The 64,619-nt window shown below is 40.0% G+C and overlaps 2 protein-coding genes across 2 annotated transcripts; one reads left to right on the top strand and one right to left on the bottom strand.

The window, feature by feature from the left end:
* The first annotated feature begins 6,448 nt into the window (after positions 1–6,448).
* GOLM1 (golgi membrane protein 1) lies at positions 6,449–35,484 on the top strand. Its single transcript, XM_009816887.2, has 9 exons — positions 6,449–6,585; positions 8,969–9,148; positions 18,522–18,576; positions 19,628–19,730; positions 25,936–26,074; positions 29,787–29,916; positions 31,152–31,439; positions 32,383–32,493; positions 32,836–35,484. The coding sequence occupies exons 1-9, from the start codon at positions 6,457–6,459 to the stop codon at positions 32,898–32,900; spliced, it is 1,200 nt and encodes a 399-aa protein (XP_009815189.2). The 5' UTR covers positions 6,449–6,456; the 3' UTR covers positions 32,901–35,484.
* A 1,529-nt stretch (positions 35,485–37,013) lies between these two features.
* On the bottom strand, positions 37,014–62,533 carry NAA35 (N-alpha-acetyltransferase 35, NatC auxiliary subunit). Its single transcript, XM_009816888.2, has 22 exons — positions 62,409–62,533; positions 61,291–61,324; positions 59,750–59,864; positions 58,593–58,667; positions 57,199–57,366; positions 56,316–56,382; positions 55,563–55,606; positions 54,916–54,966; positions 54,101–54,184; positions 52,052–52,166; positions 51,338–51,516; positions 50,168–50,227; positions 48,880–48,986; positions 48,583–48,649; positions 47,221–47,319; positions 45,709–45,887; positions 43,733–43,869; positions 41,322–41,389; positions 40,941–41,081; positions 39,083–39,205; positions 37,904–37,984; positions 37,014–37,287 (listed from the first exon to the last, which is right to left on the bottom strand). The coding sequence occupies exons 1-22, from the start codon at positions 62,530–62,532 to the stop codon at positions 37,228–37,230; spliced, it is 2,178 nt and encodes a 725-aa protein (XP_009815190.1). The 5' UTR covers position 62,533; the 3' UTR covers positions 37,014–37,227.
* Between the last annotated feature and the right edge of the window lie 2,086 nt (positions 62,534–64,619).

The raw sequence follows: 64,619 nt of genomic DNA, 5'->3' as shown, positions 1-64,619 counted from the left end.
GCTTGCTTGGTTAAGCGGCTATATTTTTATTCAGGCAGTCAGACATAGGAATTTCATAGCAATAGCTGAAAAAACAGGTTATTTCTTCCAGAATCTCACTGAGAAATTGGGGAGGAGTCTGCAAAAGGTGGGGATAGCACCATTGTCTGTCTGCAGGGGTCCCTTGATGGGAGGAGGTTTCCCCAGCCTGGGCAGAGTGGTCACCTGTTGGCTGGGATGGGGTTGTGTGCCCTCTCAGCGCTGTCCGGTAGCCCTCGGGTGCTTCTTGTTTTTTTTCCTCCTTTTTGTCTCTGGTTATGGCCCTCCCTTTCCAAAGGGGTTTTCCTAAGGTGCTGTCCTTACGTCGAGCTCTGCGCAAGATGTGTCTTCGCTTTTCGGTGGTTGCTCCAGCTGCACATGGTCTTCACACGCTGCTCTGGCTTAACACAGGCTTTATACCGTGCGGTGGCTGGGTGGGGGAGGAGGAGGCGATTGGTAGGCAGGCAGGTGGGAGGATAAAGGACCCCTTTTGCTTTCCCCCGGCCATGCACTGCTTTTACTGAATTCTTCATCTGTTCTGCTTGTTCCTGCTCAGCAGGTCTCATGCAGATACACAGAGCTGGACCTTGTGAGCAGAGAGACTTGGTGTTCCTTCTGGGAGTCTGAAATTCATGAATTGTTTTGCTCTGTCTTTGCCTCTAATGTCTTAGTCCTGAGACCTGGTCATTGAGGTTGTTAATTATCTGTAGTGGAAGATTGCTGGATACTAGCTATCCTACTTCGGCTGAGTACAGTAAAAGAAGGAATTGTTCACGCTGATAGTATATTAATAGGGGAAATAAAAGTGTGCTATATGTTAATTTGCTTGAATACCTCAGAGTCTAAAACATTTCCCTCTCAATGAAGCACTGCTAGGTTGGCAAAGCAGAAGGATGAAATCTGCTGTTCAGAAGTTAGGAGTTTTGTGCTGTCCCAAACATAGAGCATTATGCACGTGATACAGCATCTCATTTTTACATCTGTGGTAAACATTAATGAAAGATGGATTCCTTCATGTTCAGTAAAATAACTTTCTTACCCATAAAATCAGAAACGTATTTTATTTTCCACTCAAATAACTGTGCCAAACCAGGTGTTTCCTGGAAAACAGCATGTACAAATACATTTCCATGTAAATGTATTCACTGAGCTGATTTGCTTATCTCTCCTCCAAAATGCGTGTGCATGTGTGTATCCATGACAGAAAGTTAAACAGTTTTTATTTTTAAACTGATGAGAGAGGGAATATTCAATATTGCAACTGAGGTAATGTTTTGGGTCTGCACTATTCAGATGGAAGATCCTTCTGTGTGTTTCTTCTCTTTCCTCTTCCTTTTGCCTTTCCTTCTGTTGAGTGTAAAAATATATTAGCAATTAACATAAATTAATCAAGGGCAAACAACACTGGATTTTCTAGAGAGAATAATGTACTGAAGTCAAACATGCTTTAGTGAAATCCACGCTTTCTTGCCTGCTTGTTTTAAATAGCTAAAACCAGCAGAAGAGTCGCTGAGGCTGCTGGATTTGTGTACTCAGTAGGTGTATCGGCATTCCTTTAACGTGGTTTTGCACCTGTGCTTTAAGCTGCATGGTGAACTAATCATTCTTCCTTTGAACAATATAGTTGTTTTACCTCTGAAAATTTTTGAGCTAAACGGGTAGTCCCATATATTTATCCAGTAGTTAAATTCAATTGCAAGTTGTTACTGCTGAGAGCATGGACTACTTTCCCTGTTTCTGACTGCTAGGAGGAACAGTCACTCTCGAAGGCGATCAGCTCGAGTGCAGGTGCGTTCCGCAGCAGAGCGGAGGGTGGCAATGTACTGGGGGGTTTCCGGAGCCAGGGAACCCCCAGGGGAGCGCAGAGATCCCTCCAGGAGCCTGCAGCTCTCGCCAGAGCGGCTGACGAGGCATGGCAGGGCCAGGAGTAATGGCAGCCACCCCGACCCCACAAAAGGCAGCCCCAGGGCGCGCGGTGACCAGGGCGTGGTGTGTCAGCCAGGGTATGGCATGGCACTTCGCGTGGGAACGTACGCAGGGAGGGCGCCTCTTCAAAGGAGGAGCGTTCCACTGGTTGAGTGGGAGATTTGAAGTACACGTAATCCAGCAACCAGGCAGCGCTCTGTGACGATCTGCACAGGTCAAGGGCACTCATCGGACCTGACCCTCAAGGCAGAATGGTGGGCACTTGTCCGAGAGCAAAGGCTGCAGCTGTGGCTGGGGGGCCTGCATCATCTACCCCAGCGGTGGGCGATGCCTCCACCCAGACGGAGCTGCTGAAGGGAGAGGCGGCAGTGCAGACCTCAGACTGCAGGAAGTGCCTAGTCCTTTCTCCTGGGGTGGGGACAGGCAGCAGACATGCCTGCAAAAGGTGTGCTCAGGTGGAGGACCTCCTGCAGCACGTGGCTGAGCTCCAGGAGGTGGTGAAAAGACTGCATAACGTCAGGGAGGCTGAGAAGGGGTTAGATAGCTGGTTCCATGCACAATCTGCGGTGGGCCCACGGCCAAACAGCCAAAAACTCCCTCACCAGCACACACACTGGGAGAGATGCTGGAGCTGAGTAAGGCAGCCTGATCTGCTCTCCGTATAACAAACAGTGCAACTAAAAAAAGGCGACAGGTGATAGTAGTAGGTGACTCTCTTCTGAGGGGTACAGAGACACCCATTTACTGACCTGACGCACTCCCTGGAGAGGTGTGCTGCTTCCAGGGGGCTTGTATCAGGGATGTCACCGAGAGACTGCCAAGCCTCATCCAGTCCGCTGACTATTATCCGCAGCTGTTGTTTCATGTGGGCACCAGTGATACAGCCAAGAGCAGTCTGAGGAGTATCAAGAAGGATTACAGTGCCCTGGGAGTGGTGGTAAGGGACTCTGGAGCGCAGGTAGTTTTTTCATCAATCTTCATCAATCCTCCTGGTCAAAGGGGGGGGGTTTGAAAGAGCAAGTCAAATCTGGCGAATCAACAAATGGTTACAGGACTGGTGCACAGCCAGGGGTTCAACTACTTAGACCATGCGACTCACTTTGAGAAACCTAGTCTGCTGGGGTCCATCTGTCACAGAAGAGGAAGAGCATCTTCAGTCATAGGCTTGCCAAGCTGGTGAAGAAGGCTTAAACTAAAGCTACCGGTGGAGGGGAACATCAGTCCGTCCCACTGCTACCAGTTTGATGCCAGTGCCAGCAACAGATGCCTGGAGAAGGATCACAGGTCAGAAGGAGAGCACCTGAAGAGCAGTACAAAGGAATTCCAGCCACTCCAGCCAGTAAGTCAGCTTCATTGGGGGCCCAACTTAAACACCTATGTGCAAACGCACATAGCATGGGAAATAAATGAGGAGTTAGATTTGCACATGCCTGCAGGGCTGTGATTTTATTGGCATCATGGAGACGTGGTGGGCTGGCTCCTATGACTGGAGTGTTGGAATGGAAGGATGCAGGCTCTTTTGGAAGGACAGGCAGGGGAGATGAAGAGAGGGTGTCACCCTCTATGTCACTGACCAGCTGGAATGCGTGGAGCTTTGCCTGGGTTTGGACGAGGAGCCCACTGAGAGCTTATGGGTCAGGATTAAAGGGAGAGCAAGGACAGGTGACACTATAGTGGGGGTCTGCTACAGGGACTCGATCAGGAAGACCAAGCAGATGAGGTCTTCTGCAGACAGATAGGAGCAGCCTCACGTTCACAAGCCCTGATCCTCACGGGGGAGTTCAACCACCCCAATATCTGTTGGAGGGACAATACAGCAGGGCAAAAGCAATCCTGGAGGTTCCTGGAATGCGTTGATGATAACTTTGTTCTGCAAGTGATAGAGGAGCCAATGATGAGAGGTGCTATGCTGGACTTTGTTCTCACCAACAAGGAGGGGCTGGTGGAGAATGTGAAGTTCAAGGGCAGCCTAGGCTGCATTGATCATGAAATGGTGGAGCTCAAGATCCTTAGGACACCAAGGAGGGTGCACAGCAAGCTCACAACCCTGGACTTCAGGAGAGCAGACTTTGGCCTCTTCAGGGATCTACTTTAGGTAGAGTACCATGGGATAAAGCCCTGAAGAGAAGAGGGACCCAAGAAAGCTGGTTAATATTTGAGGATCACCTCCACCAAGCTCAGGAGCAATGCATCCCAACAATGAGGAAGTCAGGCAGAAACACCAGGAAACCTGTATGGAAGAACAAGGAGCTCCTGGACAAACTCAAACACAAGAAGGAGGCCTACAGAGGGTGGAAGTGAGGATTTGGTGAATGGACCACTCAGTGGATAAGGAATTGGCTGGATGGTAGCACTCAAAAAGTTGCAGTCGATGGCTTGATGTCCAAGTGGAGACCAGTGATGAGTGGCATTCCTCAGGGGTCAGTATCGGGACCAGCGCTGTTTAACATCTTTGTTGGGGACATGGACTGAAATTGAGTGCACCCTCAGCCAGTTTGCTGATGACAGCCAAGCTGTGTGGTGTGGTCAACATGCTGGAACAAAGGGACGCCATCCGGAGGGACCTTGACAGGCTTGAGAGGTGGGCCTGTGCGAACCTTACGAAGTTCAACAAGGCCAGGTGCAAGGTCCTGCACATGGGTCAGGCTAATCCCAAGTACAAAGATAGGCTGGGTGGAGAATGGATTGAGAGCAGTTCAGTGGAGAAGGACTTGGGGGTGTTGGTGGGTAAGAAGCTCAACATGACCTGGCAATGTGCGCACGCAGCCTAGAAAGCCAACTGTATCCTGGGCTGCATCAAACGAAGCATGGCCAGCAGGTCAAGGGAGGTAATTCTCCCTCTCTACTCCGCTCTTGTGAGACCCCGTCTGGAGTACTGTCTTCAGCTCTGGGGCCACCAACATAATAAGGACATGGGCCTATTGGAGTGAGTCCAGAGGAGGGCCACAAAGATGATTGGGGGCTGGAGCATCTCTCCTATGAGGACAGGCTGAGAGAGTTCGGGTGTTCAGCCTGGAGAAGAGAAGGGTCCGGGGAGACCTTATAGCAGCCTTCCAGTACCTGAAGGGGGCCTACAAAAGAAACCTGGAGAGGGACTTTTTACAAGGGCATGTAGTGATAGGACGAGGGGTAATGGCTTTAAACTGAAAGAGGGTAGATTTAGCTTAGACATAAGGAAGAAATTCTTCACTATGAGGGTGGTGAGGTACTGGAACAGGTTGCCCAGAGAAATTGTGGATGCTGCAACCCTGGAAGTGTTCAAGGTGAGGTTGGACGGGGCTTTGAGCAACCTCGTCTAGTGGAAGGTGTCCCTGCCCATGGCAGGGAGGTTGGAACTAATGGTCTTTAAGTTCCCTTCCAACCCAAACAATTCTATGATTCTATGAAAATACCAATTATTTTATTCAAGTAACACTTGGAATGATGCGCTGTGTCTTGCAGTGCTATGTTTAGTAATTTTTCCATGTTTTCAAGTGTACCAACTAATACTTAGAGTAAAGAATAGGATACGAATGACTTCATGACAGGTTCTGATACACATGTTTTGAAATGTAGTATTTCATTCCAGAAAGCAAAAATAAACAAATTATCTTGTTCTTAGCTGATGTGGTGGTGCTGATCATCCTCGTTTTCCATGTCTCATTTTTGCCACTCTGGAGACCTGTGGTTCTTGGTTTTCAGGGAATCTGTGTAAGGCGAGGTGGCTCTGTACTTATCAGACGCTCCTCCTAGGATGGCACAGCAGGAGAATAGACTGTGCAAGATGTATGTGTTTCTGCAATTCTTAGCTTTGTATTGGAAATTTCTGCATATCTCTATGTGTGTGTTTTAAGTCTATTGCATCTTGATTTTTTTGCTTTACAACAAAAATGCATGGTTCCTCCCCACAACTTTGCTTTTTCTGTTGACCTTACCTCAGCTGTACATGGCCTCATGGGTGTCCTTAAAGTAATTGGTTCAACCGGAATGATTTATTTATTTATTTACAAGCTTGGAACCAAAAAGTTAAAATAGTATTATCAGAGGAAATAAGTTGAAACTACCCAAGTTTGGGAAGCGAAGTGCAAATTACTCCTGAAACAGCAAGACTTCAGTTTATTTTCTGACTAAATGAGATAACAAGGAATCTATCTTCTATCTCTAGACCAGTGTTGTCAAATTAGCTTTTTGGGTGTAATACATGATAAAAGGACATCTGGTTTTTTCTGTTTATTGCAGATTTTCATTATATTGTTAGGCGTATTCAAGACTTCCCCCTCAAGTCCATGCGAAGCTTTATGTACAAGCTGATAGTACGAGATGGCCTTTCTTTGTCCTTCAGATGGAAATATCTAGACACTATGCCTTCCTTGAGGGTGTAGTCCCTTCAGCTGAGAGCTGTTGTGTTATTGCAGTAAAAGTTTCATTGTGTATGTAAAATAGCCATAGCGGAGGATGCAATATAACGTGTCTATTTTAATTTGCAGGTTTCCATGCTGTTGTGGTTCTTTGGGTTTGTAATTTTTTCTTGAAATGGTAGGGCTAGGAAACAGCTGCCGAGGGATGAAGTCTCCACCTCTTCTCGTGGCTGCGCTTGTGGCGTGCATCATTGTTTTGGGTTTCAATTACTGGATTGCAAGTTCTCGCAGCGTGGATCTGCAGGTAACTTTCCTGTGGCTTTGCATGTTGTCTTGCACTTCTGTGTTTAATAAACGTAGTCCACAATGAGAAGGATGCTTCCCCTGCCTGTGGTGGGTCAGGAGCTTCAGCTTGTTGTAGGAATTTTCACAATTATTACATTTGTTCTTTATCAGTAGTGGGAGATGGATAGAATGGGAGGAATGCCTGTTTGTAGGTGAGGGGGACCCAAAACTTGAAGACCTGCTTGTATGGTACTTGTTACTTCTGCCCACACAAAGCGTTCAGCTATCTTGTGCTGTTTCAGTTTGCAGGTGTGGCAAATGCCATCCTCTTATCTTTCTTCCTAAGTGTACATTGAGACTGGCACTCCATTTTTAATCTGAATGCGCATCTCCCTAGATTTTTTTTTTGTACATGACCCATAAGGATGTATGCATGCTTTCCCACCAAGTACAAGGAAATCCAGCTTCTTCAGAAGCAGTGTCTAAAAATCTGGATTTGTGTTTCTTAAAACCTTTCCTAAAGAGGGCATGGAACTCACATGGAATGATTATCTTGTCTGCTATTTTTCTAATGGTAACTGTATTTTCTGTGACTGTTGAGCTTGGGGTTTAATCCTTTCAGGAGCACGCGTTCTGAAGGTGAGGAGTGTGTGAATAAAGTTTCTGGTTTGTGACAATGTGTGCAGGATGGTTCTTTTTTTTCTTAACAAGCAAACCTAAAAACTAACAACCTGGTGATTAAACATGGCTGATGAGAGCTCATCCCAAGTTTTCCACTGAATTTGTATGCTCTTTGTAATTGAGCTGAATTTTAGTGCTGAATTGACAGCTGTAGGAATTGAACTCCTGTTTCACCTCAGAGTGTGCGCTATTCAAACAGGACATGAGTCTCTGGCCATGTGGTTAAGGGTAGACATACATGTTTGAATAGTGCCCACATCATACCCTTGGTGGAGGGTATGATGCCCTGTCTTCTGGGACAGTGGCCTCAGGATGGTGGCTACCAGCAGGTAGTAACTGTGTTAGTACTGCTGAAGCTTTGGTGCATGGCTGAGAGGCAGCTGATGGTGAGGAAAATGAGCTACCGTACTAGCTTATTCTTGATCTCAATAACCTAGAGATGTAAGGTCCTCTTTACTGTTTACCCCCTTCAGGTACTGTTGTATGTTTCTCCCAAAGTTAGCTTGAAAATCATTTTACTTCTGCATAGTCATGCAGTCTGAATGAACTAGAAGTATAGCCGAAGGTGCGGATGGAGCTTCTATAGCAGTCTGTCAGCCTGTTTGTTTGTTGGCAAGACTTTGCAGCTGTTGTGACTGAAATGGAGTAAGTGCTTTTCTTTGCCCTTCCAGCTAAATGGCAAGTGTTTTTCCTCCCCCTGCCCTGCCTTCTCTCTGTTCTCTTGCTTGCTGTGGCAGAGAAGCAGAATAGACAGGCAGTAATATTCAGCATACTGTGGTGTAAGAAGGTTTGGTCCATTTTCTTGGAATCTTGGAAGATGCAGAGTTTTTATTATATCTAATTTTTCATCCACCTGGAATCCCCAGGTCTTTCTACCTGGGTAAATTCTGTTGACATTCCCTCATCCCTCACGTGTCTTTGTACTCTTCTTTGCTACCAAAGAGCGATTTTAACCCAAAATGTTTAGAAACAATGTCCTGCAAAACTAAATTGGTACTTTAAAAAAACAAAAGAAAAAACCTGTGATAGCATCAGGCTTGATTCCTTACCTTACATCTCTGTGTTTGTATATGCAGTATGTAATGGTGTTGAATTTTCCTCTGATTTTCACAGCTCTTTGAGCAACCAAGAATGATGATGATTTTCAGCTTATAAATGTTTTTTTCTTGTATGCGTCTTTGTGTAGCAGCCATATGTTAGTTGTTGATGTAAAAGTTGGGCAGTGTTGTCCTCCCTCTACTCTTTCCCAGGTCTTCCAGGAAAATTTATTGATTTGAGAGATGAGTTTTCCCTCTGAGTTAGTTTAGGGTCAACACTGGGAAGTGAAGTGATGTCAGAATTGTCTGGATTAAATTTAAAAAATGATTTGACCTTGTACTTCAGGAAGATTGTTGACTGACTGCAGTCTTTTTTTTTTGGGGGGGTGGGGTGGGGTGGTGGTGGTTGTGTTTTTTTTTTTTTTAAGCTCAAGTACTGAGGCAGCTTTGCATTTCTCTTACCTTTAACTGAAATTTTGATAGTCTCTACAGAATATGCTGTACTGGTAATTTATGTAAAAATGGGGTGTCTGTGTGAGTGGCAGGTATCACCAGCAGTCAGAATACTTTGATGACATCTGCATTGTCATTTCTGTGAAATTTAGTATTTCTTGAACATATTGGAGAAGAGTCTGGCAAGGGGGAAGCATTTGTATTTGCTTTGGCTAATTTGTTCTTCCTTAGGGTCGGATCATGGATCTGGAAGGCAAAGTCCGCAGGGCAGCAGCAGAAAGGGGCGCCGTGGAGCTCAAAAAGAATGAATTCCAAGGGGAGCTAGAGAAGCAGCGACAGCAGATCGACCAAATCCAGTCCTTGCACAGCTTTCAGATGGAAAATGCCAACAGAGTACATCAGGAAGAGAAGGTAGGGCCTTTTCTAGCCACAGTTTTCTGCGAGACTGTGGTTTACCAAGACACTCTCTGGAACAGTATAAGGTTACTCAAATGTTGCAGCTGATGGGCATACAGTCAGTGTTGGTGTGGCAAAACATTTAATTTATCATTGTATAATATTTAGAAAATGGACATTGAATGCACATTATAGCATTCACTGTAAATATCAGAAGCTGCAAGTAACAGCACTTCTGAATAAAACCTCTACCCCCTCTATAAATCATGGTTACCAACCTTGGGTTGGCATCTGGCTTTCTTTCCTGTATGCTGATTTTTAAAACTTAAGGAAAAGAAACTGCACCAACAGATATATTTGTATTCCCAAATATATTTGTATACATTTGTGGACATAAATGGTTGACGTTTATTTCTAAATGCATTACAGATTTTGTGGCACCTTGGCCTTCTGCCTCCAAAACCCAACAGCACTGGGAGGCATCAGAAGGATAGGCTAGCTTTTCATGGCAGTGCTCCTGACAGTGCAGCGTTGCTAGAGGGATGGTAGTCCTTTGTGAAGAATGTGAACATACCTACATAAATAGCAGTGCGTACCATTACTGCTGTGTAGCATCTTGCAGACTGTTTTGTTGTGTGTTTTTCTCATGTTGCTGATACTGCCTCAGATGTAACGGCTGTTAGCCATTAATATCTCTTCTCTTACTGTTGCCAGAAGTATTTAGCTGAGAGTATTCATTCTGGGTTTATTGCTTCTCCTGTAGAGTCTCTTGACTGAATCTTATAGATCAGCTTTCCAGGACTGTTTCTTTCAGCAGGCTGAACAGACACAGATGATGGTAATAGGTACTTTTCAGGTAAAGGATTCACTGTTAGGTGACGGTTCACTGCTAAAAACCTGCGGAGCATGAACAAAATGTCACCAGAATAATCTTTGAAGGACTTAAAGGAAGAAAAATTGAGTAAAAATGGAAAGTGGAATTGTTTCATTAATATGCACATTAGTGGCATGTATTTTTAATTTATTTTGAAATAATTTTTATCCAAGGTCTTCAAAGAAATAATAAACCAATTCTTTTTACCTCTTTTGAGACAGACATGTTTCTTTGATAATTTTCCTTTGTTTTGGGTTCAGTCTTTGCGTATGCTTTAAAAAAGGTGAGGTATAGTTTGTCTATTTATTTATTTTTTTAAATGTATGTATTTATTAAAAAGATACCCCAGGATAGTCAGACAGCATTCGAGTGAGTAGTCAGTCTTGTTGTCACTTCTGCTTCCTAATAGTGGGCATTGCTACTGAGTGCTGTGGGAATTGTTTAAATTTACCATCCTCTGGGAGAGTATCCTAGTTCACATTTTGGTGAAACCCATCATTCTGTTTTGGCATCTTTTTGCATTCCAGTTCTGTTCTGCAAGGAGTGAAAGCACATGCATGAGTAAAATTAAAAAAAAAAAAAAAAAGAAAAAGGCAGACAGAACTGAGTATTTGTTAATTTACTCTACAGTCTTTTTTACAAGGGAAATAATTTTATGCTTCCTTTTCACAAGCAGATTTTCCTTTAGCCAGAATTATTAAAAGTCAGTGGAACTGGAAGTGCTGGCCACAGAGTTTAGGGTGCAGGCTGGTCACACAGGTGGATGTCCAGACCTGGTGACAGGAAGCTGGGTGGATGAAATGTTGCTTCTGCCAAGCATGGTGTGCAGCCTTTCTGCTTTGGATTACTGCGGTACCACCCAAACGTCACTGGCACCACACAATTCACCTTTCTTGTTGTGGTGGTGTTTTTGAGTCTAGAGGATACGTAGGAGCTGTTGTCCATTAAATCTGGCATCTGTGCCAGGAAAAGTGGTGGGAAGTATTTTACAAAAAGAGAACTGCTGTTGGATGTGGGGGTGACTATGGGGAAGAGTCAAAGCGGCTTCTGGAAAAGGAAATCTTGCTTCTGAAGTCTCTTGGAGTTTCCTTCTGAAAGAGTCAGTGACAAGGGTGAGGGAGACTAATGAATGCATTCATACCTGGAATTGCAAAAGGCTGCACATGCATGGCTTGTAGAGAAATCATGCAGCCATGTAGTAAGGTGGTGTTATCACTGCGGTGAATGATAAGGTAAAAGTTACAAAGCAGCTTAGAAATAAACTGGGTTAGTTGTTGTACTGTGAGGAGGTCACTGATGGAGTTTTGGAGTACTGGAAAAGACATGCAGAGGAGAGCAAGGAGGATAGCCAAAGCTGTGCAGTAGTTTCTTTACAGGAATCCACACTGTAGCTTACAGACTGGACCACAGCCAGCTGAGGAGAGCCATTGTAGGGATCTCCAGGATCCCAAATGGTGTGGAAAGTGCTTGTGGCTGGGAGAGACAGGGCATGGTTATTCTCCACCCACTGACAGGTGTCAAATGCAGTCAGCAAGTTGTAGTTCAGACTAGGCAGAAGAAGTGCTCTTCATGCAGTAGATGGTGAAGCTGCAAGTGCGTGACATCCGTAATGCCCAGTTGCAGTGGGTCTGTGTGGGTTAAAAAGCAGCTGGGTAACCTTGGACAAACACCTGCCCCACCAACCAATACAAAGGTGTTTGTTCTGGCTCCAGGCGTTCCTTAACCAGAAGGTAGCTGCTGCTTGGAAAATACTGTGCTTTATGGCTGCCTTGGTTTTCATTTGAAATCCAGTGTTAGACACAGGATGCTGGGCAAGGTGGATTTTGGTGCTGATCTAGTACAGCTGTTCCGTCCTCTTAAGTGTTTTTCCCTCTGTCATCCTAAAATGCAGCTGTACAGTAATGGAATAGTCTATGAAGCTTGCTGTTGAAACCCCAGGAGCTGATGCTGTAGGAAGCATTAGATAAAAGTGGTGCAATGGACTAATTTCCTGTCTTCTGATTTTTGTGACTAGAAGAGAGCATGTCTCAGGAGCCTGAAGTGGTAGGATGAGCATGTATGTGCCTGTGTGCTACTCTGTGGAAAATTCAAAATTTGATCTCGTTGTGACCCATGAGCAAGTACCCTGCACAGATGTTGTTTGTTTTCCAACTCTGATTTAAGAGTTGGGAGAGTTGTTTTACTGGGAACCTGTGTATTTGTCAAAAGATGCCATCAGCCACGTTGGCGTGGATTCATCCACTCTAATTTAGGAATGCCTCTGATACGTGGCAGGGAAGAGAGGGAAGGCTTAGTTCTTCTCACTAAGGACCTTGATCTGAAGAAGCTGTCCAGGATCTGAGGTTATTTAACAATGGGATGTGAAATATAAGAAAAGACTGTTTCTGAGTGCCTTTTTTTTGTGTGTGTATGTATATCCATGTATAAGTGTGTGTTGTATATTCACATGTGAATACATACATATCTGTATACACAGCCACACACATATATGCTTGTCTTTCAGCTCCATGGATTCCAGAGGAATCTGGGAGTCCTGGGAGGCAAGTAATGAATTCACCCTTTCTGGTTATAGGAAACTTCGTCCTTGAACTGAACTTTATTTACCCCATGAGGATTAGCAGCAAGCATTTACCTAGTCCAGGAAGGATGAATGTAAATCCAAGCCCCGAGTCTCTCAACTCGCTTTACAAATAATACAAACTGTCTAACTAACTAGACATATCTTTGAGTGATAAATGGGATTTTGTTCAGTTTTTGTTGTGTTTTTTTTTTTTTTTTTTTAAAGAAAAATGAAAATGCTTTCAGCTGATGTGTAGGAGTGAATGGTCTGTCTCGGAAAACCCTCTTTTTCAGGGAGAAATTATGATTCTTCTCATTATAGAAGAAACCTATACAGGAACAAAGTTTCACAATCTGGACTCCTTAACAAAAGCAACTCTCAAGTAACATTCGAGACCCATCTTAGTTGCAGTTCATCTCTGCTCACTGTGTCTTATTACTCTGATGATAAAATATAGAATGATTATGCCACTGATGTAGTTTCATACCAAACTAATACACCAGTAAGATACTTGTCACGTTAAAGTCGTTGTCGTTGGCAGTGTGGTAACCACTTTGAGTTAAATCTGCCTTCTTTTCTAGTAGAACTGTCTCTGTGCTATTTAAAGGACAAGGGCATAGAAGGTAGGAGGTAGTCAGAGCCTGAAATACACTGTGGGCTCACCATTCACTGAGGCAATGTAATCCTGTGAAACTGCTGTCATGATTATTCTCTTAGTTCCAAGAATGTATAAAACACTGCTATCACTAGTCTGCTTTTAAAAAAATCTGCTTGAATTTTTAAGGATTAATGTAGATTTAGCAAATGGCTTCTGGAAATCCATACAGAAATAGACTGACGAGATCAAGAGAGCTTACATGAACTCTTAGTAACAAAAGATAAGGAATCAGGAGTGCAGAAGGGCTGTTTCTAATCCATCAGCAATTTTCTAAAGAACAATATTCTGTATGGCTGTTATTCAGGACTTGTAGCTTCTGGGATGTATACAGCCATGATAGTCTTTTTGAAGAGTGTAACAGGAGAACAATACGTGTAATATCTCTTATTTTTAACTGCTAGAACATGCTTTTGCAGTTTGTCATTTTCTTTGGATTTATGTAATTCTTTCCCAGCCCACATCTTGTTTTACTGAGGAGGGGGGCCAAGCTTTGCACATCATATGTGAAGCACATCACTGTCCTATTGCTCAGTGCCTTTTAATGCTGGCCACAGCTGCTCTGGGATCCCCTTCTTCTGGGAAAATTTCAATTCCCAGCACAGCCTTCTGAGACAAAATACCTATCGGTATGTGGAGAGTCGGCTCCCCGTGGGCAGGGGGTGGAAGAGAAGAAAGCCTACTGTGAAAAGGAGAAGGTGCCTTGCTTACGAGTGTCTTGGTTTTGATTTTTAAACCAAACAATGTTGCATCTTCCTAGTTTTGAAAACGTGTTAAGGAAAAGCAAGCACTGCCTCATGCCCCGTTCTACTTGTGATAGCATGATGTTACTAAATTAGCAAGAGAAATCAGTCTGCTTACTGGTAACTGGTACAGTAGAAGTCTAGAAGACTATAGATTTTTACATGGTGGAGAAAAAAAATGGGTGGTCTGGGGCTAGCTGAACTGTAGGCACCCAAAGAGTGGAAATTTACAGTATGTGTAACTTAAGTGTTAACTACTGCAACATTTCTACCTCTTCATAGCAAAATGAATGGACAAAAAGGAAAGCAGAAAGTACATTATGTATACCTGTACAGGTTTTATATTAAGATTCTCACATCATAGGATTCTGTTTTGTTTACACTGCCTACTATCTGGGTTTTAATTAAATACAACAATGTCATGAAAGTCCTATAGCTGCACAGGGCTTATTTTCTCCGATCCACTTGCTGTTGCCCTGCAACAGTAAAAGCAATTTCTTATTCATATGTGTCAGCTTCCTCTGTCTTCCACTGAGAGTGTAAGAAGTTGTTAACTTTACAGTTTTGGTGGTTTCTGTAGTTTTGAGGGCTGAACTGCACAGTGTCATGGTGCACCTGTCCTACATCACAAAAAAAGAGTCTAGATTGCTTTTAGCAGAGAATATAAAACAAATTGAGTCCCTGATCTTTACCAGGATCACTCTTTGGGAATAGAGCTGTTTTTTTGTTTTTGTCTTGGGGTTGGGAGATTTTTTGGTTGTTTCATTGGTTGGTGTTTTTTTCCCTTTATTGAAAATGGGGAAAAGTCTGTAACTTCTGAATGGAATTCAGTTAGTGAGAAAGAGGTTTAAATGAACAATGTCTCCTCCATTTTGGGCTTGAAATTTGGTTTAGACTTGTCTCAGTTGGTGCTCCTCCACATGAGTGTGCAGCACACAGACCAACCTGAAAGAGAAATATTTTCTTAGGGATCTTATTTATGAACTTTTTCCCCACTTACTAATATGTAGTTAGCCATTAATCTCATGTCCTAGAATGAAAAAGTCTTTTTGTGGCTAGTATAAATGGTTTCTTTACTCCTGAAGATTATTTTGAAGTGGTATAGAAGAAGAGTACAAGGAGAGAAGAGAATTGGTGGTGCATGTTACTAGGAAAGTGTGTGTGTGTGTAAGTGTGTTTGCAAAAATAGAGAAGGGGGGTGTGGGAATTTCCAGATATAATTAAGAAATGAACAACAGATAATCAAACTGTGGCTTGTGCTGCGCTGCCAGCATGGTGGTGGGGAGCAGTAGGAGCATGCAAGGCAGAACTGCTCCTTTTCTTTGCAGTAAGGACTTAGATCAATTTGAGTTAATCATGAAATAGGTGCCCTTTTCCCTGATTAATTGTAAGTGCTTGTTTCTGCTGGTTTCTGCATGTGTAAGTCTTACCCTCCCAGCTTGCTTTCTTCCTGGTTGGTTTTGTTCTTAGCAGCTGATTACTGATGCTGTGGCTCATCTTTTTCTCCTTGTGAACGCTGTATTTGTGAATGCAAAGCCCCTTTTTTCTTAGGTTTTAGTTCTGAAACCAGTGTTTACTCTCATCAAATTATTTTCCATTTTATTCCTTTCTCCTGTTGCAATATCTCATTATGCTTTTATATACACCATGTGCAGTCAGTGTTAGAAAGTATACACGTCAGTTCAGTGTGCTTGGGTTAGCTTGATTTATGATGGTAACAAATGCTGAAGGAGTTATTGTAGTAATGCCTCCAAGGAATATGTTTATGGAGACTGTGTAAGGCATTAATCGGATCAAATGCATGTACGTAGTTCAGAGTATGTGCTCAAAACATATGCGTTTGAAATAATTTATCTCAAAGCTTCCTCACAGGTATTTCTGCATTGTGTTTTGTTTTTTTTTTAAACAATAACTTTTAACTTCTGTGTTTCTTTAGTGGAGTATGACTTATGTAGACATGGTCTGTGGTGAATAAAAAAATAAATGTATCTCTGGCAGTTGTCATTAAAAAATTTGCTGCCCAGCTGGAGCAAGATCTTTCCATCCCTGCTGGTGGCAGTGTGGCTTTTGAGTTTTGGTTTCTGAAGACCTGCTGTCCACAACATTGACTCCAGTCAGGAGGCTGACGTTTCCTCTGTGATAGTCACAAGGACTTCTGTGCAAGACATGTTTGCAAATATAACAAGCTGGTTCTATGTTACAGAGTTACTCTGTCACAGAACATCATATTTTGATATGGTGATACAGTGAGTTTCCGAATGCTGGGTTCTCGCTACTAGGGATTGTAGGTATTGTTTTGTGGACTGAATGATATTTAAAATGTGAGTTTCTTCCTAGAACTGAGTTTTGGGATGTGTTTGCTGAGTGCTTCCCAGCAGGTTGCTTTCTTGACCTGCGTAACCCCCCCCCCCCCCCAAAAAATGATGTCTGCCTAATTCATAGCCATGAGGTGAAGATTAGTTAACACTTTGATGACAGGAGGGGTAACAGAAAGCCTGGTGTTACTGGTGCAGTCGGATTGGAAGTTGGCAGTTGGGGCACTGCCCTGTAAATTGTTAAACAGTATTTCCTGCTCAAGTTAAACAGCTAACTAGATTGTGATTTTTTTTATGTGGTTTTTTTTTTTCCTCCTGGACTCTTACCTACAAATTCAAGGAGGTAGGTGTGGCATTGTCAAAAGGAATTTTTATATGCGATCCAGAAAGATCAAGGCACACCTTTTTTTTTTTTTTTTTCCCCCTGTTGTGATTTAAGGAGCTTTTTTCACGTGGCAAATAATTTTATTCACTTCAGCTAACCACAGTTGTTACTGTCCTAATGCACAAAGCATTTAACACTTGTCTGGTTTTCTGTCAAATAAGTGGTTCTGGTATTTGGGGGTTTCATTTTAAGAAAAAAAAATCCCACAACACAAAAAACTGTGGGAACATAAAATTGCCGTGTCATACTGATTTTTCTAGTCCATTGGCAGTTTCTGGTAATGGCCAATGTTGTAAACCCTGAAGGTGATAATCATGGAACAACCTGATTACGTTGCTCATGCATTAACAAAACTTGGCATTTCCATCAAAACATTAACTTCATTTCCCCAATAAACCAGTGTAAACAAATCCAGAACCATTTTTTCACCTGTCCTGTGAGAAAGGAGAAGGAGAGGTATTAAACAATCTGAAATATATGTTATTCATGTTGTTATTATTATTTTTTCCTTTTTAACGAAGGAGCAGGGCCTTTGCTGTTGAGGTTTCACAGTGGCGTTCATGGACCGGCTGTATGTATAGAATGTGCAGGAATATTTCTTTTGTTGGGTTGAAAACAGCTGCCTCTTCATCAACACATGCGCCTCTTGGAACTGGGACTCTTTAAATGGTCAAGAAAAGACAAATCCACCCCTCTGCTCTGTGCTATCCCACTCTGATTGATTGAATGCTTCACTTTTCCTAATCAACTGGCACTTACTACTGTAGTCTTTGTGAAAAAAGTCACTGACAACATTGTCAGTGTTTCAGGGTGACTTGGGCAGACAGAATGGATGCAGGTATTTCTTTGCTTTAAAGTGGTGTGGACATACATACACATCAGTACTTGAGCAGAAACTTTAGGAAACTGGGATTTGATGTATACATCTGATGATGTATACTGACCCCTGCAGAACACTGGGGTTTCCTGGGAGAAGGATACTGAGGAAATTGGCAGTGAAGCATAAGAAATATGCTCCTAAGCCTGGACTGGATAGTTTCTGAAGGGTCAGTGGATCTCATCTTTTTGTAGTCTTAAGAAGCCTCTTCTGCACCAGACGTTCTACATGTTAAATATGAATCTGAGTTATCCTGACATCTGGCACACAGGAATTAATTTTACTTAGACTTGCCTTAGTTCTGTCAATATTCAGGTGTTTTTGGGGCACGTGTGTATATGGGTTGGTAGAGGGTGATTGATGAACATGTTCCTATGTTGACTGCCTGCTCACAATGAGAGAGAGAGCAAAGTGAGGGAATGGAACAAGTTTACTCCAGCACATTCTTATCAAAGTGAGGGAGAGGATACTTAGAAAAGTGATACAATGCAAGGGCTTCACGTTGCTTTTGTACAGTTCTTTTATGCTCTGTGACTAATGCTTTCATAGCTCATCCTTGTATGCCTGAATGCAGGTGTATTAATTCCCTGGTGAGATGGTAGTTGGTAGTAAGCTGTGCTGTGTAAATCTGACTGTGACTGCAGTTGTGAGATTAAACCAGAATAAAGCAGCAAGCAATTTTAGTAGTGGACTCTTTAAACTCCTACTCTTTTTATTTAAGTGCAGTGATATCTCCACACACGTGCACATCCCCCCCTGCACCACCCTGTTTACTGGGAAATCTGGGTTAAAATGAGCGTTGTTTGTTTATAATAGTAAATCTCTAGAGCAGCTAAAAGTTTTTTGTGTTTTGCTGTAACCCAGCACTTAGCAAAGAAAAGATCTTGTTACAAGTGCTTTGGTTGGTGTTGTTTATAATATTAGCGGTAACACAGGTCCTTTGCAATTAAAACATTGTTTTCTGTTTTGCTCCTTCCAGGCAGTGCTGATGAGTAACATCACAGTAAATGAACGATTGATCCAGAGTCTACGAGGTATGTTGTAATACAACCCCTCCCACCCCCCGCATCTGCTTCATATTGTTTTTTAAGCCCCCTGTTTTTAAGACTTGCATTTTTCTGGTGTCTTCTGAGAATGCTGCCTTTCTTCAAGTCATTGGGACTGTGTAGGAGCTGCAGTGACTTAGATCCTGCATCTGCATGGTTCCAGTTCAGTGAAGTGTCAGACTAATCTGCCTCAATGGTAGAAGCATTTATCCATGTAGTGCTTGATGGAGCACTCCTGACCCTTATGGTATAAAATAACATGGAATAAAACTAGCTTCTCTGTCTATTGTTAACATATTTATTCTTCATTCTACTTTTTGCAGCGTATTCTTGCATTCCTCCCTGAGATGTTTGGGTCATGCATTTTAGCACCAGCAGAATTCACAAACTCCTATATTAAATAAGAAAACTCGGTTTAATTAATTTCTATTCATGTCGGTGCTTCAAAATTGTTGTTAGTAATTTATTCCTCAGGAGGTCTGGGATACAGATCCTAAGTTCTATAAACAGGTAAATATGTTGTGGTGCCACCTTCTGGTGCCCTCACAGAAAGATTTCTGTCAGGAAGAAAACCCTAAATCATAGGTGCCTCTGTTTTTGAGGGACATGACTATAAATTGCATATTATTCAGGGAAGCATTGTAAGCTTGTCTTTAGATGGCTAATAAACATTAATGCCATTTCATACTATGTTCTGATTAGTATTTCATAGACCTAAAGATTTCATGGCTGAAACCTAGCAGACCAAGGGTTTGCAAACAAGTTAGAGTATTCTGTAGGAAGAAAAGGAGGTCAAAAATCTGTTACACTGTTTTTGTTAATAGGTTAGGCTGAAAGGCTATTTTTACCCAATCCTGTGCATCTTTGATGAATGAATTCAACAATTATCCATGCATTTGTGTACAAAATATAGTGAACATGACAGATGGACGGAGTTAGCATGCTTACTATCAATGTGGTTTTTGATACTTCTGTTCTAATATATTTAGGAATATATGTGTGTGTATTTTAATATATATTTTAATCCTGTTTTGGTCAGAACACTTGAAAGAGTTACAGACAGAATATGGAAAGCTACAGCTGGATGTTTACTGGTTTCAGAAGAACCAGACTAACCTTCAGAGGAAGTTCTCATATGACCTGTAAGTATGTTCTTCCTAAAAGATGGCTTCCAGAGTTGTAGGTGACTTGGTTATAACCCAGAGTATTCTAGTGATAGCTATAGCACTGTTAGTAAATGTACAGTTTTAAGGAGAAAGTAACACCTGACACATCTTCTAAAATTTCTCGCAGTTGATCTTGGAGAAGAGCATAGACCTTGCAATGCTCAGCATCTCAGTATCCACAGACTTCTCCCACACTTCTTGATGTTCCTTCCATTGCGGGAAGAGAAAGGTAGTGATATTCTCATTTAAGAGTTGGGGGCAAAATTGAAACACAAAGAGGCTAAACTCTGAACAAGTTTAAGAACTACGCTATGGGAACACCTGATGACAAGCTGTACCTCATTGAGCTGCCAGAGGTCTCAGAAAATTTTTGGTACAGTTATGGTCAGAGCCATGTGTTCTGCATTACAGTTCATACCTAATCATGTTTTTTGTTGAGCTTTCCCACTGAATTATAAGGCATGGATAACTGAACACTAGTGCTTCTCAGTATCTTTACGCTAAATACACTTTTCTGGTATTTCTAGGAATTTCTCCTGTTTTTTTTCTGTGCAGTAATGTTCTTGTTCCTGCTACCTGTCTTCACATCCTATTCTATCTTCCATCTGGTGCGCAGATACAGAAAACCAACAGAATTTGCTATTTGCATGTTCTCATAATGATTTTCCATCAAGTATATAATTGCTCTAGTGACATGTATTTTTCCAGCAGCCACTGTTTAGCCAGATTTTGTAGGAATTATGACTAAAAGTTCAACATGGCAATCAAAGAACTTGAATTCTGCAGGCCAAACTTGACATCCCTTTTTTCTCTTTTTTTCCCTGCTTAAGAATTAAGGATTAGTGTTAGTGCTTTTGGGATACTTATTGATTACCAGTTGGTTGTATACTCTTTTTTTAGGGCATGATTACTCATTTAATGATGATGACCCAGATGGATTGTATTAGTGGAGTTCTAATAATTTAGGACTTCTAGTAGAAAAGTAGAAGGAAGTTGGAGACTTAAGTTTGTACCAACCTTTTATTAAGCCATGTTGCATTTACATGTCTGTTAAGGCACTTTTTCTCTGTAAATTTGTTGCGTACCATGGTTGTTATGCACCACCTCTTTGCTGTTTAGTTAAACGACAGAGCTGGGAGTCCTGAAGCTTTGTTGATAGTTCTTTGCTAGTTTGAGTATGTTTGCCAGCATCTTCCTTGTAAGGCTGAGATCAGCAAGAATAAATGGATCTGTAGGTGTATGTAAGTGCTCTACAGTCATGCTCTACATGAGAGCTACATCCTTGAAGCACTGGATTGATATACATTTGCAGGGAAGTGATACAAGGCCCATGTAGTGAGTTTGGTTTCTGAAAACTCAGGTTTATTGCCCATGTCTGGTGAAATGTTTTCAAGTACAGCTCCGTTGAGGAAATCACCATCAGAGCATCCCTGCTCATGGGAGTGTACTGTAAAGAATCCCTATTTGTTTAACAGAATAAGGTTGGATCTGGAGGATACAGCTCCAGGGTCGAGGCTGGCTCAAGGTGAAGAGCTAAACAAGTTACAGTGGTGAAGATGGGTTTGCGTGCGTCAGGGTAGATGTAGAGACAGGCGTGATAATTCAGCCATGCACTAACTGAATAGGGATGCAGCTAGCTGGTCTGCCTCTAGTTGATCCTGAGGCAGGTGCACTATTTCCTGCAGTCTCCATTGGAGTCCATAAAAGCAGTTATCCCACTGAAGGAGTTACGCTTCCTTCGCTAGCTTTGCTGAATAACACTTAAGGGTTCATTTTCTGTTTCTGGATTTTTTTGTAGCTATGCAAGTGAGGATAACAAACTTTGCACTCACATTTTCATGGAATGCTTTGTAGCTTGGGCACCCTGTAGCATTCGCGCAGTTCTAGCAGAAACATATATAAATGGATATTTTAAATGTTGCTTGTTGTGTACCTTTAGGGGGATGCTGGAACATTAATATTTCACTGTTGTAGTAATTTACATTACTAGCTTTGCATTGTGTTCTGGTAGTTGTAGAAGCGTACATCTGATTGTACTTGGTTACATGTGGTCCTCTTTGCTGTTACTAAACACTTACTTAATACTGTCATTTTAGATGATTACGAACACCTTTTTCCAATGTGATTATAGGCCTAGAAAAACAAGTATTATTTGAGAAAGACTCAAAGTGTTACTTTTAATCTGTCTTCCTTCTTCCCCTCAATATTAGGAGTAAACCAACATGTTGCCTCTCTGTTCATCTTTAGTAGGCCGTGACAGGATGGGGCATTAGACCTGCTTTTGTGCTATGCCAGCATTTCTTCCCTTGACTTGGAGTTGTGTGGATGAAGGTTTCACATGTTATATATCAAGTACACCTTGCTCAGTGGAAAAATGGAGAGGAGTATTGTATGATTGAAAGTGTTACAAAAAGATATCAGTATTCAAATGCTTTTTTTTAACTGCATGTGTTGTAACTCACTCTTTTTAAACAATTGGATGTTGCACTGTAGAAGACAGTGATAGAATCGGTTGTGCATGTGGAATACATAAGAACAAAATTTGTTAACTAACAAGGCACAAAAATCATTGTTATTCTCATGCCCACGTCTTGAAGTTTCATCTCAGCATTTTTTTTTTGAGCAAGCTTAGTGTTTTCTGTACAGAAGTCAGCAGGAGTTATGTGAACTTACTGGTATTGTGTGCAAAAGGAGCTCACGTTCCTCAGCAATTGACTTACCAAGGTACCCTTGGTGCACACTGTCCCCAGTGCTGCCTGCCTGTGCTAGAGCTTGTGCAGCAAAGGCTGACTGGCAGTACTGATCCTTCTCCCCTGCAGCAGAGAGAAAACGGAAGCCTCTGGGATGATCTTTTGAAGTTTCAACATTCAGGTGCATTTTGATTCCTAGGAGCTTTCTTTGTTACGTAGCCACTTCTTTGGAAATTTTCTACCTGTAAAAATCTGATACTATTTCTTGCAGCCCTGACAAGTGTAAGAGTGTGAGTGCGCCAGTCATCTTTTTTGGCAGGGATGAAAGGAGCTGATGATATGTGCTCCTGGAGGACAAAGGTGCTCTGTTTCTCACGGTGGGGGCGGGGCAGCAAATCCAGCAGCCCGGGAGGGGAGAGTCTGCACACACCTTCCCATGCACACAGAACACGCCTGTATGTGGCCAGGTACACATGTTAATACGGACACATGAAGCATGAACAACGCCAGTAGCCTTGTCCCGCTCCCCTGAGGGTGGAGCTCATGCAAAACGTACTTGTGTACGTACATACCGGCTGGCACCAGTCCCTGCACTGCCCACACGCAGCACTCCCACCCCAGTCTGACTCCAGCTGCTGCACGCACACACCCACCAAATAGAGAGTCCCTCACCCAGGAAAGGGTTAAAAAGGCATTTAATAAGAAATGGGACAGACTGAACTGATCAAGTGCAGGGCAAGACCAGGCAAGCACACCGACCAGCAACATGTTTACATACGACCGATTTTGCTTATCCCCTTATTTCTCTCTTTTCTCATGCTTTTTCCTACCAGAGACCCATCCCTTTCCCTGCCTTTGGTCCCATAATAAGGCTTGTTCTGATGTGTTCTACACCTGCATCCCATAATGTGTCCCCCACCCTGGGCAGGAAACACCTTGGTCCTGTTGACTCATCTTGATGGGTTTCACAACTGGACACGAAGGCTGAGGCTGACCTGACACAGCTCTGGGGCTGTGGGGTGGTCAGGACAGGGTGTCTCTTCTAAGTCTGTAATTTAGGCTCCCCGCTGCCCTTGTGCCTCTGTGCTTCTTTGGGCTCATGGAAGTGGACCTTGGATGGGCTGCTGGCTGCTGTGATGGGCCTGGGAGCAGCTGGGGAGGGTATTACTTGAGCTTCTTTGTGTGTGCACCTGTGAGCTCTTCATCACAGAAACTAATTCTGATCTTGTGAGAGAGAAAACATGACACAGAGACTGAATTTAAGAGCACTGGGTTTGCACATTTGAAGTATGTCATGTCAATGGGATGAGGTGGAGAAAATAGTGCTGTACTTGTGCTTCAGAAGTTGTTGTATGCGTGAGTAGAGTATTCAAGTCTCCAGAAATCCCCTTTAACAAGAAGGGAATTCCTTCACAGATAACAAATTAAAAGTTATGAGGATTTGTCACAGATGTTAAATGAACTTTATTTTCATGTGCAGTGTGGGATGAAAGAACATTTACGAAAGGTTGCTCTATCTCCAGCTTCAGGTTGTCTGTATACTGCATCTTTCTCAAGCTTGCAAACGGAGGTGCATGCAATTCAGATGTCCTTTTGTTTCCTAGAAATTAGTGAATGTGTGCATAACTCAAGCCTGTGTTGTTTTGTTGTCTCTGATGTTCAACTTATGAGGCACTGTTTATTTTAATGACTCTTCCATGTATTAGCATTAGCAAAATCAGACTTTAGAATAATGCCTAGTCAAGAAGAAACAGTAATAAAGGTAATTAAGTTGTCAGTTCATGAAGGTAATTAAATTTGCCAGTTCATAGCATATCTGTCTACCACTCCTCTTCCTTTCTGGGTGTGAACTGCAGAACAGATTTTTTGCTTTTAAAAAGGAGAGGTGGAGAAGGATGAAAGTGCAATAAAAATGAGTGACTTGCTGTCGTAGAGGGCACGAGTGCTGAGAATTCCTCTGGATTAGATAGTAGCTTATTTGCAGCTTGAGGAACTGGAACACGCCCATCTGAACCAGCTGGTGTTACACCGCGGGTTTTAACACTCTGCCAGAGCCAAGCTCAGAAATTCATCCCCCTTCTGGCTTAGTGAGAGGGAGGTAGAACTTGCAGTATGTCGCCAATGTTGTTGGCCACAGGATGCTGAGAGAGGTTTTGCGTGCAGAAAGATGCGTTTGCAGGGTCTGTAGCTGATGGTGCACATTGAACTCAAAGTTACCTTAGAGTGAAAAAAAAAAAAAGGAGAGAGTGACAAAGGCAAAAAGGGTTAAAAAACCCCAACAAACTCCTTTGTTGCTGGGGCCAGCAGGGAAGAGAAGCAGTGTGGTCCCCAGCTAAGCCTCTTCCTTGGGCATGCTCTCCAGTGCAGTGGGTGCTGACAACAATGATGATTTTTCACCACATTTTCCTCTAGCATGATGCACTTCTCATCAGGGTCCACTCAAACCCACCGTTGCTTGTTCCCATTCATGGTGGGATGAAAGCATACTTGGGGTCATATAATGGCTGGTTTCTAAGTCGTCTTCATGTGTGTTACAGGGTAATGCTTATCTGCCTTGTTATTTACTAGGTCTTGTTCTTCCTCTAATATAAACCAGAAGTTACAAAACAGGTTATGAAGAGAGTGGGGGAGAAAGGGTGATCTTGCCCTGATGGCAGTTACTTCCCACGAGAAACCCAGCTCGACAACACTCCTGGGGTTTGCACAGGATCCTCAGCACAGCTGCAAAAGGGGAGAAACACTGCCCTGGCAGCTTCATGAAAAACGCTGCTGCAACAGCCTAGGGCTTACCTAGAGGTTATGGAGCTGTGAGGGAAAGGCAGGCTACAGAACTGCAAACAGAAGACCCCTGGTGTTGTGAAGGTTAAGGCACTAATGGCACTGTCTAACTATTAGAAGTATATAAAAGAGATACAACACTTGTACCTTTCGGAAATACTCCTTTTGGAACTTACAGTAGCTACTGATGAACTCCGTTTCTGTAACATATGTTTTGTTATGTCTTGCAGCACTGCACTTCCGTGAAATACTGAGAAAGGGTGTTTAGTTTGCTAGCATTAGCTTACCCCTGTTTTTTATTTCAACTGCTACCTTGCTGTTTCCTCTTCCTAGCTAAAATCCAAATACACATTTCTGTTATCATACTAGAAGTGATTGAGGGATCAAATTTCATTGACTTCAAAATTCATGACTGAAATTGACTGGTTAGCAAAAGACAAGAAAATTAATGTAGCTTGTTGAGCTGGTCTAACAAAAGCAGTTTAAATCAATTTATTCCTGTAGAACTGGGACTGCCTGCACCACAAGTTTGTCCTTAGCACTTACGTTAACACCCCATTTTTTCCTACTGACTTCTCAAATGTAAGCAAGGATAATGGAACTAAGAAAATAATAAGATGGAAAAAAAAAGGAATAAATCATTTTACAAAAGAACATTTTAGAAGAGTGTGGATGAAAGTTAACAACTGCTCACTTGTTCATGTTTTCTCCAGCTCACAGTGCATCAACCAGATGAAAGAATTAAAAGAACAATGTGAAGAAAGGATAGATGAGCTTACAAAAAAGGGTAGTGATGTACCACAAATCAAAGAAAACAAAGACTTCTCAGAAGACTCAAAAAAAAATAGCCAGGTATGGTTTGGGTAATGCCTTAAGAATCTTTTTCTTTGTAATTCTTAAGGGGTTTTCCACCTTTCTACTATTTCCAACTAACATTAGCCCATCTTGTTAAGTTTTGCACTGCTTTCCTTCACATTTGTTGAATGTTTCTGATCTATGGGAAACGGAGTTATTCCAAGGACAGAACATGGCAGAGATCCTGCAGGAGACTCCAAATCACTGTGTTTCTGAGACGGGCAGAATCTGAGAGGTGATACTCAGAGTGGTGTGGAGCGCATTAAAGAATATTTACACTGCTGAGCTTTGGTTCACAACTCCTTTTGACTTTGTTAAAGGACTTAGTTGCTTTGTGTGTTGAAGGTATGTGTTGAGGATAAATTGTGAATCACTTCAGAGCAGCAGCAAGCCTTGAATATGTTCCTGTAGTCCAAGGGTCTTTGAGGTCCATCAGCCACAAATTTTCACAGAAATCCTAACTTCAGCCTTTTTCAGTGGGACTGAGGGGACTATCAAGTGTTTTAGCTGTTTGCTTTTGGGTATTCTGAGTCAAAGAACCATGAAAGGCGTTGCTCTACGTGACATGAGAAGGCTTACTAGGATATGGCAGGCTTGCCACATAGGGCGGCTGCATGCCAGCTGACTCTTTCTTCCTGGGGTACAGAGAGCGGGAGGAGATCCTGACAAAAGGAAATTTCAGATCTTCCTGTTGTCTTGGCATGTGAAGCAGGATTTGGTCAGGGATAGGACTTGATTGGTTAAGCTTGATACAGATGGCCCTGGAAACACACCGTGAAGCTCCTGGTTGAGAAGGCAACTAATTTATTTCTGTGTACTGAAGCAGCCCTTTCCTCCGGCCTCTGAGCACTGGTTAGAGAAGTTACATTTTCTCCATGTGATTGCAGTGGGGCCTTTCTCCCATACCTGAGTGGCCAATTCTCATTGCAAAGACGGTGGGGGTTTGGTGGTATATGCCCTTTTCTTTTTTGGCTAGGAAAAGGCTACTAGAAGAAACAGTTTGACGACTTCAGAAGTGGAAAGGGTAAAGCAACGAGGGCTGAAGGTGGGTTTTGCAAATAGCTGGAAATGGGTGGGAGAAAATGGCTGAAACATCTGCCCAGAGACCGCTAGATGTTCAGGTAATGGTTCCAGTCTGTGTTGAGTCCTACAGTGGTGGGAGATAGAACTGCCAAAGTTTGTGACTTTTTATCCTGGGTACCTGCGTTTTAGAGGCAGGAAATGCTAGCCGGTTATCCCTTCCAAAAAAAAAAAAAAAAAAAAAAAAGTGAAAGGTCTTGTTCGTCAAAAATTTTTATCAACGGTGTCAAATAAGTAAATAAAAAGTAATAATAGCAATTGTAAATATATAGTAATAAGTAAAAAGCCCATCATTTGGAGAAGATACTTTTGTTTGACAGGCTGTTTGGAAAGCTGATGTGGGGAAGACCATACTAGAGAGGTGCTTAATTTAATTTCTAGTGTTGCTTTGCAGTAGACTTCCATTTACATTACTTGTACCAGATGCTTGGTTTTTTTGTTTATTTTGGGGTTTGGGCTTTTTCTTACCATTTCCAGTTTGGAAGGGAAATCATCCCAGAAGTAACCTGAGGAGTCTGGCTGAAGTCCCTCTGCCTGACAATTTCAGTCTCCTGCAGCAAGTCCCATACCTGGAGGCAATGTTTACTCAAAGTAGGCAGCAGGTTAGGCAGGGCAGGTTATCTGTTCTCCTTTTAATCTGTAGATGGGATGGTCCCAGATGAGATAACAGCTAATAGAGCTAAGCCTAAATAAATCTTGTCTGCTTGTAGTAGCAGACAAGTACTAGTACCTATGACAGTGTTTTCTACGTCAAGCTGTAACCTTCTCAGTTGTTTGTTTGCCCAAGGATTGCAACTTTTTGCTTGTACAAAAGGTGAGTTACTTATCATTAGGGCAAGGTGACCCTGAGGAAATCTGTGTATGTTTTTAGTCAGTATTTTTAGCTGGAATAATTCCTGTTTGTAAGATGTGTATATGCTTATGTAATGGAAAGGTCAGACTTAGAGAAAAAAAATCGAGTGTTGGTTGGTGAATAAATATACAGTTTTTCTTACAGCTCTGTATTTTAAGGAATGATGTATACTTCTCAGTTGAGGTATATACAACATGTTCCAATTCTTACCTTTTTATCCAACCACTTCAACTTAAAAAAATTTCAGCATACACCCTTTTATTTGACACCAACATTAAAAATTACTGAGCTAGAAATTTAAAATAATACAAGTTAAGGGCTTTTGCATGTTTAATTAAGAGGTGATTTCTTGCTATTAAGTGCAGGCTCTGTATTTTTACAGAAGAATTCATGCCCAGCATAAAGCGAAAAATGGTCTTATGTTCAGTTTCTGATGATTTCTACTGTAGAGAGTGACCTCAAGGGGCTGAATTATTTATAAAACACAAGCATTTTCAAATACAGCATTTTTGTTTTAATGACTGAAGGAAGATGGAGTTGTTCTGAATATCCTTACTGCAATAAACAAATATTCTGTGGTAATGCTTGCTTCTGAAGCTTTTGTAAGATTATCTGTTGTTGATGCTGGACTTCATGGTGTTGACCCAACAAGGTCTTTAGTTCTGCCTGACTTTGACTGAGCTTAAACATTTTCCAAACTGCCAAGTAATCGTATCCTACAAATCCTCTGCAGCTTTGGCTTTTTGGTTATTCCACCACTTCTGCAGACATTTTTCCAAATGTCTGCGTGAACACTTGACAACGGTGTTTTATTGACCTGCTTAAAACAACGGGTAGCTACAGTCTGATCAACAATCGTAACAGAAAACTTTCTGTTGACTGTATGACTTTCAATACCATAAGGTTTTCTATTCATTTGTGTAGTACTAGGTATAAAAAGGTTTATGTCTCTAAATGTCTGGATGCTTGTTTTTTCTCTGTGTCTGTTGATTTTTTTTTTTTTTTTTTTTAAGAGAAAACAACCCCCTCCCCACCCCAACAAAAAAATCCTTGTAGAACAAACATTTTCATTCCAGTCTGGTTTTTTGCACAAAAGCTAGTGTGGCGCAGCACAGGCTCCAGGCACATCTCATGTTCAGTGTTTGTGTGAACTGAATTGACATAGCTCTCAGCCAATTAAATGCTATTATAAGTAAAATTGTACATAGAATTTTATTGCTACATTAGAAGATCTTCAAGTTGGTGTACATCTGAGCCATGGCAGATGCTGAGAGCAGTCTAGTACCAGTATTTAATACATTCTGAAGTAAGCTCCATCACATTAAACAGATACCATTGTCTAGTTGGTTGATTTATGTTTTCTTCTCTTAATCCTGCATTCAACATAGTTTTAGACCAGTTCTGTACAGGCTTGCTTAATCAAAGTCTTCTTATGCCCCAACTCAGTTTACCTGTCCCTGTACATTAGTAACAGTACTTAATGCCATCTTTTTTTTTGCTCTGCTGACCCTGACATGGTAGCAGGGCAACAGTGGAGAAAATGCGTGGTGTTACAGTTCTGTGACCCGCAGAGAATAACAGGTAGTGTTTCTTGTAAAACACTAACCAAGCACAGTAACCCTGTGGTTAGCTGCAATTAGATTAAAGAAGGTATGTTAAATTCTCCCAGCGTGTTGTGCTGTTACATAGAAACATCACATCTAACTTCTACTTCCCTTTCCAAGTCCAGGAGTAGTTATACAGAGCAATACTTATCTGTGTGCATTCACTTTATAGGTTAATACTCAGCTGCCACCCTTGAAGCAAACTGAGTTCAAGCAGGCTGAGTTGGAACAGCAGAAACACGGTGAAGATGTACCTAAAGCAGTACCTACAGTAAAAAAGATAGACCCGCTGCAGGCTAAAGGTGAGCTGGAAATCACTACCTTATTCACAACTGGTTAAGAACGTTTGTAATTTAGTTAAACATTCAAAAAACATTTTTGTACAGAAAAAAAAAAGTGACACCAGTAGACTGAACTATAATCGGTTTTCCTGTGAAGAGGTATAAGATCTATTCAAGCATTTTTATTACTAGCATTTCTGTTGGTTCAGTTTTGTTGCAATTGACATGTTGCATGTAAAGGAAAAAACAAATATTTACAATTCTGGAGTCTTCTTCCTCATTTAATACAGAGAAAATATCCTGCTTTTGGAAGCAATGATTTTCAAGCACGTTTAAAATTTGCTTTTTTAGTAAGCTTGACACATGTAGCCTGCTACGCCATCCTATGGAATAGCTGAAAGTTAGGCTTCAAACAAACACGCATCCATGCTTCCCATGTGTTGTCACTGAGCAAAATGCAAACAAGGGAAATGATATACAGGCGATCAGATTAGTTAACCTAATGGTTGCTTTCGGCACTAAAGTCTCAGAAACTATTAATGTGAATGGAGGTATCCTCGTTCATCAGTCTCGCATAGTACTGTGTGTGACAGAAATTCAATTTCCTAACAATCTTGGGAGCGTGCGACTCTCATTTTAGAGAGCTAGCAATTGAAGGCAACATCTATATATAGTTTATTCAGGCAAATTTTATTGGTGTTTTTTAGTTAAAAAATACAGATACACAGGAAAAAAGGTACAGTAATGTCAGCTAAGATTAATAGCCCTCCTGTACTTCCTCTTCATATTTAAAAGTAAGAACAGCTTTGACTTACTTGCAAATCTGTCCATGTGACTGTTTTGTCCTGAGCTACTTTTGAACACCAAATTTTTTTTGTTAGTAAAAAAATGTAACAGACAGAACCTGATGCTTACATAGCACACTGCAATTTTTATTTAAACTGCTCTGTTCACCTGCCCAATTTATTAACTGCACATACCAAAATTTTCAGTAGGTAGACATGTGAATCTTTTGACAGTAAACAATGCCACAGTAGACTCTACAAGTCTCAACCTTTAGATGTTCCCAGTAGGAAAAACATGAGCTGTCTTCTTTGTTTTTCTCTTTGGAACTGATGTGGTTGAAAGATACTCTTTCAGAGGAAAACCAAGAATTGAACGAGAAAGATAAAGCAGTATTTATTAGAGGTTTTTAACTTGTGCCACCACTGAAAGGCATTAGGTTTTTTACTGAGAATAATTTTTATTGTTTACAGAAAGAATAAATGGCTTAGCTGAAATCAGAAAACAGGAGCCTAAGGCAGAAGAGGAGAAACTTTCTAGTGAACTGAAAACCCCACAGGATTCACTCAAGGCTGCTGCAGGTCATAAGGAGATGCTGCCCGAGTCAGAGAAGGAGCTGAATCCATCTGAAGATGAAAAACATGTAGCAGGGCAAGATGCGTTACAGCCGGCAGCAGAACAGGCTGCCAGTGAGGAAATTGAGAGGGAGCAACTCCTAAATGATGACGCTAAGCAGGATGACTCGCCCCCTGGAAAGGCTGGTTGGTAGCATGTCACATACATATTGTTAAAAACAGTAAAGAAATGGAAGTGTGGAATAGGGCATGATTTTTGCAACAGTGGTGGCAGCTGGCCAGACTTAGTGTAAGGTTTCATAAAGGTTAGTGTGAGATGTAAAAGGTTGGTTAGTCCCCAGCAGCTTTCTACAGTCACTGGGTAAAGATGAAGACTTCTGTTTGTGCAACATGGAGCTACCAGGCTGGGTTCTTCTGCACCACCATACCCTTCCTCTGTCTCTCTGTCCATTGGCTGTACAAGGCATTTGGGGAAATAGGCCCCAAAACTTTTTGGTATTGATAGGAATCAGAAACAATGTTTCCATTTACTTCTGAGCTCTCCATGTAAAGAAATCTTAAGATAGTCAGTAGAAGTTGCTTGAGATGAATAAATGACTGGGTGAAGAAAGTATCTTAAAGAAAAGCACTTTTGTGTCAAGTTTTTTTTTGTGCATATCATAAAGCACACTCTTTAATGCTATATTCACAGCTTTCTGCTTGGTGGATAAACTAAAACTGGAAGGGGGAAAGCTGAGATACACTTTAGCAGTGGTGGTAATACAATTACAAGCAACCCTACAGTCAAGTGTTCAGCATTGGCTTCAGGTTTTACTCTTCCTTAGGCTGTCCTTTAATGTATTCTGAAATTGTTTAATGCTTTTCCTTTCTTTCCACCTGAGTGCTGACTGAATTTTATTACACTTTCCAAATTATTCTGTCTTTTATCTAGTTCTTTAGACAAGATTTACAGCAAAAGCTGCTCCAAAACTTACCAGTTCAAAAGGAAGAATAGTATGAAAACCTACTGTAAACAGCAATTCATTCAGCAGCAAAGTAAACTCTGTGGAAGACTGTTAACAGTAACCGTTTCTTGTGCAGATGACCTTATGGTATAGCATAAAACTAATTAATCTTAACATTTTTCCAGACAAACAGGAACAGGAACTGAATCAGGACAAGGATGTTGATTACAATTTAGATGAGAATGAAGCTGAATCAGAAACAGACAAGCAAGCAGCACTTGCAGGCATTGAAAATGGTAAAAAAAGAAGAAAAAAAGTTTTATCCTAAGTATCACATGCTGAAAATTTTATGATGATATTTTGAATAGTATCCAGTAGCAGATACAGCTAGCTAATTTATGTTTGTGCCTTGAGGTTTCCCTCATGTTGACAGTGTGACCTATTTTCTGTATAGCATCACTGAAGCTACTGTTTAACGTGATGAGGAGGGATGGTATCTGTAGCTTTACTATACCATACAGTACTTAGCGGGAGAAATTTTGAAAGGACTGTTGTGTTTTAAGTAGTTCTTCATCTAGAAAACAATCACTTCTGTCTCTTAAAGAGATTTCTGTACCTTTTTCTTTTTTCCTCATTAGTTCAAAATCCTGAAGATAGGAAGAACCACTTACGTGAGCAAAGTGAAGAACAACAGAGATTGTGAACAAAGGCGGTTCATGATGCAACTTAGTCACCTCTTCACATAAATGCAGCAATGAAGAGAACAAAGTGATCTGAGACTGTTCTGATTATCTTCTCAAGGCTTTGATAAGGGCCCAAATGAAGTAGTATTTTCTTGTGAAATTTTAGTACTGTTTCAGTGGTGAAAAAAAATTTTAAATCTCTGGAGGCTTGTTTTAAAGCAGCTTGACCTCTGCTGTGACTCTTTCCTTCCTACCAATTATAAAATTGAAACCAGCTAACAGTAAGTGTAGTAACTTTGAAGTCAGCTAACTTTGTACAGTCATACTATGATAACAATGTGTAGATTGGTGGTAGATGAGAGACAGTCCTCTGCCAAGGATGGATCTCTCCCCTGAACAATGCAGTAGAGAAATCTCCAGCCTACTTTTAAGAAGAGTTTAAGAGGAGCTAACTTACCTTGACAAAACATGGATGAAAAATGGCCCATGCTGCAGTCTGCCCTTGTGACTATTCTAGCACCTTTTTACTGCAATGTAGGTAGAGTGAGAAAGCATGATAGTCCTCAGATATTATGCAGTATGATATTTTCCTGGGCCTCCTAAATGAAATTGCTAGGTTACACTATCTGTAACCAGGCTGAAACTGTCCTGGTTGTGTTCTTGGCTTTTAGGTTAAAAAAAAAAAGGATTCTGACAACAGTCTCTTCTCATTAAAAGATTAGCAGGAAGATTTTTCTGAAAGCTTTGTTGGACTCCCGTTCACAAGATCAGTACTAGGGTATGGTTCCGTTACCACTAACTTGCACAAGTTCAGAGTGTAAAAATTGGAACTCGCAAACTTTTCATGACAGAAGCCATCTGAAATCATGTGCTATGACCAGCCTTTACTCCACCCAGCCACTGTCTTCTGCTAAAAAGTAGAAAGGCAAATGCTTGCCTTGTGGAACAGCAGTCTCAGCTGTTCGAAGTGACTAATCTTCTCTGCTGGACTTTTGAAGAAGGTAAACCAGACTATGCATTTACCAGACATCTCAATGTCTCCCACAGATGAAGCTGTAGTTGTGAAGTCCTATGTTATGCACAATATTGATAATGTTCTGTAGTCTTTGTCTTTTCTGTAACTTGCTGAATGTGAACTAGAAACTAGTTTTACTTGAGATAATCTAGAAATACCCTCTACTACCACTAAGGCACCTGTAACTGCAATCCCACCTGCATTGTGTGTAGCCAGCTGTTTTGAAGATGGTATTTCTGTCTGTTCTCACAACTGACACCTGTGTTTGCAGCAGTCTGTCTTTGCAAGCATGAACCAACCTCTGTTGAGACAGTGTGGGAGCAGACACGACTAACTTCCCAACCAGCAATTCCATTTAAAAAACCACAAATTTTTCTTGGCTGTCTCTTAATGGACTTCATTTTGTAACTATTTGTGTGGTGTGTCATTCCTCAGTGTACTAGTTTAAAACCCCTAAACCTTAAGATGCCCAAATACGCAAGTGGAAGGCTGGTTCTTTTGTGTATGTAAAGAGTATTAGTTGTCATTGAGTGAAAGGCAGAGCTTAAGTCAAATGGTGACTATTAAGCCTCAGTATGTAAACAGGTCACTGATTGGCTCTCCACATATAACTTGAATTCTTCTAAGAAAAGCACTAACTTCCATTACTGAGTTCTTGGTTACTTAAATGGTGAAAAAAACAGAGTAAGTTGGACTTAACTGGTCTGGGTTACTACAGTCAGTATAGCAGGGAAAACAAATGCTTGTAAGCAGGAGATAAAAGGAGGTATAAGCATATCTTTTAACTGACAAGTATTGGGAAACTTGAGCTATTTATTGTTATTTTTTGCAAATAATGGCATGTTTTAACATCAAAATGTTTACACATACTCTGAGTAAAAGGGGCATTTTCTTAGGGTGTACTCTGTAAACAATTACATAGCTGAGATGAAGTTAATCAGGAATTTAATAGTGATTGTTAAAAAGCATATATTCTAACAGTATAAAATGTACAGTGAAACACTGTATTCAAATTGAATGAATGCTTTTAACTTGAAACTGGTAAAATCTCAGACAAAATCCTTGAGGTAATTAATATACTGCCAGAGAATTCTTTTAAAACAAATTGTTTTGGCTATGTATCTGTACAGTACCCAAACCTGACTGGACTTCTTGATAGCCAGCTAGATGATGTCCTCTCCATAAACAAGACCAGCTTTGTACAAAGCACACTTGTTCGACCTCAGGCAGTAGGGGGTTTGAAAACCTGGGTAAGAGCAATGTTCAAAAGCGTAAAGGAATACAGTCTTATTGTCAGTGGCTTCAGGTGGCTACAGGAATGTAGCTAAGTTAGTAGATTTGTAGTAAACAAGGGGCCTGTATGTCTACTATCTAGAATTTTAAAATTAAAGGACTGTCAGTTGAACAAAATGAGATTCATTTGGAACTGTGGTTTATATAGTGTTGTGTATCACTAAGATTTTTAGTTGCATGAGGCAGGGAAAGCATCTTTGCTGTAATCATTGTGGGGTTAAATTAACACTTATCCTTGATTTTTTTTAAAAACTAAGCCTGATCCATTTTAAAATAAAAATAATCTTTGCTGTGTATTTATTCTGTACAGTTCACTCACTTCTAATGTTAATGAAGATGGGAAGATGATAATTCCTATTGTTTTAGTTCTATAAATGATGTGGAACATGGTTTCTCTTTTACTTGCTGCCTCCTTTGAAGAATTACCAAAGGCTGTCCTTGAGCTGCTGTCATGTAGTTCAAAATTTAAGACAAAGATTTTCATGATTGTTTACAAGAAGGCAGCAAAAGCCACATGAATGACCTTGAAGCAGTTGTTTGCTGTCTTTACAACTACATTTTCCAGGACTTTCATTCCTTTGGCAATGATACAGAAGCATTCAAGTATATTAATAATGATGATAAGCAAGCATGTAAAATGGTATGCAACCTCCTTAGCAGAGAAATCACAAAAAGCATGTCTTCCAGGCCATACTCCTGCTTATTTCAAGAAGGTACAAATTGCTGGCAGACAAGTGGGTGTTCCACTTCACTTCGGAGTTTCTTCACTGTTTTCCAGCTGTAGCTCAGCAGTGCTACTCCTTAGGTGATGGAGTTAAAAGGGCTATTACTATATGTTAGGAAAAACACAAACAAGTGTCTTGTATGGTCAAGAGGGAGTTACAAGCTCATGACTATGGAGGAAGCCATTTTGCACTAAAATGAAGAATTGTCCTGTTCAACACAGCCAAAGCTTGAGGATTTGCTTTTATGGCCCAGGTAAGATTTGGCAGTATGGGTTATCAATGTGCAAGTTGGCTTTTAACTTTTTTTTCCCTCTTGTAGCAGAAAGTTGCTTAGCACAACAGCTTACCTCTATTATTTCACATCTGGAAGCACAGGAGGAAGTGCTGTTCAAGGAAGGAAAGGGTAGGCTTGGGGCTCATCCTGTTTGGGATTTCTGCTAATATCAACCATTACAGAAGGCAGTAGGATCCAGCAGCAGCATTGCAGTCAAAACAAGAGAATGAAGGTCATGCAAGAGCTGACTGAGGGATGGAACAAATTAGCAATCCCTCCTTTGCAATAGAAAAGTAACAACATGATTGAAATAAAGTTGCAGAGTAGTTAAAATACATTCCTCCTGTTGTGTTCCTGTGTGACTATTCAGTGCTAGCTACCTAGATTCTCCTACATTTGAGAAAAAATACCTCCTAGACAACTGGCTTCAGTAAAACAAAAATCACCAAATTCTGGACAGTAGAAGCTAAATTACTAGTTTTTGTCTGTGCTTAATTTCTAAAAAGATTGTTTTAACTTGTAGGACTTGGCAAGAAAAGAACCCAGTCTTTCTACTTGCAAAGTGAGCAAATTTGATGCAATTTAGGCAAAAATATGGAAACTCACAATCTCTCCAAGTGGCTTGGTTCAAAGCAGAATTTCAGTAGCTCAGCTCTGCCTGTCAGACATGAGGCTCTACTGCAGCATTTTTATTCAGTTCCAAATCTTACTAAAGACCTAAACCGCTGTTTTCGGTCAGAGCTCATTCATTAAAATGTTTTATGATTAAGTCTGTAATAAAAATCAATTAAGGTAGAACATTCTTCAACAATACAGTTGATTAAAGTCAGCTTCACCTGTAAATCTTTATACAAACCACTTGAGAACAGCAGTTGTCATTCAGATCACGTAAAGAAAACAGACTACAGATATTCCATATAACAGTACTTTTTTCCTAGAGATCCCTCTTGGTCTGGGTACAGCACTAGATATTCCAACCTACAGCTGGTATCCAATACACAGATTATGCTTCAGGTATCCTAACAATAATCTCTTGTCTTTCAAACAAGCTTCACAACTGGAAAATATTTATGAGGGGAGAAGTCAAATTCTGGAGGAACCTAGGAAGAAAAGATTTAAAACATTACACAGCAATACTACTGAATTTAATACTCGAGGGATAACCTGCAGATCGCAGAAAAACTTAAAGATTAAAAAAATAATCCTATCTCTTTAAATTAGTATCTGAAAAATATTCCAACCCAGTTCTGGATATGCCAGTCTTTCTCCAGCAGTGATGGGCACAAAGCTGTAGAGTGCTGGTGTGCCTCTCCAGTGCTCCTTCATCCTTCTGTGCCTAGCCTTCATCAGGAAGTCTGAAGGCCCTCTCCTCCCTCTGACCCACATGGCACCTACTAATCCTGACAGTGTTCATCTCGATTGTGTTCACGCAAGCTGCTGACACACTGGTACCAATTACTTCTTCCTGTTCTTGAAGAATACCCACATTTGTACATGTCATCCCACATGCACTTTCCAAAACATTTAGAAATGGGAGCTTTCCATGTTTAAACAACTACAAGAAACTATTTTCAAGGGAAAAACGGATTTAAGTTACTTTCCCAGTTCTTTTAAGAGTAACTATGGCCTGAATCTGCCCAGTCATCTGTAAGAGATCTCTGGTAGCATTGCATACAATACTATATTTCACATTCAATTCAACTGGCATTTTCTTACCTTAGAGTCTTTTTTGTGGCCTCCTGCCAGCAGCTTCATGACCACAATATTGGGTTTAGCAACTTTTAGAATTCGACTGACCTAAACACAAAACAGCAAGAAGTTTTCAAGGGAAAGCATATGACCTCAAAATCATTTCAAAAGGTAATACTCAAATGTTTACATACTCTAACAATACAGCAGTTCTCTTACACTATCACTTTAACACAGATCAGGGCATTTTGGATTTACTTTGAAGTATAACAGCTAGATCAATGAAATTTAATGAAGGGGGTATTTATTTTAAGAGTCACTTTTTTTCCAACAGACCATAGAAACCACTGCTCTCCATGCTTATGTTCAAAAACTGTTAAACTATGGCAAGTTCTGAGGTACTCGTCCAAATAAAGGTTTAGACAGACTCTAGGCATCTAACCCCAACACTGTGATCCAAACACAATGAGAAGCAGAAACTCAAGCATCAGTCTGGTGGCTTTTTGCATGGAAGTGCTCTGGGCACGCTCAAACTACCTCTAACTACCCTGTTAGCTCATGTGTGAGTACCATCAGGATCCAGAGAACAGGCAGGGATTCCTAAATTCTCAGGAGAACCTAATCCCGTAACTGTTCTTAGTCTGCTCAGATGCGACAGAATACGCATCCTCCTTGCTCCAAAATACAGTCACAGACACTTAGTTTTTAGGCTATGGACAAAGAGGGAGAAATTCCTACCCATGTTTACAGCCCAGTGCTAAGACTGCTCCAGGAAACAAATGCCAGACTCAATCCTCTTTTCAGCCTGATGACATTCAAACCTATTTTTCCCACCTCTCAAGAGTACATGTGAATTACCAGGTTCCAGGTAAGCGAGCCAGGCATGTATCACCTTCTAGTTAAAACTGATATGCTTTTGGAACGGGGCCAGAAGGGCAACATGCAAGAAGGAACTAAGTTGCTATCTAGCATCTAAGATACTCAGCAGGGAAAGGTTTTGGAACTGTGAGCACAACCCTGATCACATTATCTAATGTATTGAAATAAACCACTGTGTAAGATGCCACCACCCTCCTCTGTCCACTCCGTAATCCAAGCACTCAGCTTTGCTCAGCATTTTGACAAAGTGCGCTTCGGATCTCAGCTGAAAACAAACCCTTACTCTACTATAAGCAAATACTCCTTTTTCCAGTATTTCAGTCTTACCTCATAGTCTGGATTAGGAATATTCTCAAGAATCATTTTAGCTTGCTGGAAGTGTTTGCTAGCTGCCATGTAGAGATCTGATGACTGAGGCGGTGGGCTGTACTTATTTAAATCAGACATTTCCTAGTGTGTTACAGAAATATATACATATATATTAAAATCAGTTGCCAACAAATTCTATTTTATCACCTTAAATTAAAACAAATTACTATGTTAAAAAAAAAGTTATGTCCACTAGACAATATTCTAAGAATAAATACTGAAGTTGAAAACATTTATTTAAAATGGCCAATAACCAAGCAGCAATACACTGCTTAATGATAATTGTATAGTGCCACAAAATGCAATGAACTTCTCATACGCTTTATAAAACAATCCCTCTCCTGAACAACTTGGCACTATTAAAGCAAATGAATGACATGTAGCAGGGTGTGAAATTACAGGAAAAAAATAGGACAAAAAAAAGTACATGGCATTGTATACTCAAGTCAAGTTTACAGCAAGTGAGATACTGAAACTGTTCAAAACTTCATTTTATATAATGTCGAGACTTCCAACTTTTTTCTTTTATTAGGGATAAAAAAATTTCAATGACAAGCAGGAAGCCATGATAGTCTTAACTTCCACCACAGCTGTTCATAACACTAAATTAGTGAGAGTGACCAACATACAAAATAGTAGAATTTCAGTTCAGACAGACCTTTAGAAACTTGAAGCCTGCCAACCAGAAATGTAAGTTCAACAAGAAATGTCCAAATTTTTGCAACTGAGGCAGAATAACCCCACAAATCAGCAGAGGCTAATAACCAGCTGGCTGAGTAGCAGGGTTACTGTGAACACCAAGTTAAATACAAGCCAACAAGGTGCTCTCACTACAAATCAGAGAAGCTTCATATGGGACTATACAAACAGGAGTATGGCCAGCAGATCAAGGAAGGTTATCATCAATATTTGTGCTGTAACATCTGAAATACTGCATCCAGTGTTGGACCCACTCAGTTCAAGAAAGATGCCAAGATGTGGAGATGGCTGGGGGCCTAGAGCACATGACCTACAAGGAGAGGTCAATGGACTTCTTCAGTTAGACAAGGAGGATGCTAATGGGTAATCTTAACACCAGCCTGCAACTACATGAAAGGTAGTTACAAAGTTGTCAGGAGACAAATGTTCTTTGTTAATGGCAAACAGCATAACTTGGGGTGAAGACGCCACAACTTGTGGCTTAGGTAATTCAGACCAGACATTAGGAAAAAAGGTGAATAGTGTAGCCCTCAATCAGGTTATCCAAAGACTACATGGACCAGAAAAAGTAACTGAATCAGGTTAACCAAAGCGGTTGCAAAGCCTCCATTCTCTAATTCTTTCAGACTTGGCTAGACAAAGACACAGCTGATGTGACCTGTAATGCTACTTCAGGGAGGAGACAGGACAAGACAAGCCTCCACTGGTCCCTTCCAACCAACAGTTCTGTGATTTAACACTCAAAATGACTTTTGTTTCATTTTCCTGTTCGCTTGCTGCAGTAATAAAAATATGCTGCTATACAAACCACAGACAAAAAGTCTGTCAATAGACTTTCAAGAGATTTTATTTTCATGCAAACCCACACAAGCACCTCAAACTGCCACCCACATCAGACCATTTTTTAAACGTTTAAAAGACTAATTCTAGTAAGAATTCAAAGAAATATATTTTCCGTGCACACAACTAAAGCTAGAACTCCTTGCCGTTTTGACTTATGCTTCAATATGAACTTTGAGATATTAAAGGCTCTTTCTACAATGACAACAATGTCTAAAGCAGGTGAGCAAATGACTTTTAGAAGAGCATGAGTGGCACCACATTTTAAATTACTCACTTTAAACTGCAAGTAGTGCACTGGGGGAGGTGTGATAACACTGTTGAACGGAGCAAACCTGTGCTCATATCGAACTTGTTCACTATCCAGTTCAAACTTAGGCTTTCTCACTTTGCCATCCATGTCAAATGCGATCATTGTCTAGAAACGAAGGGATAAATAAAAGTGTTAGCTGTATGTCATGTTTTGCTGTGCACAAGATGAAAGTTAAGATTTAGCTATAACTGGAAGGACAGAAAAATAGTAAAGAATTCCCCATATCACATTATAAACCTGAACTTAATTTCCAGTCCCACTAAACACAAAGACGGTATGCAATGTATGCTTGATTGCTATTACAAAAAAATTGAAGCCACTGTTCAGCAAGCACAAGTAAATTACCTTGTACATCCCAGCACACATATTTTGGTATGCTTGACTCATGGTGATCTCTCTGCTTAGAGGGCGAACTGCAAATTTCACATAAAAATGGTTTTTTTAGTCAACAAAAGTACACATATTAATTTCAGATCAAAACTGTTCTTTCAAATTTTCAGAAAGTGACATAATTCTCAATTAGATTTTAAAATAATGGAAGAAAACTGAAGCATAAAAAGCATAGACAAGCATTTCTGCTCACCTGGCTCCTGACTACACAGAATGTCTCAAGACACACTTAACAGTCACAGGAACACAATACTACCTTCAATCAAATACACTGGTCCAGACAGTCAATGCTATTAGCATGTCCCTATACAACACTAAACAATAGTCTAGAATTTAAAGCTTGCAGTTGACAGGCCTGTTTGCTAAGTTCATGGATTTTTTTAAACTTTTAAGACTAAAAGGTTACAGCATTTTTATCCTAATAAGAAGATTTTTATCCTGATAATATTCCTTTAAGCTCCCCTTTAGCTTCCAGTGTTTAACTAGTGCCAAATTGCCCCACACTTGGCACCTTTTTAAGAAGTGTACAATACAGTAGTATTTTTCTGAATTTCTAGAGACAAGGGAATTTAGTTGATACGACCTTGAGCTATTCATATCTAATTGTTTGTTCCCCTTGAAAAGACAACAAGGATAAACACACAAAAAAGAAGGAATAGCAAAGAACGAAAGCAAGCTTCTGCATGCTGTGTATTTACAATAATTTGAATATCTTTATTGATGATCTGGATAAGGGGATCGAGTGTTCCCTCAGTAAGTTTGCAGATGACACCAAGTTGGGTGGGAGTGTTGATCCGCTCAAGGGTCGGAAGGCTCTGCAGAGGGATCTGGACAGGCTGGATCGATGGGCCCAGGCCAATTGCATGAGGTTCAACAAGGCCAAGTGCCAGGTCCCGCACTTCGCTCACAACGCCATGCAATGCTACAGGCTTGGGGATGAGTGGCTGGAAAGCTGCCTGGTGGAAAAGGACCTGGGGGTGCTGGCTGACAGCCGGCTGAAGATGAGCCAGCAGTGTGCCCAGGTGGCCAAGAAGGCCAACGGCATCCTGGCCTGTATCAGAGACAGCATGGCCAGCAGGAGTAGGGAAGTGATCCTGCCCCTGTACTTGGTGCTGGTGAGGCCGCACCTCTAATACTGTGTTCAGATTCGGGCCCCTCACTACAAGGAGGACATTGAGGTGCTGGAGTGTGTCCAGAGAAGGGCAACGAAGCTGGTGAGGGGTCTGGAGCACAAGTCTTATGAGGAATGGCTGGGGGAACTGGGGTTGTTCAGTGTGGAGAAGAGGAGGCTGAGGGGAGACCTTATCGCTCTCTACAACTACCTGAAAGGGGGTTGTGGTGAGGTGGGTGTTGGTCTCTTCTCCCACGTGACAAGTGATAGGACAAGAGGAAATGGCCTCAAGTTGTGCCAGGGGAGGTTTAGACTGGATATTAGGAAAAACCTTTACTGAGAGAGTGGTGAAGCATTGGAACAGGCTGCCCAGGGAGGTGGTGGAGTCACCATCACTGGAGGTGTTCAAGGAACATGTAGACGTGGCACTTAGAGACATGGTTTAGTGGGCATGGTGGTGGTGTGTTGATGGTTGGACTTGATGATCTTACAGGTCTTTTCCAACTTTAATGATTCTGTGATTCTATGCAATGTTAATGCTAAGATAACTCCAACATACCACAATCTTAGTAGCCACTTAGGCATGGCAAATCTGTGTCAAATGCTATTTAGACACTGGTTTTGGATGTCTTTTTGGTAGCAGGCTTACAGCTCTGACCACAGAGCCAGACTGCTACGATATAGGAAAGGAAATTCTCATTTTCTCTCATGCATGTACACCAGAGAAAGCATGAGTTTCTTAATGGGCTTTTGCAAAACAGTACTACCACCAAATTGAAACAGGGCAACTCACTATTGTAAAATTAAGAAACACGCTTTAACACCTTCTGAGGCCAAAAAGAAATTACAGAAAAAACCTGAAAGTTTAGTCTTTGAATCTAGCTACAGTCACAAAAACTGTAATTCTGCAGGAATTATGGACTGTAGAAAGATAGTATTTTTCGAAGGTAATTGCTCTGGACCTGTTAATTACGTCTCACAAGATCCAACACATAACACAGCTGGTGAAGCTGTGAATATAAATGAGCTTGGGTTTTTCTGAAAGACCTATTTAAAAGTAAGTAAATAAATAAATGGGAAATTCTTATACAGCGACTGACTTTTTTAGTTAAAAAGTTTTATATTCAGCATTCATAAACTTCAGGACATTTTTCCTACCCACATCAGTGTTGACTCTATAAATTTTGAATTTTAATTGTACATGGCTGCATGAAGGGGAAAAAAAAAATCCGAGTTACACTCTACACCTAGATACCTTTTTTCTTTTTCTTTGTTTTCTTACTACTACGGCCTTTCTGTTGTTCCTCCATTATTCTCTCCTCTGCCATTTGAGAGCTGTCAGCGCGGCTCAGTGTTGACATCAACCAGGCATAGAGGAACTCTGACAGATACCTACAGTAAGAACAGTATGTAGCTGTTACATATGACAGAGCAAAACATATTCACAATGCACACATACTCACTGAATGCCAAGTCTCAAAGAACTCAAAGAACTAATAATAAAGGACAACTTTTAGGGCAGCTAAAAGTCTTTGTTTTACATGGTTGAAATCAACAGTCTAGTCTGTGTTCTATTTTGTGTGTTGTTTTTTTTTTTAAAACAAGACTCTGTACAGATTCAACCATAGACAGCTCAAGTTTCTTACATGTTTACTAAGTGAAGTCTAAGCTTCTTAATATTTCAAAACCCATATAAGATCAAATTTTTCTATAATTCTTCCTTCCCCCAGCAAATGAACCATTATCAAAAAAGATACTATGTTAATACCTTTTCTACTTTTGTTAGGAATTACTGTTTTGAGAAACAAGGTTACTACTGATTTGTTTCAAGCATTAAAAAGCCATGAATTATTAAATAAAGGGGCCAAGCCCACAGGAACACAAGATCCACACACAATTCTTTAAGATTTAAGAGAATTCTTAAGAATTCTTTAAGAGTGATTTCTTAGTAAGCACAAGTGGGTTCAATAAATCTCTAGACTGACTGCAAGTCAAAAGGAATAGGGAAAAAAAGAGAGTAGAAATTGCAGATCTGGAGCACACAAAGAAGAAATAATACTTCATAAAAAGTCATAATTCAGAAGAGAAATTACTGAGAAATAATTATGAGTTTCATGTGCACATTCTCCCTCAGAAATTTCCTCTCTTTTTTGTTCTTCACCTACAGTAAGGAGAAAACAGTTGACATGATAGTTCCAGTGAAGACTGATTTTATTAAACTGGTGGGGGGAAATACGGGCAGGTAAAAAATACTGTCTTACAGAAAACACGGTATTACTTACTAAGGTATAACTTAAAGAAAATTGCCATCTGCTGGTAACTATCTGGAGTATTAATTTTCTCACTTAATGCTTAATCCACTAATGAAACAGCCCAGAAACATAATGAGATGCACTGAGGTTCAAGTCGTTTGAACTGGTCCAATCTCTCAGAAAGAAGGCTTACAGCATACCTAATAAAAGTCTGTTGGTAGCTTCACAGAAAAAAAAAACCCAAACCAGAACAAAACCAACAAAGTACAGAAGCACTTCAACAAAGGAAGGTTCAACATCAAATATTTAATGCTGAATCAAAAATGAACCATCTAAAATAATTTATCTTTTGGACCAAGTCATCAACTATGAAATATAATTAATGTGAATGGAAGTGGAAAAATAAAAAGTATTTTGAATCTATATAGCGCAGTCATTTTCACTAAAGGCAGATGTCTCTTCAAATATGCTCACAGAATAAGATGTTATTTTTACCTAGTCAACTCTCAGATTACAGTCACGACTTAAAACTCTGGAGATCTTTTTAAACATACCAGAGATCAACAAGACTATTGATCTTGGTACTACAAAGACAGAAAAGAATAAGTGAAATTGCTGTCCTCCTGCATTCCTATCTGAAAAAAATGCTGATTTTGGCATTCATTGTCATTAGAAGACACTGTTTTAAAAAGCTAAATAGAGAGCGAATTACACCATTTAGTTTAAACAGTACTATTTAGTTTCAATATTTAGTGTAAAATACACCAGTGTATTTTCTAGACTTTAGTAAGTCTAGAAAAGAGACCAACAATATTTTTTTTCTTCCACTTCTAATTTTATGAATAGGTAAACAAAATACTGTGTTGACCAAGCTTGAGACTAAAAAAAACATAGTTCAAGTCCCGCCTTTAAATATTTGCAATTATAGCTCCATGGGAGCACCCCTCCTCCAACAGCTGTCAATAAAGCATCCTCTTACCAATATATGTAGTAATATTCATGCATACTGTAAAGTTCCAACTCAAAGCCACTCAGAAGATACTGTATCATAATACGAAGGTTATGATATAGGACCCAGGTGCCCAAGCAAGCCAAATGTTGTCTTTGTGGTTCCTGCTTCAGTAACATACTATGAAGTGCTGCATCTACTTTCTCTGCCTATTGAAAAAGAGAACAAAGTACAGACAAGGGAGAAAGAATATTTGACTGAAACAGCATCCAAGTTCTGCCAGAAATAAAATCTTAAGAAAATCTGAATACAAATTGGGTCAGTAAAGCCATGCTCCAGATTAAAAGACAGAAATATGTTTTTACAGATACTGCCACCTCTATCATCTACAACTGTCAGAAAAGTGGAAAGTTATTCACATACTGTAAATTCTGCTGCGCAGAGAAAAAAATTCTATACAGTAATACAGCAATAACATTAGGGTTTTTTAATTCAAATTTTTAAAAACTATTTATATATAGATTGTTAGCAGTCACGTGAGCACTGAAACTCAGAAACCATTACAAGCCGTTACTCATTTTGCTATATTGGCAATATTTTTTTTTTAAAAAAAAAAACAACAAACCTAGCTGCACTGAAAAATTAAATTTATAAGCTTAACATGCAAAAAACACACTGTGGCCCACCACACCAACTAAAATATTGCTAAGACCAATTCAGTCTTAAAAAGTAATTGTATGGAAGACATTAAGTCTCCCACAGTTGGAATATTAGCAGTAGTCCTGAACAAATCAATCCATATAACCTGTTACAAAGTGAAAAAACAGTGAGTCTCAGCTGCAGTACTGCAATCAACTCTCAACCAAACCATCTTGAGAGAAGCTGGAACACACAAAATCTACCCCCCAACTCCAAGTTCCTCGATCATTCTCCTTAGCATGCACACCTTGGAAAATACTTTATTATTTCATGCCCCTCACTGCTGAAAAAATACATTTTCAGCAAGTGAAAATATACCTTTCCCTGTCATCTTTCACTCCCCATTCTTGAGAAATGTTCAAAACCAGTTGGAGCACATATTTAAGAGCTATTATTTAATTTACATGTATTTTTTAAAACCGTTATAAAAATTTTGGCATTGCCATCTTACATAGCTGTAAGACTGACTTTTGAAAAGTGTCTTGTAAACACGGCTCATCCATCTCTCCCTGGGTACATCTTGCAGACTGACAATTACAAGCAGGATAGAGACTACAAGCAGTGGAATTACCATTATATTACAGATATCACAGCAGGTTTCCCTGAAGTCTACTTGTTGGACAAAGTTAATCTTAAAGAATGCAATACCTTTTTGTTCAACAGATCTAACCAAAGTCTTTGGATGCATCCTACAGACTTCCTGGGCTGCATTTTAGGAATTCTCGTCCTAAAGATTTTAGGACAAACAGAGGAGTTGCTTCATTCATTTAGAATCTAATACTACATGCTCTGCTCTACTAGGAATATACCTAAAAAGAAAAGGCCTACTGCCTAGGACATTACCTCATCCTGGAGGGTGGCAAATTCCTCAAGAATGTGACCCAGTTTATCCCTCTGACGAGCTCTATTGTGTCCATGGATTTGAATCAGACTACAGAATGGCTGAAAGAAACGAAGTGTAGGTTTAAATTTTCAACACAACCTTGAAACTACAGGAGGAGTACTATGATGTCTATTTAGGCACCTGTTTTATACATCTATATGAGGAGGTGGGTTCCTTAAGGTTCCCTACGGAGTGCAAGCTAGCACACAAGCAAGCTCTCTGGAGCGATGAAAGAGCCCATTTCTCTGTACACAAGTCAACAGAGATTGAGTGAGCATTGTTTAGGAATGCTTGGGGTAAGAGAGATACTTCTTATGCCTAAATCCATGTGCCCCAGTAGCCAAGAAGGGCAACGGCATCCTAGCTTGTATCAGAAACAGTGTGGCCAGCAGTAGGGAAGTGATTGTGCCCCTGTACTCAGTGCTGGTGAGGCCGCACCTTGAATACCATGTTCAGTTTTGGGCCTCTCACTACAAGAAAAACATTGAGGTGCTGGAGCGCATCCAAAGAAGAGAAACGAAGCTGGGTGAAGGGTCTAGAGAGAAAATCTTATGAGGAGCTGCTGCGGGAACTGGGGTTGTTTAGCCTGGAGAAGGGGAGACCTTATCGCTCTCTACAACTACCTGAAAGGAGGTTGTAGCAAGGTGGGTGCTGGTCTCTTCTCTCAAGTAACAAGTGGTAAGACAAAAGGAAATGGCCTCAAGTTGCGCAAGGGGAGGTTTAGATTGAATATTAGGAAAAATTTCTTCACCAAAAGAATTGTCAAGCACTGGAACAAGATGCCCAGGGAAGCGGTTGAGTGACCATCCCTGGAGGTTAAAATGCATGTAGATGTGGCGCTTAGGGAGATGGTTTAGTGACAGGCTTGGCAGTGCTATGTTAACGGTTGGACTCAATGGTCTTAAAGGTTTTTTCCAACCTATAAAATTCTATGATTTTCTTAGATTTTCATTGTGCTGCATTCAGCAACTGAATCTTTTTTAAAAATTTTAAAAAATTTTAAACTGGAGGGAATGTAAAAATGGTTTGGTTTTTATTAGTGCTATGCATTTGTTTTGTGACATGAAACTACCCTGTAAAGAGTTAGTAGATGCAGATTTCTAATAAAGTGAAATGGTAGTGAAAAATCTGGAAGCATAATACAGGAAACAAACAGCAATAATTACACTGGCTTTTTAAAAAGTGTTACCATTTTAAGATGGCCAACTTCTGCAATTTTGCCTTCATGTCAGGTATCTAAAAAAACCAGTTTCATTTTCAAATGTAAGCAAAAAAAGCGCTCATATACACATGAACATGGTATAATTGGAATGAATGCTTACCCGAACACAATGTGTCACAAAGGAATCAATGTAGTCCTTCGCCTGGTGATTATTATAAAGACAACACCTAAAAGGGAAATATCCATGTACACACATGTTTATAAACGTCACCAGTCTATGTAGCACAAAATGAAAAAAGAAAGATGACTGCACCAACAGCAACTGACTCCTTCATACATAAGCACTGATAAGTACAAAATGCACATGTTCTTTATATGTCTGTCCTTGCTTTTGTAAGCAGAAATATTTTTTCATCAGACATGTAAACACATGCAAGTAAACTCAAGATCCACTTACTTTGGAGAAAGTACTGGAGGACTGACAAAAGACCTTAAAGCATCTTTTACCATGTCTTGCATGAGGTGAGTGCCAAACACCTTCTTGTTATCTACCAGAAAAGTTGTCTGAAAGTGAAAATGTGTTTTTAGAAACGTATTTTAAGTTAAAATTAATGCTTTAGAAATTACTAGCAGAAAGCTCTTACAGGACCCATATTATATCAGAAACTTGTAAGATTGCTTTAAGAATTAAAATGGTTCAGCGAGGTACAAGGTTACAGACTCAAGAACAGAGGCATATTGAGATCTGTCACTTCCGTGGTATTCCCGTGACACAAAATACAGCTCTATTACTTGCATAAGACAATGCATGCAAAATGATTTTATTTCTTGGATTTTAAAGATGGTTAATCAGACAGATGTTTCTGAAGATTAACATAAAATAGGTTATGCGGTTTCCCTGGGGGCAGATAAAGGTAAATCTTCAGACTAATGCAGACTTTTTTCTACCCCTACAGATACTACTGCTTTCATTGGTCATGTCTGATGCTCATTCCACTTTCCTCCGTGAGTGCTGTGTCTCTCTCTTACATGGTTCTTCAGCAGCTGGAGAAAAAGCTCTGCTGTCAGGCACCCACAGGGGTTGCACAAACACATGTAGTAGAAAGTCAGAGCATACAGAATATGAAAACATTTTACTTGCCAATAGTTATATTACATTGGCTCTATATGTTGTTTAATTGGGATTAAATGGAAAGAAGTTCTGACATCCAGGGACACCCTATTCAAATCAAAACCTCCTATAAGGAAGTACCTTTTACTCTGAGTTAAGGAATGTATAATATACTTTCAAGGTAAGTGAAGCAGTGAGAAGAAAAGTAGTAGCCTGTTCTGCCCCAACCATCAGTTTTACTGTTGTAGCAACACGGGCAGTCTATACATGAAATTCAGTCCCAACAGGGAGGTTGAATACCAATACCAGCCCCAAACTGAGACAGCATATGGAGAACAGCATAAAAATGCATGTACAGGCCCAGCTTTATGGCAGAGAAAGAATTTTAACATTTTATGTTTTAATTAGTATGTACTAACATGATCTAAACAACAGTATTTAAAAATGTTTTAAAAAAATACATCAGAACATAAGCTTCCATATACCTAATACTTCAGTATCTCCAGAAAATTTTTTACCACTTTTTTATTATTAAGTGATATGCAAATAATTTAAATAGTTGAACCAAGAAGATGAATCCATATTTGTAATGAATGCAGAAGTATTTTATTCAAAGACATAGATTAGGACTTACCTGTAACAGGGATCTTGAAAGAACACATGGCGATTGCTCACTAAACTCACAGAAAAAATCCTAATTTACATTTAGGAAAAAAAAGACAATTCAGGTTAATATGCCAAATTTTTTATACATATATACACACATATTTACATTTTTATACACACACGCATTTGCATTTTTATATATACACATACAATTGTGTAAACGCACCTATATTTTGTATACACAAACACAGACATATACATAAGATAGGTTATACAAATTGTAAGAAAGTAAGCATGAATAATTGGAACAAAACAGAACATATTATGAAGCTAAGCTCTATTTTCTTCTGCAATTACTTGTTATTTAACAGAACAAAAGGTTTTGAATTTTCTTCTTCAGATGCAACAATCAGAAGGATGACAGTATAGAAAAAAGATACCGTGAAACTCAAGATCACAACATAACTTAACCAGGTATGTAACAAAACTCCCATGTTTAACTGATACCACATGCTTCATGCAAACACTGCTTTAATTAATTTAACAGGAAATAGGAAGACAAAAGATTTTTGCTTGATCTTCAAACTGGTGTAACTGTGGGTCTCTTCCCAGTCAGTGAACGCATGTGCGGTAAAAAGTATTTCAAGCATTTAAGTGTCTTTGAATAAACGTAGGCATTAACTGAGAATAACATCACTTATTCAGGAATGAACATAAGCAGGTGCTTAGCTTTATGCCTATTCAGGGAATTACATGCTTAAACAAACAGGTATTAAGTGCTCTCTTGTGTTATAGGCACATATGCAGAATGCTGCTTACTGAATCTGAAAAAAATCAGGAATATGGCAAGAAATTATGTTCTGCTACTGCAGATGCAGCTCTTCAACCAAAGAAAGAGTTAAAAGAAAATTAACTTGCTTGTACTCTGCCACTAACACGCACAATTATTTAACAGTTTATGGGAAAAATGGGAGGTCTGAGAGGAGACAAGGTCTTTGTAAAAAAATGAAAAATATTAATTATCAGGAAAGACAGCAAATTCTGAAATTGTACGCAACAATGGGCAAGACCAAAAGATTTATACATACAGTTCAGTTTTTTCTCCAGTGAGCAACAGCATGTATACATGGAATAATTTTTTGCAAGTTACATTTTAAGATCTTATGTTTGGCTATAAATAAGAAATAGTCATGCTTACCAGTATACAGTGCAAGTTAGTTAAGTTGACTACGTCACATACAGTTTTTACTCGGTCTATTAGTTTGGAAAAATAATTGACCATTTCTTCCCTTTTAATTATTTTTGCATATCGAGGGAAAGTTGGTGGCAGCAATCTCTGATTAACAAGAGGCTCAAAGCCCATCATAATAGGATGATCTAATGAAGGAAGGGGAGGAGAGAGAAAAAGAGGGAGGGAGAGAGAGAGAGAGTGTGTGTCACAAGCTGCATATAAGCTGTGTCTTCAGAACTCACTTCAAACTTGAAAGTATAACACAAATTATTCAATAAGCCAAAATGAACTTTTTAATTGACAGTCAACTTCCAGAGACATTAACTACCCAACTGAGACAATGATTACTATTAAAAAAAACAACCCTCAACACCTCAGCATATACCTGTACCGACAGTGAGGTGCTGTTCCCTATTTTAAAATACACTGATTTGAAGCGCAGTGCATTTAATCAACAGTTCACATTATCTCTGGCTTTGAAGCGACAGTATTGCTGACAGGAGAACCATCATTTAGTGAAATAAAATTAAGGTCAAACAATGCAAATCTGTAGCAATTTGTATAACGAGTATTATTAGTTCAAAGTAAACAGTGATTTTTTTTAAATACATGGAGATACTAAAGTTTATCAAGACAGCATATTTAAGAAAGGAAAAAAAAATGGTAAAATTTGATACATACCTCCTTTAGTGGTATCATTCTGTGCCTGGATACCATGATGCAATGAATTGTGGATGGCAGAAAGCAAGTCAGCTGCCTGAGTCATTAGTTTCTGAGCTTCTGCAACTGCACTTGTCTGAAAGCAGGTAACAGTTATTCACATTATGAACCAGCATATTTTGTCTATAGAATTAATGCTAATATCAGAAAAAAGAATTTTATTAGGATTCTAATGTTTGTACACAATCAGTTCTAAAAAAAATACCCCAACAGATTTTTGTGCAATGAAGTGTTCTTTGTATTTTACATCTATTATATCTACATTATATCTATACATACATTTAATACTCTATTTTTTGCAGTATAAGATAAGCCTTAACAATAATTACAACTGAAAGCCTAGAATACACTACATGCAAGTCCTCTACTTTTGATTTTGAAGAACTGGGAAGGTTGGGGGTGGCGCGTGCCAAAAACCCCCACAAAACTCTTCTGCCAAATGAGGCAGAACTCCAAACTTCAAAGAGGAAAAAAATATCCTATCATTAGAAAATGTAGAATTTTTGAGAATATAAACAAAACACAACCTATCAACTGCAACGAAATCACTAAATAACATTAGAAGATAACAAATGTCCATTAGAAATCTTGATTCATGATCTGCTGACATGCTGAATTTTCTGATGTCCTATGAATCCAAATCTGTTAGCAAACTGGGTAGCATTTAAAGTAGCTCTCTGTAAAATCTAAAATCTTGTTTTAAAAATATTGGACTAACAGTCCTGATGGAACTTCAAGTATTTGAAATCTGAAGTCAAACTGAAAGGACTTCTGTTAGAAAAAAAGGTGTTTAAAATCCTCCGAAGATCTAATAGAAGCTGAACAAGATCTGTAGCTCTGCATAATATATGTTCATGTATTACAGCATCCACAATTCTACTAAAAGAATAAGCTGCTAAGCAGATGTAATTCAAATCAAAGTAGTCCATTATGTAAATAACTTAATCAGACTTTAGCAACACTAAGATAATCTGATTTTGCACAGATCATTAACTCATAGCAGCAACACAAACAGAATTTGGTTGTACATCAGTGTAGATCACTTCTATGTCACAGTTTGATTTCTGATATAACAAATGGTTATACTCAGAATGCAATTGTTCTCAACCACTTAATCGCTTTTTCCTCAACACTGATGTCTATCAATGATACTTGCACCTGACTTTCAATTTAATCAAGGTCTTTTAAACTGCACAGCATGCAGCTGCTCCAACAGCAAAGTATGTGGGAGAGACTCTGCCACTTAAGCAAGAAACTCGTTTATTTCCTTATGAAAATAGAAATAACAATAAGCAATAGACAGATATTTGTCCTTGTATAAAGAAAAAGCTCTTCAAACAAAAAGCTTTGTCTTATGTGACACATGATTCTACACCTTTGCCCTAAAACATGCAGTTCCTTCCCCCCTCAACAGTTAGGAAATCTTATATTGTGGGACATGGTTTAATGGGCATCGTGGTGTTGTTGGTTGGACTTGATGATCTTACAGGTCTTTTCCAACCTTGGTGATTCTGTGATTCTGATTCTGTGATTCAAAAAAGCAGGCAAACTGCATGGAAAGCTGTTATATTCCTCTTTGCAGACCAAAGAACTCTAGATACAAATTCAATACCACACAGAAGGAAAAGCTAACAAGTCTCTAGAGATGGACAAAACACTGACCAATGTCAGGTATCTCCACAGAAGGCAACTGAACTCAAGAAAGAAAAGTTTTGCTCCTGTGTTTGAAAAGAGCAGGCCAAAACCCATAAATATTTTTCTTTTAAGTGTTCTAGAATGAATATTCTCTCTCTCTCTGCAAGGCCATATTAATGTCAGCTGCTAGCCTTCCCTGTGTTTTCTTTAAAAATGAATGAAAACTGAATGGTTGCCACTGCAAGGCCTTATCCAACCCTTTACCTGCAGCAACATCGATTCAAATCTACAGAATAATTGCTTGATCACAGAGAATGAAAAAATGAATATTTCATAGGATCACAATGCGAACACAGAATCACCAAATGAACGTACCTCTTTTTTGGTAAATGCTATTAGAACAGTCAGCAGTACCCGCGTAAACTTGACTCTGCTGAACACAGCTAAACACTGCTGATGCTGTAATAAAAAACCATACTGCAAATTACCAAGCATTATGCATTAAATCCTGAAACTCGTTTAAAAAACTTTTATAGGTTTACTGAAATACGCTCTCTAGTCTTAAATACTAAGACACTTTGGGTGAAGCACTTTGGGCGATCTCCTATGCAGATGCCATTCAAATCTCAGCTTAAGTGAACAAACACAAATTATTAAACTGATTTTCTCTCCTTTTTGCTGAAGTTCTATGTTAAAAGTAATTTCTGAAGAAAATAACATTACTGGGAAAGGAAACCCACACCCTTCTCAATAAACCACATCAACTACATCAATTACCACTTCTTCTGGAAGGAGCTACACTGCTATCACCTTCTCTTCCTACTTTCTTTGTTGACACTGAGGCTGCCAGCAACAGTAAAAGCTGCTGGGAAGGAACTGAGGGAAGGCGGCACAGGATAGACAAGACCACCTACTTTGCTAATGGATTTTTCTTGAGAGGTAGGTGCATAAATGGCAGCATTGCAGCAGCATCACTATTCTGCCATTGGGATCCATCCAGAACTCCAGCCCTTCAGAGCATAAAAGCCTACCTGCTAGCTTGGGATTTGCTCAGGGCCATGTTTAGAGCAGCTCAGATATGACAGTAGTAGCAACATTGGTGACACACATTTCTCACAAGCTGGTAACTACTGATTAAATTAATGCTGTACTAATCCATGAAATCCAGAAAAAAGTAAACAATTCATTACTTCAAGTTCAACTTCTGGATCTCTCTCTTCTCCTTGTCGACTTCGAGTGCTCTAGAAGATAAAGGAATTTCAAATAATTTACTAAAAATTGCAAAGGGAAGCTGCTGATAAAATCCTTTTACCCTCTCCAGGACATCCACCTGTTAAATAACCGTAAAAATCAATTCTTAAGTTCAAAACCTCTTAATATATAATGTAGGTACTTGAATGATCCAAGACTTCCCTATAGTAATGAGAGCTGTCTCAGTCCATTCTGCAAATAGGCAAGGAAATTCTATGAATATTTTATATTGTAAGCTTGGTAAAGGAAGATTAAGTGACGACTTTAACATCATGTAGTATATCTGTGTAAGACCCAGAAGTCAAATACCTACTTTCTGTGCCCCAGCTCAGTGTTATCCTCTACATCATGATTCCACCTATGACTAATGGAACTATTAGAGTTTAGAAAAGTCTGAAGACTTCACCATCTTTAGCTAGAAGGCAAACTACCAGCACCTTACACAAACGATTATGGCAGTTCTTCAAAAAAATCCCACCATTTAATGACACAAAACCACCGCATTCTTCATAATCCAACTCCCTCCCCCAAACCTATGTTAAGTACACTTGAAGTACCATTGACAAGGCAAACATGAGAAAAATACCTTCACTCGTCTTTGCATGTCGTCTTCTACATCTTTTAGCATACCTGGAAAAGTCACAGTACAATTAAAAGCTAAGAAGCATTCCTAGGTAGACCTACACCACTCAGGAGAAAATGTTTTGAGGGGAAATCAAGTTTTGATGTGCTTTACATACCCATTAGCCAAAGACTAGACAAAAAATAGTCTTATGAGGGATGGTGGGGATGTCTTGCAACAACAGATAAATCAGAGTACAGACTGACTGATCCAAAGCTAAAGTGTTTACAAATTTTTTCAAAATAAACCAATGGAAGGCTTAAGCATGTACCAAAATAGTGCATCAAAAGGCTAACATACATACTTATGTATGTACCTAATAACACATGTATTCATAGCTTCAGGACTACTACATTGCTTTTCCTCAAAAGCAATCTGTTTGGGTCACACACTGCAAGGCAGAGAAGCAGAATTCAAGCAGTGCATTTTCCAGTGGTTTGTATCTATCTCAGACCTGGATGAGCTCATGCCTAGCCACTTGGGTGGCACATCTAAAAGCACTTCCTCCGTTTCTCAGGCATTTAACAAATGAACAGCTGAACCTTTTCTTTAAGGAAAAATTATTTGATCTCTCTTTTTGCCAAGCCACCAGTTTTCACAAGACTAATAAGAAAATTTAACATCTGACGTTCCTACCAATTCACTGGTTTAGAGTAACCAGCACGCTCAAAAGAGAAAGAGACTGATGGACAGATACACAGAAAGCAAAAACGGTACCTGTAACTCTAAGATCTGTCACGTTGTTGGCCATTTTAAATCCGTAAGTCATCGACTGAAAATCTTCCTAAAAAATAAAAATCAAAGCAGCAATATGTAGTGAAATATAAACAGCAGTAGTTACATTTTCAAGTTGGGGTTTGGGGTTTTCTTTTCATTTGTTTTGGGGTTTTTGGGTTGTTTTTTTCTTATGTTTTGGTAGGGTTTTTTTTGTTTTGGGTGTTTTTGTTTAACTACACCAATATAAAAGTCCAATTCTATTCTGCACAACTGAATACACCCATGGTTTGGGTGACTTTCCTGCCCAAATCCAGCTTGGGGTAATTATTTTCTGCATAAATCCTTCATATCAGTATGCCCTTCATAATTTTCAAGAAGTGCCACCCTATCACAATGTCACCAGAACAATAGATGCAAAGTACTGTTTAATCAATTTTAGATATAGTCTGTAAAAAGTGACTTGTCCAAGCCCAGAGGAAACAAAAATTGCCCTGAGCACAGAAAACCAGACTCTGATTCCATTGCTAGACAGGCATTTCAGACAAAAGACAATCATGGTTATCTAAAGTAGAAAAATGAAAAATTAAACAGGAGAAAAACCACAAGTAAAACTGATTTAAAATGGTTAGCCACAAGACTTGCATTGCTATTCGAGTAAAATATGTACATGACTCCAATACTCAAGCAAAATGCAGAAAAGAGCATGCAACACCTTCACTGAAGAAAGCTGCATTTTAAAGAGATAAAGTCTAATACTTTTAGGGGGATTAACTGCTGCTCCTACAGCATCCTCGAATCAAACAGTAATACACTGTTTTGCTTTTGTTACAGAGCCTATATAAAATGTTACCTATTTAACCATAGGATATACAGAAACACATACCTCCTCAAAAACAGCTGCTTTGTTAACCTTTTCTCTGGCAATATCACAGATTTTTAGGATCCCTAGAGCGAAAGCCTTCATAGCAGGATCTTCTATGAAGTCTGGGTTATGAATGTAAAGGCAAGTAAATACCGTCTGTGCCAAGGAATGTCCTTCTAACCATGTTATCTAGGGAAAAGAAAATTAAATGTTTTACTCATGACAGCCAAGTCCTCATTTTTATATCTCCATTCTTTTTCCATTTAGTCATTAAGGAAGTCCCTATCATGGTGACCTTGAATGTAGTAAAAAGGGCAAGAGAAGGTCTCTCAACCTTTAACCTTCATCCATCTGCTGGCTGTGGCAGGCAGTCAGTTACTAAACCCTAAACACTATCACATTCTGGAATTGGATAAACCTCTTCCACAAAGTTCAGCTCTGATCTCTGTGACTTAGACATGACATTTCGTTAAGAGACCATCAGATTTATAAACTTTCTCTATATAAATACAGAATGAAACATGCAAGTGGCTATGAAATAATTCAGGAATATTTTGCATGTTCTCTTCTATAACTTACAGCTTCTTTTCACGAGCCCCTCTCTCTACTACTTTCATGCTGCTTTAACCTGCAGGGAATGCTTCAGTAATTTAAAAAACTATTTCTATCTTGAAATAGCATAAAACACAGTAGGATCAGATTTCTAATATGACCACTGTCCCTTTTAAAAAAAAAAGGCGGGGATGGGGAGAGTGGGGAGAAGACAAATGTTACACCATATCAAATATACAGTGACCTTTACATGTCTTTTTGGACTAAAAGAACATTTCAAATTGGTTTAAAAACCAAAGTAATTTTACTGATGTCATTTAAAAGTGTATCTGAAAATAATTTGTATCATTTACTGAGGAAATTAAGACATACACATAGAAAAAAATCACAATTAACAAATAACTGATAATTCACTTATTTCCTTTCTAAATAGATTTAGGTATTTTCTTTTCTTTCTTCAAAACGCCCCTGTAAGCTGAGTCAATATTGGCTGTACAGAAATGAGCAACAGAGTGCTGTAGGTTACTGCACACTCACTTTCCAACACAGTCAAGCACTAATACACAGCAGGCAGATACCATGCATTTAAAAAACATGAATTATAAAACCTTTTTACATTATTCAAAATACTACCAGTTTTCTTCCATAATGATTTCTTATAATAAAAAATCCAAAAATCAAACTTACGCCTCTTATAATAGCCAATGCAAATATCTAAATAGAAATTAAAATACTAAGTATGTATTTTCTGCTTGGTCAATATTTTTTCTTGAGTTCTACTGTTTTTTCTTTTTCTAAACTGGATTAAAAGATTTTATTTTGAAAGCAAAACCATCTAACATTAAGAGCAGATAAATACTTACCAAACAACAAAAACATGTATCCATTATTCCTACCAGCTCAGGAGAAGTAAGATCCTTTATTTTAATGGTGCCATCCTTAGAAAACAAAGAAAAAAAAACCTAAAGGCTATGGAAGTCTATAGACAAAATACAACTTATTACCTTTACAGCCAAAAAGGAAATTACAATCTGGTTAAGACTTCAGAATATTTGTATACCACTAGCTTTATTAATCAGCTTCATAATGTGCCTCAAATTCTGAAAAACTTTGCTTTCCCATCATTGTGTTGAACACTGACCAAACATAAAGCTATTCAAAGATAAAGCTAAAATAAAATTTCTGATTTATGAGTAGCCAATAAAAGTTTAAAACCAGTTAACTGTCAACACTTAAATCACAAAACAATATGTATAATCAGAATAATAACAAGTAATAACATGCAGGACCCGTTCTTTGAAGACTGCTTTTTATGCTGCGGAGTTTTACTGCCTTCAAGGTCAGGACCAAGCAACCCTGCTTATTTCATTGTATTTGTCCAATGTATGCAATTCTGCACACATTCTACATGACTTAACCAATATTTCATACAGAGTTCTCTTTGTCCATTCAAAACAAGGTCCATGATAAAAAATATTTTTTCCCTGTAAGTGCATTATTTTTTCCAAAATAACAGAGTCTTTTCAACCTCCCTCCACCAATTTATCTTCACCATGCCTCAAAAGTTAATCATTACTGTCAATGCTATTAAATTAGCCAGCTTCTGTTCAACACTAATGAACTGATAGTCTCATAAAGTGTTAATTTCCAGCTTTTGTAAGGAAGCTGGTTTCCATTCAGCTTAAAGAGGGACTAATCAATACATCTTCATATAAAAGACACATTTTGGGGAAGCACAGGGTGACTTGCAAAAACGTTTCTGAAATTTATTTATTTGAAGTATCAATACCCAACAATTTCACAGTACTTTCCACTGGAAGAGTCAGCATCATTGTGATAACGTAGGTAACAAAAAAGGTAAACATCACAAGATATTTCTTACTTAACTATCTAAAATAAAAAAAAAATCAATTTTAAGTAAAGATTAAAAACATGTTGAGTTGTGCTTAACTTGCAATTTGACAAAACTATATCATACTTTTACAGACAGTGTAGGCAAAAACAGGGAAGTCCCACAAACCTTAATAGCTTGCTCAAAGTTAAGAACCTTTCTATTAACTTGGTTTCCAATCATACCAGCATCCATCTTGGGATCCATCATTTCAATGGCAGACATGGCTTCGAAAAGACCAAAACTAAGAACACCAATAAAAAAAATGTTCTGGATGTAATTATTTTATACAAAACAGTCTTCACAAACCAATGCAAAAGAACATACAAACTGAGTATGCTGAATTTTGACTACCGACAATTAGGTAAGGTATGTGAACATTACTACTGATCTTTAGAGATCATGGTTTTCAGGAACTTGAGTATCTCTCAACAAGTAAGAAAGAAAACAGATGCCTAAAAGTAAAACTCTTTGCCTTTCTTTAAAGCTGAAGAACACTCCTGAGCGAAATATCCTGTTACTAAATCTATGCACACTTGTTTCTATACACCTGATAATGACATAGCATCTTTTTAGAGATCACATAACATAATAAACTGATATTAACTGAACAAGCTGTTTTTTATTATGCTACATCCAAAAACCCAAGTAGGATATGTCCCCCACAAACCAATGACAATATACATGACAATAATATACATTGAATATACCAACTTTGTTTAAAATGGGCATGTTAAAAAAACTGATACAGAAAAACCCCATCTGGTGACAATGTATCTCTTGTAGTCAGAGCATAAAAGCTTGCAGGAGAACCATGCCAAATGAAGACAGACCTACAGAAGAAGCAATATAGTGCCTCACCTTTGGTACATATGTATTCATCAGAACTGGTGCAGAAGCCTTTATTATATAGAAAAGGTTATTGCGTGTGGCATGTTCTCATTCTGAAAAGCTTATTTGCTCTGAAATTATACCTTAAAAATGTGCTTTGATTCTACTGAGTAACTACTTGGTGACATCCTTGCATACATTGTTAAGCAGGTTTGCAGAGTGTGCTTCTGTTTTCTGAGCTATTAGTCTTAAATAAGCACTTTTTTCTTTATGCAAGTGAACAGACTCGTGTGGCTACTTTTATCTCTAAAATATTTTAATCTCATGTCATTCTTTAATGAATTCAGCAAGATTTTAGCACATGGGGTTTTTTTGAAATGTATTTTTTCTTAACATGTAGAGCTCTCAGTTTCCATTTTAGCACGTCATTCAAGAGTTATGTTAAAGCACATGGATTGTTTATCGTAAACAAGTGACACTTGAGGCAACCAAATTTAAAAGCTTAAAGCCTTTCTGGCATTCTTTTTATTAAAGTATGTCCATATAAAATAGTTCAGTAGGTTCAGTAGTGTCAACACCACTAATCATAAGATGTGCTATAAACTTCTAAGCTACATTGATTAACTGAAAATATAATATCATACTGGCACCATGAGAAATGTTCAGCATTCATACAGGTGCATCATATACACACTATCAGGATGAATGATACTCTGAGTACTTCAACTATTTTATTTTAAAAAGCTTAGCTGATGCTGTATGACTTGCTTATTAGTAAGCATTAACATAATTGCACTGATCTTATCTAAAAACCAGAACTATCCCACAAGCATACTTACAGCTTGTCATGAAGCAGTTCTCCTAACTTCAGTTCTACAAAGGAACAGAACAGGATAAATAATTACAATCATCCTTCTAGCGCCACTTCTCCAGGATAGTCTTGTCACTCACCAAACTGTCTTATGCTAAGAGAGAACAAGGTGTGGGAAGCAGACCAGACATTTCTACTCCACGTTCATTTGCTTTTACTTATAAAGCACTTTCAAGACTGAAAGGCAGAAAACCCCAGTTCTTTACAGTCTTTCCTCATCCCTCTCTGTTATTCCAACAGTTAAAGAGTTTTTAGAATTACCAAATAGTAGCATCTGAATAGCCTGGAACACAGGAGAGAGTTTTCTGTGCTCCTTTATGCAGATGTCTAATTTTTTCCAGGGGAATTTACTGAAAAGCTTCTTTTTCCTCATTATTTTTAATGAAGCCTTTAGATTGATGGGTACACAAGCAGTATATCACTAATATACAGGAATTATTTCATGGCATAAGGAAATGGTGTTTATCATTATGTAATATTGTGTGTGGTAAGCTGCAGTCTTATATTTGTTTTTCCCTAAAGTCATCATAAAATCAGTTGAAAAAATAAAGTCACTGTCACAGTAAACTAACACTAATAACTAGTAACAATAAAGGCACTGTTTAAATGGAAGCAACGGCTTCCCTGTGACTGGGATGCACTGCATCTCCTCAGCAGCTCAGCCTTGTTTCAAAGATGAAAAATGATGCACTGACCAATTAAATGAATAAATCATTGGACACTATAGATCCAAAAATGTACAGGAAAAACAGAGTGTTGATTCTGTATGGATGAATGAGGTTTCTATTTGGCAGAAGAAATAGGAAGAAATCTTTGCAAAGAAAAAAAACAGGTGCAAAAATGCGCAAGACAAAAAAACATGACTTAAAAAAGATACTTATGTGATCTGGAAAAGGAAGAAAGATGAGGTTCTTTTGGTATTTCCAACCTCACAGTAAGTTAAACACAGGAAAACACAGCATCAGTGTAGTCCACTCATCTGGAGCTTGAGCCTGGGTCAAACTATTGCTTAAAACACCTCAAAGAACCATGCTGAGTCCTCCAAAGGATTCCAAGTTTTCTCAGAACACAAGCAGTACAACTCACCTCTACAAGCTTCTTCAAAATCCTGGGTTATATCTATCCAGCTTGTATTACTCTTTTCCATCTTGTCAGGCATACCGAGTTCCCATCCTGAATCATCATCTTCTACTGAAGCTTTCATAACCATGATACTGCACCTTTAAATCCGTATCAGAGACACTGCACATTATGCACAAATTAGAGAAAGTGTTTCATGGGAGTATTTTTTTTTAATTTTCAAGAATCAGGTGAGAAGGGGAGATCAGCTAACCTGATTTCATTTAAACAGCTACCATTACATAAAACCACACAAAAAACTTACTAATAAAAATTCTTTAAAAAAATGGTTTCTTATTCACCATTTCTCTACGACCAGCTTGTAGGCTATGAAACCTCAAAAACTAAGGACACCAAAACTTCAGCAGTATGGAGCCATAGTAAAATGCGTACTGCGAAACTGAAAATAATACGGGAAACAACGTCAAGAAATCCTCTCTTACAGCAGATGTGGATATCAGAATTTTTGTTGTTGTTTTACACTATTAGAAATAGACATGTCCTCCCACTGCTCTCTGAAAGGAATTAAAGAGAGGGAACTGTAAAACTGACCACACACAAGTTTGTTATTCGTACAAAGTGTATCCAAACAGATTTGTGAAAATGGGCTTGTTTCCTCTGACTTCTTCAGCAGAAAGTAATATCAAGTCTACCACAGCAATGTTAGGCAACTTCAAACTGGAATATAATTTTTAAACTTCACCGACCAGTTATTTCGAGCTGGTTTTGTGCTTTCGCAATCTCACGACACGCGGGGCAGCACTGAAGAATTTTATGTTTTGCCTGTCAATCTGCCTTTGAGATATCAGCAATGCTAACTCTCCTCTTATCTATTCGGAGATCTTGCAAGAGACGCCTACGAGCCCGGCGAGCTCTAAACAGCTTAATCAAAGCCGCCACAGAAGCTTTAAACAAAGGCCCCCGTGACATGAGACCTCCCAGGCATCGGCAATTAACAAAAACAAAGGGGGGGGGGGGGTGTCAAAGGGATTTTGAAAGCTAGTCCAGGAGTCCCTTCGCCCCAGCAATGCTCAGCTTCCCTTCGCTCCCTGTCAGTATGACACTAGTTCTCAAGCGACCGCAGGGACTGCCAGACTCAGCGGGCTGGGATGAGGAAATACGTCGGAAATAAATTGAAATAAATGGAAACGACGCTTGAATTTCAGACATTAACGCCGGCACAGCCAGACCCTCCCGGTCTCTTCCCTTTCCTCAGGTCACCCGTACCCAAACCCGGCGCTGTCCTGGCCCCGGCCGCCCCGCAGCTCACCGGCCCTGCTAAGGCACCGGCTCGGCGGGCAGCTAACTCCCGCCGGGCACCGGGCACGGCGGGCGGCCGCCCGCTGACAGGCCGGGCGGGCTCCTCCGCCCCGCCGCAGGGGAGGGGCCAGCGCCGCGCCCGCCCGCCCCGCAGCAGGGCACCGCAAGCAGGCCCGCGGACGACCAGCCGCCCGCCGCCGCGGACTCCCTCCCTCTCTCTCTCCCCATGCGGGGCTGGCTCTGCCCGTCGCCCCGGCGAGGCGAGGTGAGGCGAGAGGCGGTCGCGCAGCCCCCGGCGGCGGTACGTCACCCCCGCCACCGCCCTCCCCGCACCCTCCCCCGCGAGGCAGGGGCCTCACCCGCCGGTCCCGCGCCACAGGCCCGCTCCCTCCTTCCCTCCGAGCTTGCCTGGGCCGCCGCGCACGCGCAGACCCCCGCCGCCGCCACCACCCCCCCGCGAACCCAGCCCCAAAGACGCAGCGCAGGCGCACACGCGCTCCAAGACTCTGCCACACCCCTCCCCCTCCGCAGATGCGCATGCGCCTGACAGGGCTACCGGTGCGCGGCGGGGGGCGGGGCGAGAGGTGGGGAACAGGGCGGGAAAAGCAGGTGGTGGCGACGGTCGGGGAGCTGTTGGGTCTGGATTGTAGCCTGAGGGAGGGGCGGGCTGAGCCGGGTCCGGCGGCGAAGGCTCCGCGGAGTTCGGTGCTGGTGCGGGTGCCCTGAGCGCCTGCGTTGTGTGGGAGAGGCAGGGGGAGTCCCTCTCCGCAGACCAGGGGTCCGAGTACAGCTGGCTGGGGCTGGGAGGAAGAACTCTGAGAAGAGGCTTGAGGCCTGGCGGCATGTAGAGGCCATGGTGCCATGTAGAGGCCATGGTGCCATGTACAGGCCATGGTGCCATGGGCAGGGGGACCTTGG

This window comes from Gavia stellata, chromosome Z (genome assembly GCF_030936135.1).
Source record: "Gavia stellata isolate bGavSte3 chromosome Z, bGavSte3.hap2, whole genome shotgun sequence".
In the NCBI taxonomy this organism is placed as follows: domain Eukaryota; kingdom Metazoa; phylum Chordata; class Aves; order Gaviiformes; family Gaviidae; genus Gavia; species Gavia stellata.
The sequence above is the reverse complement of the archived record's forward strand: the minus strand, read 5'-3'. Positions and strand labels throughout refer to the sequence as shown.

What these genes read in the sequence shown, in the direction of transcription:
- GOLM1 (XM_009816887.2), top strand. Translation starts at nt 6,457, where the DNA reads ATGGTAGGGCTAGGAAACAGCTGCCGAGGGATGAAGTCTCCACCTCTT. An exon ending in ATTGATCCAGAGTCTACGAG is followed by an intron (nt 18,577 to 19,627) that starts GTATGTTGTAAT and finishes TGTTTTGGTCAG; the next exon opens with AACACTTGAAAGAGTTACAG. An exon ending in CTCGCCCCCTGGAAAGGCTG is followed by an intron (nt 31,440 to 32,382) that starts GTTGGTAGCATG and finishes ACATTTTTCCAG; the next exon opens with ACAAACAGGAACAGGAACTG.
- NAA35 (XM_009816888.2), bottom strand. Translation starts at nt 62,532, where the DNA reads ATGGTTATGAAAGCTTCAGTAGAAGATGATGATTCAGGATGGGAACTC. An exon ending in AAGCAGCTGTTTTTGAGGAG is followed by an intron (nt 56,383 to 57,198) that starts GTATGTGTTTCT and finishes TTTATTTTTTAG; the next exon opens with GAAGATTTTCAGTCGATGAC. An exon ending in TTGTGACACATTGTGTTCGG is followed by an intron (nt 47,320 to 48,582) that starts GTAAGCATTCAT and finishes CGTTTCTTTCAG; the next exon opens with CCATTCTGTAGTCTGATTCA.